General features: G+C 40.2%; 1 protein-coding gene and 1 long non-coding RNA gene across 3 annotated transcripts; both read right to left on the bottom strand.

The window, feature by feature from the left end:
* Window positions 1–26,401: 26,401 nt before the first annotated feature.
* Window positions 26,402–60,890, bottom strand: LOC139596227 (uncharacterized). Of its 2 annotated transcripts, XR_011681280.1 has the most exons (4): window positions 59,590–60,890; window positions 32,280–33,267; window positions 29,346–29,446; window positions 26,402–28,294 (listed from the first exon to the last, which is right to left on the bottom strand). It is a non-coding gene; the product is annotated as an uncharacterized lncRNA (long non-coding RNA). The 2 variants fall into 2 exon arrangements; XR_011681279.1 differs by lacking the exon at window positions 26,402–28,294 and having other exon boundaries at window positions 29,242–29,446.
* A 479-nt stretch (window positions 60,891–61,369) lies between these two features.
* OSR1 (odd-skipped related transcription factor 1) lies at window positions 61,370–69,890 on the bottom strand. The gene is made up of 3 exons (XM_071440287.1): window positions 69,487–69,890; window positions 63,423–64,115; window positions 61,370–62,879 (listed from the first exon to the last, which is right to left on the bottom strand). The coding sequence occupies exons 2-3, from the start codon at window positions 64,067–64,069 to the stop codon at window positions 62,744–62,746; spliced, it is 783 nt and encodes a 260-aa protein (XP_071296388.1). The 5' UTR covers window positions 64,070–64,115; window positions 69,487–69,890; the 3' UTR covers window positions 61,370–62,743.
* Between the last annotated feature and the right edge of the window lie 2,199 nt (window positions 69,891–72,089).

The following is a 72,089-nucleotide window of genomic DNA, read 5'->3' as shown; positions in this document are numbered from 1 at the left end:
AAAATATAATCTGAAATTTTCATGATTGCTTTAGTTGTGTGAGTAACAGACCTCTATGCATAATGGGGAAGGAGTGAATAGTAATAATTCATATTAGTATTAAAGTGGAACATTTTCAAGAATCTGGTAAAAAAGAAAAAAAAGAACTGGCTGGAAAATTTTTAGTATTTAAAACTTTTTTATTTCGCTTTTGAATGCCCCTCAAAAAGGATAAAGTGTTTGTTTGTTTTCCAAAAATTATACATAAAAAGTTAGAACCTCCATATTTAAACCCCGCATAAACATTAATAAATTGAACTGTGCAATCCCTTTCATACCTGAAAATGTGTGCAAGATATCACCCTAATTTTGAAAATAACTTTAGTCAACCAGCATTTTATGTATTTACTCCCATGTTTCCCAACCTCCATTGCTTACTTGTGGCTTATTTATTTCTTAATGTACTTATCTACAGACGCATATGTGGTTTTAATCCTCCTAAAACATAGTGAGCTTCCCACAGTCAAAACAGAGAGCTTTTTTGAGTTTAGTATTTCTAGAAATTAATGCTGAGATTTTAAAACTCTAAAAAAAAAAAAAACTTCCCATTTTAACTTTACACTTTTTTCTTCAAAATTCTATAATGTATAAAGAACATGGTATTCATGTGCTGGGTAAAATTTTTTAGATCCTTTTCTTACTTTCTCTCCCTTTTTAGCATGTGAATGAGGACAGTTAAGGGTGAAAGTAGTTGTATCAATCCAAAGTGGTAGTGAGGGCAATGCAGGCATTTCCAGTGAAGCACCCAGGTAGAGGGCTCCAGTTATTGTCCCTACTGCCACATATTCATCTGGTGGCCAACACCCCCACAAGGAAATAAAGGGAGGAGAAAAAAGCTGTGGTGTGCAAGCAGTGTGTGAGTGCATTCTTCTGAGTGCCAAGTACGTCAGAGTTGGAAAGAGCAAGGGAGTGGAACATAAAGCCCATCTCACATACACTGGGAGGGCTGCATTTGACTTCACTGCAGTTACTTCTGATTTACTCAAGTGTCAGCTGGAGAAGGACCACAACCCATGCTTTAAAATGTTTTTATATGCTCCTCTGAGTAAAAAACTTGGAGGACTTTGTGAAAACAAGCTACTGTTGCTGATTTGCCAGGTAGGCAACCTCTCTGAGCTCTGGTTGAGAGCTGATCCAAATAAAATGTTTCTCACAGCTATGACTGTGTTGCACTAATTCAACTAGAATAAACAATTACATCAGAAAAGTGTGTTTACTTTGGTTCTGGGCCACAGAGACTGGGCCCAAATATGATGCAGAACATATGCCTGTTATTGCTTATAAGGACAAATAATTTTACAGGTGGACTTCAAAATTCCTTCATTTTGCTAAGTAACTCCTCCTGGCAAAGTACCTGGAATGTCTGTTTATTATTTATGGAATTATACATCAACTTACTTATTTAAATAGACAGTGTAAACAGTTACTCTGAGATTAGAAACAAACAGAAAATTTTATTTCTCTCTTTGTTTACAGGTACATGACTATGATCCTTTCACTAAAGATACAGGTGTTTACACCAAAAAGGACTGACATCTTCAGCTCCTCAGTAATCTTGTACTGGGGTAGCTCAGAAATAAAATAATCAAAGCCAGCAAAATTTTGCTCATGTAAAATTAACATAGAGAAGATTACAATCAGTTTTGTACTTTTTTACTGAACTCATCAAAGAGTTGATCCAGACAGCCAAAAGCAAAGGGAAAGACTATTTAGGCAGACTGTTGGTTCATGTCATACAATATCATTTCAGTCTAGAATTTTCATCTCTACTACCAAGGAAGTTAAACAGAAACATTACACCATTTTTATTTGCCTAGGTTTAGCCAAGGTGTTCCAGTACAGGTACCAGTAAAGGTACCTGTGTTCCAGTAAAGGTAAAGGAGGTATAAATTGGAGTTTAGTTTAAAAATACCTGATCCAAACTATCTGAGTAAAGGTGCTTTGTTTATTGGTAAACTTTCTGTTGTTAACAGAGTTGAGGATAAACAATCAGTATGGGAGAAAGTTTACAGAGTAAATATAGGGGATATCTCTGAATAAGGTATGATATGTACTTAAGCCATTGTAACACAGCAGCTTTTATACACATGAAACAACAAACCACTTTTTTAAATTTTTAGAAATTAAATAGAAAGATTACAGTGAATAAAACTGAGTCTAAAATTCTGCCCATATTTGCCCCAGGTTTGAGGCTTGTTTTAATCTAAAGTTCTGGGTTTAATCTATTGAAAGAATATAATGGGAGTTTTACAAATTTAAGCTACATCAAAATTGCATCTGTCTTTAAGTTTGGGAATATCTCCATCACAGAGAACAAATAGAAATCTTTAGCTAGTACCATTGCCACCAGCCCATACAAAATTAAGCAATAAATACCCATTGGCATGGGTGGGAGATTATTGCCAAGTCAAATTGGATGAAATTAGGATACTTCTGAACTTTTATTTTTGAATAAAAGTTTTTAAATTCAATCCATAATATTTTCTGAAGTTCCAAAATTGGGAGAAAATAAACTGAATTTCTGGGATATTACAAGAGCAGCTGCTCATACATTTCTTTCTAGCCAACCTGATCTCTCATAAGAATGCTCTCACGAGATGCCAACTCCCCAGAAAACACCATAAAGGCACTGAAATGACCCACATGAGCCTTTGGAGGGTTTTTGAGGTTCACCTACATTTGGAGATCCCTTCCATTTACTTCACTAGCCCTGTGCAAGGTCTCATTGAAGTGACTAACAGTGACTACCTGACAACCTAGTGATGAGTAGTGACCACCTCCTGAGGGTAGATGGAACAAATTAAAGTCCCCTAAGGGAAATATTGTAGTACTTATCTGTCTGTCCTGAACAAATTCAAACTTGGGTCAAAACATTGTGCTTTATTCCCCAGGCAGCTGTATTCCCATGCAGCAGACTTCTACATTCCTTCCAGAAACCAGTCTGCAGCTTTTCAGTGCTTGCTGAAACTGATGGAACAGTCTCAAGGGCTTTACTCATCTGATTTCTAATTAGCATAATAGAAATATTTATTCACCATAGATTTTGAGTGATTTTTTTTTTTTTGTCATTTCTGCATGTCAAATTTTGATATGGATAGAACTGCTTTTTCCAGAGAAAGAGCTATATGTCCAAGGAGAATATAAAAGTCTCCTTTACTTTGAAAATCAACTCTACACAGTCTCCAGGTATGGAGTAAAAGCAACCCTAACAAGAAGGGGCACCTCTGAGAAAGTTGTTCTTCCTGGCAGAAAGTGAGATCCTGAGATCCTCCCGTGCAAAGCAGCAGAAAAATCCAATGTTTTCATAATTGATATGCACCCTAAACTGTTCCTTTTGTTGTTGTATGAGCTGCAAAATGGCTAAAATGTTGCTGGAAATGTCTGCACATTAAGGAAAAACTTAAATTATGTTTGTGTGCTTTTATTAACCCTTGAACTGCTGCTGAGCAATGCGTGTGTTTGAACAAGAGTTGAAAAGCTATTAAAATATTTGCTTAAATACTTTACTACAGCCTAAGAATTGAGCTCCAAAGCCTCTGGGATTTGAAGACTCACAAGAAAGTTAACTGAAGGAAGTCTGGGAGAGGTCAGCATGCTCAAGCACACTCCTACACAATCTTCCACCTCCCTTATCTGCTTTAATAAACTTGACTCCTACTTTCTGCTCTTGAAATTCAAAGGACCCATGCAAAGATTTCCCAACTATGTAGGCTGTGTTCAGAGCAATCTCATCCTTACTCTATGAATGTAGTCAGTCAAATGTCTAAACTTTGGACCTATTTTCTATTGGTTTATTCCAATTTTACACTTTCACAGTTAGCTGCTTTCTGTAGCATTAGGCTACACAAGAAGCAAGCCACCTGCAGATTTTATTAAAAATGACATGAGCTGCAAAACTACAGTATTACCTCTGATTTCCTTTCCTCAAATGAAATACTTTTCCTCCTGTGAGACATATCTTTTCTTGTTTTTGCATTTCATACACTTTAGCCAGATTTATCTCATGCCAAACAGTAAGACAGTTCTCACAGCACTGCCTATAGCTCAGTTCACCTAATTCTCCTTTTGCCTATGCCCTTAAGTCTTTAACCACTAGCAATCAAATATAGGAGTCACACCTGCTTTTTCTTTCTGGCTCAAGAAATGTTTTAATCTTTTGTCCTGATAGAAATCTCCAGCAAGAAGGTCAGAGCTTTGTGAACAGGGTTACAATGCTCCTGGAGAGAGTGGGAGACAACATTCCAGAGTCTCACAGGGTAAAGGGGAACACAACCCTCCCTCTGCCAGGGAGCCTTGGTCACAGTAGGAGATTTTGCCTGGGGTTTTGAAAGAAAGATGCCAGAGCAATATTTTGTTGAGACTCCTCTCTTGTTGGAGCATGGTGGTGCTCCCTGAGAGGCCTCCAGCATTGTAATTCCCTGTGGATTTGAGAGAGATCTTTCTTTCAGAGCTTACTTGAGTCCAAGCACAAACTAGATGACAAGCTGCTCATTAATGTCAAAACTGTTCTAGTTCTCTATGTGAAAACCGCATAAACACAAACAGTGGGATTCATCTCACCCAGATATAGACCTCTGCAATGTAGAAAACCATGCCTCAGCCAGTACTCTGTGCCAGATTTTTTATTGTTAGTGAAGTCTTATCACATGTAGTTCAGGTATTTACTTCAGGATGAGATGACTGTCGCCTCAGAAGCTTTTTTTTGTCTTCACAGGTGGAAAAGGGAGTGTTGGCAGTAAGCTCAGACAGAGATCCCTGCAGTGCAGATGACTGAACTCCACTTCCAAACCCAAAGAGTATTCATGTCAGCAGCACTGCACCTGGGGGCTACATTCTGGCCACTTTTGGATCCTATTTGTGAGTTGGACTTGGGTGTTTAATCCTTTACGGAACATAAAAGTTACTTACACTAAAGTCAGAGAGTCTTAAGCACCTTTTAAAATATTAGCTTTCTTTTGTTCTAGTAGGAGCAGAGTCACCAGGTGGTCACGTTAAATATAATCTTACACATTCCTTTTCTTAGTCTACAAGGAATACATGCACTTTCAAGGAATGTTGTACTGTTAGTTTTTGGTGTTCAGGTTTATGAGGGAGCTTTTGTAAACAACCAGGGAGTTCAACCTATCTTATGCTCTCTGATTAGATTTAGTTCTTGGTGAAAATTATTTCCTGAGAACCTGAAAGTGGCTTTTGGGTTTGGACTTTTAAATAAGGTTTAGCCTGCATGTAGTCTATGACCACCTATGTTCAGTTTCTGTTGTACACAGTATAAATAAATGACTCTAAGATATTCTGTATCACTGATTTCTCCCCTGATAGAAAGCTGGGTTGCAAGCCTTCCAAATCCATCAAAACCAGGCAATAGTGTTGTATTTCAGGGTCTAGCCTTACTTTCCCAAATGTGCATAACTGCCATTAATTTTCATTGAAATAATTTGAACTCAAAGGCAAAATAGATGTTACTTTGGGATGCAGGCAGTTAATATATGAGAATCTCGTGAGCCTTAGAATCAGTCTGGCTTGTGAGTGGGTTATTTGTTTGTTTATTTTATTCCTTATTTATAAAAGAGATGACAGCCCACCCAGTGGAATTTTCCCATCAAAAATAGTATGAAACAGAGTAATGGAATGCAAGATTGATTAGATGGTGTGCTTGTTGGCAATGGGTGCATGTACTTCTTAATCTTAATGGATCATAAAAAAAATCCTTTCATATTTGCCATAATGCATGTGCTAAGATGTGGGTTCCTAGCCAATGCAAAGAAATATTCTATGATTTCCAGAGATGCAAAGTAAGAATTTCATACAGCACATAAGTGGGGCCTCTGTTTAAATGCATAAAGATAATTTCTTAATTATGGCAATGATATTCATTAAAAAGCTTTCCAATAGTACATGCAGTTCCCACACTGGTCTCTCTCCCACTGTCTGACAGACAGACAGCTTGGTTACACATGCTCAGAAAGGAGGGTGGGGGCCCAGATTCTTGGCTGTCTTGAAGTGGCCACATCCTGCCATCTGCTGAATCCTTCTGCTATTGGCAAATCCAGGGAAGAATATTTCTGAGGTGTCTTAAAATATTCCACACCTCTGCAGAAATGTTTTATGTAAGCACAAGTATACAAATGCTTTCAGGGAGAGAGAAACAGGCTTGAATTACTAAGAAATGAAATATTTTTTTTAAAAAAAATCCCTAAATTTAAAGAAAAGATCACAGGATATTCTGAGTTGGAAGCGACCCACAAGGAACATCAAATCCAACTCTTTGCCCTACACAGGACAGCAACAACAGTCGCACCATGTGCCTGAGAGCACTGTCCAAACACTTCTTGAGCTCTGTCAGGCTGGAGCTGTGACCACTTCCCTAGGGAGCCTGCTCCAGTGCCCAACCACCCTCTGGGTGAAAAAACTTTTCCTGATATCCAACCTAAACCTCCCCTGACACAGCTTGGTGCCATTCCCTCAGATGCTGTCCCTGGTCATGACAGAGATCAGTGCCTGCCCCTCCTCTCCCCCTCCCAAGGAAGCTGTAACTGCAGTGAGCTCTGCCCTCAGCCTCCTGCAGGCTGGACAGACCAAGTGACCTCAGTCACTCCTCACACAGCTTCCCCTCAGGGCCCTTCACCAGCTTTGTTGCCTTGGACACTCTGCAATAATTTAATGTCATTTTTATATTGTGGCACCCAGAGCTGCCCCCAGCACAGGAGGTGAGGCTGCCCCAGTGCAGAGCAGAGCAGGACAATCCCCTCCCTTGCCCAGCTGGCCATGCTGTCCCTGATGCCCCCAGGACAGGGATGGCCCTCCTGGCTGCCAGGGCACTGCTGGCTTGTGTTCCACTTTGTATCAACCAGGACACCCAGGTCCTTTCCCCAGCACTGCTCTCCAGCCCCTCTTTCCCCAGTCCTTTAATTTCTCTCTCCAGGATCACTTAGCAACTCTCAATTCTGTATCATCTGCAAACCTTCTTAGTAATCCTTATAGGTGAGCCAGGAAGTCTCAGCCTTTTGGAAGGCTGGTGTCTAAACTTTACCATGTTTAGTTGATCACAGGAGTATGCAAGATTTAATCCTTGGGGTCTTTATAAAACTTGTAAGTCAAGAACAGTCAGAGTTCACGTAGTAAAAAAAGACAGACACCTTCTCCTTGGATCACCTTTTACTGTTGCAATTGCAACAACTGTATAATATTTAAGATGCATATATTTATGTGTTAAATTAACAGACAATTTCATCATATTTCTTCATTTTCCCACTCCCTTTCTCTATCTCCATTTTTAAAAAATGAACTTGGGATTTCTTCCAATGATTTCTTTGTTTTCTAAGAATTCACACTGTAGGTTTCTCACTTCTTAATCTCAAGATGAGATGGACCAAGATCCTCTCCTGTTCCTTAGCTGTCATTTAATGTGAAAAGTGTAATGCTCCCTAGAAAAAAGTCTCTTAATTGTCCTGAAGCACCCTGGAAACTAACAGAAGAAGGTAAAAAACAACAATACCCCCTTTGGCAGCTGAACATGTTGCTTTTGCAAACCAAAAGGTTTTAGATTTTAGTCTTTGGGTTGGTGCCCCACACCTGAAGAACTTCGGTGAAACAGGATTATATATTCTGTCTAAATGAGGTTTATGAAAAATCCATAGTCCTAACATCTGGAGTATGGCTCTTGTGCCATTTTGTCCTGGGAAAAATTTCTTTGCAGGATGGCCCTCCATTATTTCAGAAGCTAGTATTTTCTAAATTCAGTGTTAGTTTTGGCTAAATAATATTTAAGCAATTCTATTTGATTGAGCAAAATCCCCTCTGAAATAAATGACAGCTTTACTTCAATAGGTATGTTCAGGCCAGGCCCCTAATTAATCAGCACTGACATTTACAAGAATCACTGCTCTCTGCTATGCCAAAGGGCTTGGGTTCAACTCCCAGGAGCAGAAGATTTGGACCTATTTCATCATAAGGACTTCTGATGGCTACTTTTCTCTGTCATCTAGCCCATTTTTTAATGGAAAAACACTATAGAGCAATGAGTATGTTTGCAAAATAACAAAAAAATTTAACCCTCTGAAAAGACGATTCTCTCTATAGACTGTAAATGTCCACAAAACTTTTTTTTTTTTTTTTAAACTACATATGCCTCTTCTGGACTGGTATTACAACAGCTGCTGTAAAGTTTGTTTGAAACATGCCCATTTAAACTGAGGTCCATGCTGCAATGTCTTGCTGCATTGTGATTTTTTTTTCACTTAATACTAAGGTGGCCTCTAGAAGAGCAAAAACATATGCAGATTCCTTAATATTGTCTAAAGGGAAGCTAGAAACTACATCATGAAAAATTGATCATGTGAAAATTATATCTGACCTGCTGTAAACTGCAAACTATGCAGAGTATCTCTTGGAATAGTGCAAAGCCCAAAGCCCAAAACTATACCAGCAACTGTGCTAACTATTTTATAGTAAAAAGTAAAACTAGTGATTATCATCACAAATCAATAATGCCAGGTAGATCTGCTCTCCAGTTCTAGTTTTGCAAAGAAAACAGCCTTGTCTACAAAGGAGGAAATGGTTCATGACATTAGCTTTCTTTTCTACAACTGCGTGGGGAGGGTCACAGGCTGCCTCCATGACCTGGACTATCGAAGAACTGGAGATCCCCAAAGGGACAATCTCTCTGCAGATTTGGAGGTTTGAGCCTGGATTTTCTTCAGTCTTGACTTTCACATACCTCTGTGATTCCATCAGCTGCCAAAACTTCATTCCCATCAGGAGGGTTAGTAAAAACTGAAGGCTGTCCAGGCTGCCAAATTCTGGGACAAATTGTTCCCTGCAGAGAACTTTTGGAGAGGACAGAAACATAGGACTGATAATTATATTATGAAATAATAAGAATAGTTTCTTGGGGGTTTTGGGCCAACAGAGGGAGAAGAAATTATAGTGATAAAATCTATAAAATTGAAATTGCACCTTCTTCAAAAATCATCTGTAAAAGGCCAGGTATCCACAAAAGTCTGTGTGAAACATTAAAAGGTTCAGGATTTAAGAAACATCTTTCTTTTGCACTCATATCCCAGCACATGGTACAAAATCCAGTGGTACTGCAGATGCATTGTTGTTTGCAGCTGCCGATATGCTGTCGGCCAGACAATTTATCCTGTAGGGTCTTGTAGGCTGAGAGAATTGTGCTGCAGCTGCAAAGTTCATTCCTGTTCATCTGGATGGATTTTTAACAATGGTCTCTGCTCTCCCTACTGCCCAAACAAAACTATCTATAAATTGAAAACTCCCTTCCTCTCCCTTCAAGGCCCTGAGGTAGCAGAATGAATGCAGCACACATGGTGCTAAGTGTCTCAGAGCTAAAACATGCTTAATACATGCAAATACCAACATTAACCATTATGAACAGGCATGATTTATGTGCCTGTCAGCAAGACATCAATCATGACTACAGAGAGTCAGCAGCAGTATCAACAACAGTAGCAGGAGTGGAGGGTCAGAGCCAAGATGGGATGGTCCTTCCAAGCCACCCGGGGGGAAGAGAAAGATGGATGAAGTAATAAGAATCCCCAAACAGTGTCTTTTAGGGAAAGGGATGCTAAATTTTAAACCATCTCTTGAGCCCAGTCAATGTCCCAAGATTATTTCTTTGTTAGATCTATAAGAAAGAGAGAACCAGCACAGACATTTGGAAATGCCATCGGAGAAAGGATCTGGAGATATCAAAAAAGTTTCAAAACTGTGAAAGGGATTGAAAGGGATCTTTTCAGGAGACATTTTTACCAGTGGGATCTGATTTACTTTCCTGTGCAGATGGCAAGTGTATTTAACTGTGAAACTTTTCTTTACCACAAATTAGAGCCAAGAAAGAAATTGCATCAGAGCTATCTTTGTACAGATGATAGTACAACTCAGAGAACATACATCTGAGGCCATTCTGTGACAACTGAGGCCATTCTGTGATAATTAACTTTGGCTTCTGAGTCATCTAGAAAATACCAGTTCATGCTAAGGATAGCTTGGGAACTTGTTACATTTTGGATTTCTTTTTGCTTTTTGTAGTTGGCAGGAGAAGGCTGAGCTAGAGGAGATGTTGGCTGAGATGACAGAAAAAAACGATGTTTTATTTCGATATCTCAGGCTGTACTTGCAGTTGGCTGGAGACATTAGATAAAGATATATAGATTTTACTAATAAACTGATAGGGAAAGAAATTGACATCCCTGAAAAAACTCTGTCAAGGACAAATAGAAACAATTCTGTTTGCATGTGTTAAGAATAACTGATTTGGTATTTTTGCTTCCAGCTGGAACATACAGCTGAAGTGTTAAAAAATGTCTCACAATGCCTAAAAATGGATCGCCTGTCAAATTTACAGGCTCAGACAAATGCAGGTAGCATCTCATCCCCAAAGTGAGTGGACTATAGATCAAATGATGAATGAACATTTTGAAAGCAAAGTCAAAATTACTCCTGACAAGAATGAGGCCAAAACTACATAATTTTTTTTTCTGGCTTGCATGGCACAAGGGGGTTTGCTAAAATATATCCTTTTTTGCATGTCCTCAGACAAGTTCCTCAGAGATATTAAGGTATCTGATGAAATTCCTTGGCAAAGAAGCACTAGAAACATCATAAATATATTGCAAGCTTTTCAAAGAAAAAAAATATAAAAAATATAAAAAATAAAGGTATGGAGAAAGGCAAGAGAATGTATTCATTACAAAGGAAGGAAAAAGAATCCAATTGAGGTTATATTCTCTGAGAGCACAAATATCCAAATTGTGCTTTAAACAGTCGGCATCTTAAGAAATGTAAGCAAATGTAAATAGCAGTTTTAAGCAGAGGGAAATTCTGATCAAGTCACACAGTACAAAAGACCTAATAACATATGCTGTTGTGTGATGGCAAATATTTTAAGAATTTTTTGCTTGTTTTCTTAATAAATATTGTAAACTGTTACAGACTTTCTGAGTTCCGCTCTAACCTGCTCTAACCAGCTGTAGAACATTTCATCATATTGGTTTACAGAAATCAACAAAGTTCAGTTGCACAGTTTAAGTATCCACTTTGTAGATACTTTTCTGCAGTCCTCTAAGAGTCAAATTCATCCATGTAAATGCAAAACAAAATTGACAATTTCTGTTTCTCCATTCCACTACTGAACTTCTCCTGACTGATGTGGATGATTACCAACGGAAATATTCAGGATTTTTAAGGCTGCAGGGAATTTTTACTCTGCATTACCTTTGATAACTTCTGTTTGTGTTAGTCTCCCTCTCATAGCCACACAGTTCTGATGGAAAGACCGATATTAATGCAGAATTTATGATATTTATTTGAATTTTTTTTTGCTGTTATTAGCTGCCTCCATTGTTAAGTTCACCTCATTTATAGCTTGATTTGGCTACAGGAACTTTGAGGCACAGTTCTCTAAAAACAGAAATAGGAGTGAAATTATTGCTTAAACAGTGCAATGAGACACAGCATGTTATCAATTCCAGATATGGAGGATAGCTTTTATACTCTTTGTAAAATTCTCAGCACATGGCTTTGCCTAACAGGAGGTTAACTTAAGCAAAAATATGATTGCTAATTTATTGACTTATTTATTTATTTTTTCCAATTTTAACTAATATTTATTGTAAATGTATTTTTTTCCCAAATCTTGCATAAATTGTTCCTGTAATTAAGTGGTTTCTGATCACAAACTAGTCAGAACTGAAAAGTAATTTCTTCTACTTTAAATATGCTGCTTTTTGTTTCAGTCTTTCTGGATATATTAGTGTTAATAATCAGCTCAACAGAGTTCAGTGAATTCTATTAAAATAAAATGCCTCTTTTTTGCAAGCAATCCCCTCAGAAATTTTGACCAGCTAATTAATTTTTACCCTAAATTAAGTTACTTATATAGATCAGGAATAAAAAATGTATAAAGGAATTTCATTCAGCTCCTTGGACAGCATGAAAATTGGAGGGTTGGTGGGAGTGGAATTTTTTGTATGTGCATAGCAAGATTTTTTGTTAGGTTTGGTGCTTGAAAGAGAAAGAAAAACCGAACAAGATTTAAACATTCAGTGAGTATCCACAGTTTTCCTTGACTTCAAATCTGACACAAGTCAAAGAAACACCCAAGGATGCAAGTCACAATTGTCCTAGGCTGCAAGTTCCCAAGATTTTTATAGCTGAATCTCAGTTGTAAATCTATCCATTGTTTTATTTCTCCTCTTCCTGTCTCCTTTTTGCTTTTTCATAAAACTGCCTTCCTCTGGAGTATATTTGCATGTCACTGGAAAGGTCTGTCTCATAGCTTAGAAGATAATTTTAGTTTTCCTAAGCGCATCAATTACATCTTAAGAGTGACAAAAATTTGACATTTTTATACAGTATTTCCAATATTATGCTGTATTTCTCAATATAGCAGCTAAATTGGTGCAACCAGTTGAACTTTACTATCCCAAAGTAGAAATCCTATGGCAAACCTACCAGTATTAACGTCTTCCTCTTTGGTGATGAAAGATCTTCTGAAAACCTAAGCTCTCAGAAGATACAGAGATGAATCTGTCACATGAAACAGAAATGCATGCAACTTCTAGGAAAAAAAAAAATAAGTACTTTTGTATACAATGGATAACCCCCCTGTCACTTGCTTTGCATAAACGCAACTGCTAAAGGCGCTTGGAAATACAAAGACCCTTAAGAAGGCTTTGCCTATACTCTGTCTTCATTACAGTAAATGAGCTGTTCAAAACTTTTCATGTTAAACTATTCTGACAATTTCCCTCACACATATTTTGAAACTGAGTCTAATATGCTGAAGGCCTCTAACAGGAAGCTTTCCTCTTTACTCAGCGTGTATGAATATTATCACTTGTCTATAGTTAAAGACCTTTTTTTGGTATAGATCAACTGGTGTAAACATACCAGAAAGCCTTTTGCAGTAATGGTATTTTTAACACCTTAACTCATTTTTTTCTTGTTAGATTAAGATTATAAAGAAAAATAAAGTGTTTGTCAGTATAACTGTATCTGGAAAGGAAACAAACAAACAAATGCATACCTATGTGTGTACCTGTATCTGAGTGTTGTCACTTTTAGTATAGACAATACTGGTTAAAAGTAAGAGGATGACTAATAAGGGAAGATTTCTGTTCTCAGATACATCAGTATAAAATCTGAGCACATAGTACTGATATCTGTAGCTGAGTCATGTTTTCAGAGATGCTGTAGCTCTGGCAAGAGGTACCTTTATGAGGCAATTACAGTAATAAGCCATTTCATTTGCACAGTGTTATGGAAGAGGTAAAATAGAGTTGGAAAATTCTCTTTATCATTATTTTTCCTTAAAATATTTTTGGCCTCTTATATTATAGACTCAGTATGACTGCAAAGGATTTGGGGATGGACCTTGCTATATTTTGAGAATCAAAAAAAAATCATAGGTAGAAGGGGGTTGAGTGCTTCTGAGTGTGTGGGGGGGAAGGTGGCCATGAAAATACCTTTTTATTTTAGATCTGTGTATGACTTTCATAATATGTTCATAATCCTGGTCTCTTATATATCTTGTGTAGTCAGGTAAGTTAAAATTATCTGTGAAACACTCAGATATGCCAGAAATTATAAATATATATCAAAATGACTTTGGAATTGCAATCTCATGAGCACTTGCAAAAGAATACCTAGAAATATTTCCAGAAAAACAGAATCTAATCTGTGGCAGAACCAACTGTAGGTGTGGACAGATCTTGGAAGTTTCAGGTAACATCTGTACCAGGAAACTGAGCAGAGCCAAGACCCTTGGGCTGGCCAAATGGCACAGTTTGGCCACATCTGTGAAATTAAGGTTTTTTAGTTTAAATTGTAACTCCACCCAAACTGCCTCCTGGCAATGATCCCCCAGCAATGTAGACTCCTGCACATTATCTAGGAATGCTTGGGAAGGGGTTAGCTGGAGAGGGTCAAAGCCATTCCAGGGTCTGTGCTAACAATTTTACAGTGCAGTGTTTCAGTGTCTGGGAATGTTTCCAGGTAGTCTTTAACTTGCCATTATAGAAGCAGTTTCAGAGCTCCAGAAGTTGAGCTCCTCAGCCAGATGTTATCTGCCTACACCTCCTGCCATATTTCCTTTTCTATTATGGTTTGTTCTGTACTGTTGGGAGGGGACGGGAAGGAAGGGGAAAGAACAAGGGAGGAAAAGAAGTTTTTTCTTTAAATTTATTCACTTTGACATCATTGACTCTGTGGACATCACAGTTGAAGGAATTCTGCCATTTTCCACCTGTTCACATCAGGAATTGCACAAGAAAGGTAAGAGAATAATAGGACAAAAGACTGTCATTCTTCAAGGTGGCAAATATTCCTAAGGCTTTAGTATCATATAAATGAAAACCAGATATTTGCACCTACATTTTTGTTAACGATCTAACAATATTTTATATGATTGGTTAAAATTAATAATAACACCATATTTTATGTCAAATATATTCATTTGTGTAAATCTGGAAAGAGTGCTCCTTTCTTGTTTTAGATGGTGGCAGAAATTTCATCCACCTTACTGTTCACAGGAAATCTAGGAAGTTGAGAAGATCAAGAAGGTTTAATGTTCTGCTACTGGTGGTGATATGTTTCACTTAGAAATGTTAGGAATATTTTTTTCTTCAGTTTTGTATCTTCCCCTGGCTTTGCCTTCATAGGAAATGAAAGCAGAACACAATCCCAATGTTAGCTATTTAAAAATTAACATTGAATAACATTATCTAATTCTGAATGACTCCTAATGGACTTCTGAGAGAAGAAAGGAGTACAAAGTGACCTATCCAAGACAATCTCTAGACAAGAATTTCAGTATGATGGGAAAAACTATTTGTGTATTTCTGAGGACTTCTGGGGCTTTTTAAGGTGGGATGGCTGTGACCAAATCAGTTGGTGGAAATAGTCCCTGATATTTTCAAACTCCAAGGGTGTGCCTAGTGATCATTTAGGGAAAATATTAAATTACCCAGGCAAATACATCAGGCACCACACTAGCAATCAAATATGAGTGGTAAATAAATTTGTGTCCTGAAAACACTATGTGTAATGGTTTAATTTAGTAGTGAGGCATGGCCATTAAGAGTGATATGGTTTAGAATTTTCATAACAGAAGAGTTGCAGTGAAGAAAAGGAATGTAGTTCAAAGATGTAGATTAGGTGAGAGCACTGGTAACACAAGGAGTATTGTGATTAAACATATCTGCCTTCAATCCAGTGAGTAACTACAGTGTTACATCTTGGATTCCTAGTTGGGAATGACTTATATACAATGCTGAAAAAGTCTTCAAACTCTGGATACCTGTTGTCCTCACCTTCCTTTTCTTCTCAGTACAAATATTGATTTTTTTTGTGACACAACAACTGAACTGCTGCAATCTAAATTATCTACAAATTAAAATTAAATCTAGTTTACCTTCTTATGCTATAGTCTAAAGTGCGGAATTTACTTCATAAACAATTCTTTTTCTCATACAACAGGGCAGGACAGAGCATTCAATGTATTAGCCTTGTGAGATTTTCTACTATCCAACTTATGACTGAAAAGCCTTAAACAGGTGGTACATGGTAGTCATACCAAGAGCTCACCAGTTGTTGAGTGGTTACTGTCTGGGAATATGTTCCACTACCACTCTAGTGTAAATCATGTGACCTCAAACTGTGTTTTTGAGAACATACAACTCATTGCTCTAATACCATAGTCTTTCTATAGCTCTCATTTATGTTGCCAAAACTTCAACTGGAAGTTGTATCTATGAGACCTGTAAATGGTGAGATAAAGCAATTGAGGCAGAAAAATGGTTTGCAGCCAGTCAGAGGGATGGACAGGAGAGGTTAAAAAGTCAGACACAGACAGGAGTAATCCAGGACTGAAATTTCCAAGAGATGCATATTTTCAGTACTAATCTTAGAAAACCATAAAGAAAAAACAGATCTTTGTGACCAATCTGAAGTATTATCCAGTATTTCCTGAATACTAACATGACTTGAATTATTCCTATTCATTTTCTGAAATAAATCTTCTAGTGCTGATCTATGAAAATACCTAAAAGCAGATAAAATCTTGACATCCCTGATCAGCCTCTCCACAGACAATGCTGGTAGCTTTTTTTGGACTGGAAAGCCCACTCCTTAGTGAAGCTAAAAGCCATAAGCTTTAATGATGGGAGACCTCCTTCTGCATGGAGCCATCTGCCCGAAGCACACTGAGCCTCAGGACTGTTTACCATAGATGGATCTACAATGCTCTACACAGTGAGATGCTGGCACAGTGTTCACAGTATGCTAGGAACACTAGGAAGCCATAGCAATATTGGTCAGTCCTTCATAACTTCATTTCCCAAATGTTCATAATTAAACAATTTTTATTTAAGTAATCAGCATGAAATCCTTAGCTTTGTTTTTGCAACCGGTATTGTGTTTATGGAGCCAAATATTGAAAACTTTGATACTGAATACCTTGTATGTGTTAATTTTGGCAACCTTTAAAGATTCTGTAGATGCCTTGCTATGTTACCACCACCCACTCTTCAACCCCCCTGGCCATCAGTCCCTCCAAACCACAGAGACATGTTTCTCTTTTAATACTTTCTTGCAGTATTTCTCATGAAAATCACAGGGAATCGTGTGTGATTTCAGCAGAGTGAAACTTGATCTCAAAGTGTCTGTAGGACCAGAAGTTTTTAAAGAAAACATTTCTTAAATCTTGTGTTCACTGCTGCTTCAGCAGGCCAATTAGACTTGATGGGAATTCTAGAAAGCTGTCGCCAGGCATTGCAGCAGGAATAGCAAACAAGGCCCAAAGCAAATAAACGAATGGGTAAAGTGTGGCCATCCTCAGAACCTCCTTGCTGATGACCTTCTCGTCTCTGCAGAGGGATGCTGAAGGTACTGGATGAAGGGACTCCAGGTTAATTAGATTTGACATTAGTTAACAGCAGCAATTACTAGAGAGTAATTAATCAGGGAAAGTCTCCAAACAGAAGGAGAATAAATAAACGGGCAGTAAGATTCTGATCCATTTACCCCCCTAGATAAGGATGTGCCCCAGGTGTCAGGCTGAGGTGGGACTAATCTGTCTTGCTCAGTTTCTCCCTGGAACTTGGGTGACTCTTCACACATCCATCTTCCTTCACATGGAAACAAACAAGCATTCACTAAGCCATTAATAGCACCATTCCTATAAAAAGTCAGGATAGAAAAACATTAAAATTCCTCTCTCCTGCCCACATTTTTTCTTTAATTCCCCCCCTCTCTTTCTTAAAGAACTCTTCAACAAAGTTCTGATAATGCAAATGAAATTACTTTCTACTTTCATTAACTAGAATAATTTCAATACCCTAGTAGTAGTGGTTTCTACATCCACAGCCAGCAGTTTTTCATTGCAGCCAATACCAAAGAGTTCCAGCTACTTAATCTGTAAAGAGCAAGTTCCCTGGTTTTCATTCTCATCCAGGCCAAAGGGGTAGGTCACGTGGAATATCCTAAAAAAACTACAGCGAGTACCACCAGCTTATTTAGGAATCAGCCATGCCTTACTAAAAGCACAGGCACTGGGGCTGCCCCAGGGGCGGCTTACTGTGCTGACAGAGCTGTGATGCAGCTCCTGCTCCTCTGCACTGATCCACAGCAGTCCTGTACCTGGCACAGGTTATTTCCACTCCCATGTGCCAGCTCAGTTCTGCTGGCTGGGGCAGCCTGGGAGTCAGAGCAAAGCCCAGAGCAGTCCCCCGTACATGGAGCAGGACTAACAGCACAGAAGGGGCTTTCCCTGGCACAACCAGGTGAAAGATATCAATACTCCTTGCAAGAGATAACTTCTGAGTCCTTTCTGCCTTAGTTATGAACTGAATTCCAGCCTCTCTTGGTTTATAAGGACAATTCTTCCCCCAGCATACTTTTGAATGTAGAAGGACTGAAGAGAGATCAACAATGCTCATACAATATTAAGGGCATAATATTCAGAGTCATATTGCATTTGGTTACTTTATTCAGTAAGACAGGCATATTCTACAGGCAGGGTATTGTTAAAGTTATTGGGATTTCTCCATGAAGATGTCTTTTTCTTCATCATAAGTAAAAATACTTGAAATATTGATACAGAACCAAATTGCTGAATAGTATTCTATTGTTATGGACTACACAAATTTGATGTAATTCTGTACAGTGCATATTTTTTTAAACATAGCTAGGTTTAAATAACCTAAACTAATAAACTCTCTTAAATAACTACATAAAATCATAATTAAATAAATACCACTTGATTGTTTAGCTTTTACATAGCTGACAACATGTTTGGGGGAAAGGAGAAAGAAAAATTTTAATTATAAAAGTATGGTTGTTTTCAAATAGTTTACTCAAAGAAGGTAAGTTTATAAAACTCTGCAGAAGTCAGTAAAGCCACTATGGAAAAGAAAAAAGGGAAGCAAGGAAGAAAGAACTTAGATAAAAATAAACATAAAAGACCAAGTTATGAAAAGGAAGGGTAATACATCTAAATAACTGCACTGTGATTAGCAATTTGTTTTTGAACCTACTTTCTACCATCAAACTGAAAAAAAAAAAAGGGCAAATAAAATAAGCAACGTAGATTTTTGGAAGATGAGAACACATCCCACAGAAGGTCTGTGGGTGAAAATTTGGCTCCTCTGAAGCCAAAGGCAAAATTCCTATTGACTGTAGCAGTGCTGGAGTTCTCTCTATACATGCAAACTCCCACTGACCTGCCGTGCTTTTATTCCCTTTTGCCTTTCAGATTTTTTTCTTTTATACTGTTTGTCATTATCAAAACTTAGATCGTATGTTGAATGGTAACTTAGACAACGTGCAACAAAACAGTGTGCAACACGTGGAGAGTCAGCAGCTGACCAGCATTCTCTGAGTTTAAACAATCTTCTGCCAACAACTGCAACTGGGCAACCTCAAGGTTTGCTCATGTTTAGAACAAGTATAGAATTTGATCTGTATGCTGACACATCTTTATAACCTGCCAGAAGGAAAGAAAGGGAGTGCTAATCTGAAGATGGGGCAAGGTATTTAAAGCATTTAATTCATCCTGGGATACTACTTAAATTATTTTGGCACTGCTGTTCAGTACATCAGTGAAAGGAAATAGACAGCTTGAGGGACAGTTAGATGGAGGTAGATGCTTCAAGTTACCAAGGTGATTACACCTTCCCTGGACTTTCTTTGTGACCATAGGTGCATCACTTAACCTTTTTGTTCCTCAATTACTCATTTGTAGATACTAATAACATTCTCTGCCTAAAGGGGAAGTTGGGTTAGTGTAAATGCAACAAAATATGTGAGGTTTTCAGAAAAGAAAGAAAGAGATAAAGATAAGAAAAGTACAGTACATAATAGTTTATTGTAGATGCAAAAGAGTCCCACTCGTATTGGTGGAGTTGTGCAAGAGTGCGATGCAGGGACAGCTGCACTGGTTTGTAAATCACATCACCGCATTTGTGCAGAGCTGCATGGAGAGAAAAAGGTCTGAAGCAGGTTCAAAGAGGCCTGGTCACAGCAAGGCATGAACATGACTGTCCTGGTTATGGGTTCCTATCAGTGTGCCCACAGGGTGCTGATACACACGGAGGTGTCACCGACTTCCATTTCTGTGAGCACAGGCATGTTTGCCTTGCTCCACTGCAAATGTTGACATGTCCTCAGGTTTAAGGAATGAGTGATCAGAGATTCTAGGTGGAAAGCACTGTGAAACATAGGGCTTGGAGGATTTGGGGGTGTATTTGTAAATACTGCAAGATGATTTTTTTCCTACTTCATTTTAAGTGCATTGTAAGAAAAGAAAAATCAATGTTCCTTTTCCTACAGCAGTGTGAGTTGACACAAGGCACAAATACAAAGCTTGGTTTGTTGTTATTTAAACTTCTTTAATCCTAGTTACTGGCGCTTGTGGAGAGGGGAGGCATACTTGGAGAGAAGCCATACTTTTTCAAATTGATTAAAAACACCTTTTGAACAATAAATAACTTTAGCTGGCTGACCTCTAAAGCAAATGATACTGCAACGTTCTGCAGTATACAATAAGATTCCTTTTCCCAGCACTTTTAAATGTTGGCTTGTCAAGTATTCCTTTTGACAAGCTTCCGCCTAAGAGTTCTGTTGTCAAACAAGTATGCTTCCAGTAGACTTTACAGGTTAAAAACATTCAAGAGAAAACAAGATATTTTTGCTCAGTGGGGGTAATTTAAGTGCTGTTTGATCACATATAGATAACACTGGAGAAATTGCTGGCATTGTTTCATGTCATCTGATAGAACAAGGCAATAAATTTTACTGCAAGTTGGCAGCAGGAAGAGCTGCAGCAGGTCAGGTCTGAGGTGAGCACAGCTTTTATAAGTATTGAAGGAGACAGTGAAATTAAGTCAGATTGCAGGAGCTGGAGAAAGCAAAGAGCATAAAGCCAAGGGTTTGGACCTAGGTTTTTTCTTTATTTTTGTTTTTGGTTTGAGTTTTTGTTTTGTTTTGTTGGGGTTTGTTTGTTGTTGTTTTTGTTTGGTTTTTTGTTTTGGGATGTATGTTTGTTTGTTTGTTTGTTTGTTTTCCTCTGCAGAACTAATTGGAGCAATAGACATTCAATCCACAACATCTGTCAGTCATTTAAAAAAAAAAAATGTAATCGCTCAGAAAAGCTTAAAAAAGTACACAGGGTAGCGTAAAAGTGACATAAATGAGCAAGGAAAAAGGCATCTGGTATGAAGACACATTAGTTTACCCTTTGAAAGGATCTCACTCTGCAGGGATCTCACTTGCTTGTAAAGCTTGGCTGCCTAAGTGAAGAGTCTACAAATGAAAAATATTGTTATTTTCACAAATGTCACCAGGCTGCAAGTGCTTGCCTACTGTTAACCCAGCTGTCTACCCAGCTCTTCTTGCTTCTTTTTTTTTTCCCAGCTAAACATAAACTGATACATAAATGTCTTCTCAGAAAAAAAAATATCTTGTTATTTCTCCTCAGTCCTGATTTATCAAATTTCTAACTGTTTTCCTCAAGGTACAAGAGGACAGGATGGCTCAGCTCTTCTCCAGCAAAAAGCTTGCTGAAACCTTTGTATTTGTCCACAGATGCTCCTTTAGCAAAAATTTGTTTCACCATATCTGCTGCAATTTAAGGTGAAGGAAAGAAGATCCATTTATGCTTTTTATGAATTTCAAATTACATATGAAAGCATCAATCTCTAGTTCTAAGTGCTGAGTCCAGTAAAACCTCATCTCTCTCAGCTATAGCTGAAACTTTGGAGCTGCAAATTTCCTCCATGGGTTACCAGGTTCCATTGCAGTTTACAAAGAAAACACAAACATCATTAAAGCAAAGCATTTTCTTCAAAACTGTGTATTCAAGCTCCCAAGAGTCCTTTACAAGATGTGGCAGAGAATCTAAATTTCAAACTCAAAGCACATGAATTCTAACCTAAGCATTCAAGTGCTGCAATAGGCCGTTGCTTCTTATAAGAAATGCTATTTCACAGATATTGGAAAGTTTATTTTTGCCTTTTAAAAGGATGCAACACTTATTAAAAGTCAACTAGGAACTCAAATCTGGTGTCACCTTCTGACTGTGGCACATGAAACAGTAATGAATCAAGTACAGAAATCTTAAGAGCTAATCCATTATTTTACATAAGTTGCATCTTCATGTCCTGCAGTGAAAGAGGTCATTTGCAGAGAAAAAGTAACTAAAAAGGAGGCACATCTGTAATTGTGACAAACTGTCTGAATTTATCTTCTTTTCATGGCCCCAAAGAATGAGTAACTTCAAGCAAATGTGATGCATCTTAGAGTGCAACACTGCAGAAACTGGGGCATCCTTTTACTTACCCCCTCATATAGACACTGGAACTTTTCAATACTTGGCATAAACACAGGCTTCTTTTAAGTTATATAACCTCTTTTACAGGTCACTGGAGCATTTGAGGTAGGCACTCTGAAATCTGTTTAATTGCATTAATAGCTCAAATTAATTAATTTTATTCTATTCATTGGATTCATTTTTCAGCGGAACAGAATTATCACCTACAAAGAGATAATATTTTGTATCATCATAGTAATTTTTTATGAACAGGTGAACATTCCAGAAAGTTTAAAAACCACCACTGCAATTCAGAATTTTATCCACCATTACACAGACTTCACATCCCTCCTCTTAATAAAATGCAAAAGACCAGGATCCTGGAGGTTCATGTGTGCACTGGGAATGTCCACCACACAATAACAGTCTTCTGAAAGTTCCTTAAAACTAGCTTAAATTTTGCACTCGGAAGATTCTATCTATCTATTTTGAAAAAAGAAACAAAGAAAAAAAAAGGTAAGATCTGACTAATTTTCTTTTTCATACAGTGCTCAAAAAAGTAAAGAAAAAATTATTCCTACTTTTTCAATAATATTATTTTGGGTGAATTCTCAGTTCTCTTTAAAGATGTACATTACAGTCCACAACATTTAAATTTTTGACTTCAGTTTAAATTTGTTGCTTAGGGTTTTTTTGGTCAACACAGAAAATTTCAGTGAAAAGAAAATAATTTTTGTCTTATTTTTTTTCTAAATTAAAATATTTCAGACCATTTCTGTGCGTGCCAAAAAGTGGCATCTACTTCTCTCCGAACACTTGCAAAGTGAGTCAAAGTTGTGATATTCTGGTCAATTAAAAACTGAACTTTAGTATGAAGAGACATTTTTATGAAAACATCATATAAATCCCTACTATTTCAGCCAGCTTAAATCTGCTCCTTCTTAACCTAGCATCTTTTTCATAGTACATGTGAGGTTATTATTCCTTCAGCCATGACTCATGTATCACCATCAGAATAAAACTTTAGTGCATCCTTTGAGGAAGAAAATCACTTTTTTATTCTGAAGTGTTAATTGGAGTTTCATATTCAAGTTTTCTAATTTTAATATGAAAAAAATAGTCGTTGTAATAGCTATAAGCAGAGGGTATTCACATCCATAGCCACTTCTGTTGTCATCTACAAGGCCTGATAAATAGAAGTAAATAAATTATTTATTAAGATGAGTTTATTCAGTGGTTTTGTCCACCTTCCTTTCTCAAACAGTGACTCAGCCACTTTAAAAAAAGGAGAATGGGCTTTTTTATAGTTAGTTTTAATGACTGGAGGTTGTTTGTGTAACCCTTGAGAAACTGGCACTTCCAGGGTGATCAATCTGCTATCCAGTGACCCCCTGGTGAAGCGTTAGCCCAAGGTCAGTGAGGACCAGGAGGGCTGCCAAGAGCTCAGCCATTCTCCCTGGATATGGGAAGCACCCAGAGAGGGAGCCCTGCTTCTCAGGAACAAAGACAGTCCAGTTCCCATCTTTGCCTCTGTGTTATTTTATTACCAACAGATGGAAAAAAGGGATGCTTAAGTCTCTGGGGGCTTCATTCCTGTCTGCTCAAAGGGTTTTCTAGGTGGCACAGTAATGTTTTAGATGCCAACATAGCAGTCCTTTTCTAACTGATATATAAGTTCAAACTGTACCATTTTAGTACAACAAAACTGACCTTTCTAGGTTAGACACTGTTCAACATATATAAAAGTACTTATACTGAAAAATTTATTAACAGTATAAGGAATTGTCCATGGTAAAACTGTCATTTTAGCAATGTATAGCTTTGTCTTTTTAAGTATGACACAAAAAACCAGCTTGAATAGCTCAAATTCTCTAACTTCACCGTTTCTCAATATTGTAACTAAAGACAAAAAGAAAAGAAAAGGAAGGAAGGAAGGAAGGAAGGAAGGAAGGAAGGAAGGAAGGAAGGAAGGAAGGAAGGAAGGAAGGAAGGAAGGAAGGAAGGAAGGAAGGAAGGAAGGAAGGAAGGAAGGAAGGAAGGAAATTTTCTAGGCCAGTTAAATATGCCTTCCAAAGAAAATTTTAACAAGACTTTATACTTACAACAAATTTTAAAATATGGAACATTAAATAAAATTCTTTTAGAAAATGAGAAAATTAATAGGTTGATCTTACAAAATAGCTCTGTATATTTCCTTTAAAAACAATTTCATTACAACTTTTCCCTCTGTAAAAGAATTTCTTTATGAATCAGAAATTTTCCAGTGCAAATATATTCTGTGGGAAATTTTCCAAAAAGCTCTGGTTGAAAATATCAGTTTTATGGTACCTGTACAAAATGGCAAGCAATAAGTGAGAGTATATATATAAACATAAGTAATATACAATTTACTTGTCTTGCTTTAACCAGGATTTTGGGAGAAAATTAGTCTTTTTAATAGAGAATGTGTGCTTAATTCATGTACATTATGTTCTGTTATCTACTTACATTTTTACATACTTTTTTTAAAATAAAATTTATTTATGCATTTCTGGGACCCGTGTTTTTCTACTTGTTTATAAAAATATTATAAAAATATTGGTCCACATTTCCTATGTTATGAGGTTGAGACTCCTCTGTTCACATAAACATACACTTGCACGATGGTGAGTTCAGCAGTGAACCTCTGACAAGTATACAATGAAAACTGAAAGCACACTGAGATTTATTTAGGCAAAGTTTTATGTGAGAGCTAGTAAGACTCATAACAATGTTGATCAAAAAAAAACAGCTCACTAGAAAAATAAATGGCTTGAAATGTATTTGCATGCCTAATTTTTTTTTAAGTTGCACTTTAACCTGAAGAAAAGAAGCAATGCATCAAATTTTTCCCCACAAATTGTTCATCCAATGACAAAGAGCACCACCACATTTCTTTCCAAAGGCCTTTGCATGCCCTGCACAGAGCAGTGAGCAAATTTAATTCTCTACCAAACTGGAAGTACCTGACCAACTCCCTAACTCCCTCCCACATCTCCAGTCCCAAAAGATTTCTGCTGTCTCTATTTTCTCCATTTTGTAAATCCTTTAAACATAAAAATAGAAAAGAGGAAACAAGCCTAAAGATGTGAGGGGAACAGGGGTGGAAAGGAGGGGTTTAACAGGTTTTTGAGCCATGCATGTTAGCACATGGTTCACATTACAGGCCAGTGTGTTCAGAGCAGACACCACACCACGCAGGTGGAAGTGTGAGTCTGGGAGCCATTGAAGCTGGAAGACTGAGAACTTTCCCAGTGTATCACAATTACAGAAACATCTGTGCTAAACAACTTTGTGCCAATATGCTGTGAAAATTTGGTGTTCAGCAGCCCCCAACATTTCTAATTTCTTACTTGCTGTGGGGTGGTCTCATGTGACACATAGTGACCACAGGTTTCAGGCTATGGAATAGGTTCTTTTTCGCACCTTCCTTTTATGTGTGTGCTGACCAATTCAGAAGACTTTCTGTTTTCATATATAGCATGATGTGTACTTAAAGATAAGTAAAAATTAGATTAAAAATATATATATACAAGGGAAAGGTTTTGTGGTGGATTAAACATATTAAACAGCTGACAATATTAATTCCAGGGTTAGAAGCAAAAATATAATTCAAAACTCATCTAGTATTGCCTAAGGAAGTGAATGTGGGAATGAAGGTAAAATTAGACACCTTTTAAAGATTATATTCCATATTTTATAAAAGGTCAGAAAGTGACCTCTATGCCAACTAGGGTACTTTTAGGTACCCAATAAATAGCCCTAACAGGACTGCAGCAATTCCACCTGGAATGTGGCAGAAATGAGAAGAAAATGTCTCTGAGACCCAGTATTCACAGAAGGTGCTCCTAATTGTGTGAAGCATATACAGCTTCCTCACATGTCACCTGTCCCCTCTCACTTCTGTTAAGTGGCATGGCCAAATCTTGATATTATTGTAATTGAAAAAGAATCATTTAATAAACTGAATTCAACCAACAGTTGACTGTTGCTGGCATTAGAGAATCTGCTCTGGGATTTGTCTCACTGACTTTAGCAGTTTAAGGGTTAGGTACCTGCAACAATATATGAAGTTCTTTCTAAATCTCAAGGAATCGGAAAGGTATCTTCAGAGGACAGTCTGTCACAACCATCTTCTGAAAGCTGGGGTGCATCACCATCCAAAAAGACTTGTATCTATTTCTCCATTGCCTAAACAATGGACTTTAGTAACCAATTTAAACCAAATGTCTAATATTTGAATGGTTAAAGTAAGGTGTTAAGCATTCCAGAGTCAATAATGCTGTTGGGTCAGAATTTGTAGCATGACAAGTTTCTTTGAGGTATTTTTCAGCTTCTCCTCCAGTGTGCTGGTCCTTAGCTGACAGGTGGCTAGCAAAGCCCACAATCTACTTTTGGGATTAACCCTGATCTTTTCCATCTACACACAACCAATACAATTTTTCTCAATGATAGATGGATGACGACAGGAACAGCTTTTCTAAAAATCTTTATTTTTTAAATATAAGTGCTGCTGGAATATATCTGGGGCAAAATCAAGCTATTTGGCTTGCTTGCTTAACATTCGTATCAAAAAAGGAACCTAATTATTTGTTCTGTATTTACAATTGCATATTTGGTCAAATTGAATCCAAATGCCAATAAATTCCCAAATATAGAGTAAAGAAGAAAAAGGTAGCAGAAGTGGAAAGTTGTACCAGTGGTGATCATTGACCATTCAATCAAGACTTAAGCTAAGTTTCTTTTCTTGGTTTAGAGTATATGCAAAACCCATGCAGTAATTAAACTCTGAAAGATCAAAAATGTGACCTACTGGATGAATCCATCCATTCTTTTCAGAGAGGCTTTTTAGTGATGTTGGATACTCTGTGTGTCAAAGACTTGTGTGACTTTCAAGTTTTAGGCAAGATGTCTGTTTAACCCAAATTTTTGAACTGTTTTTCACTCACTGCACAATTAGTTCCCTGAGTAACAGCTCATACCTACAAACAAGAAATATACTCCATGCAAGCAGAGCTGACTTGCCAAAGATTCCCATTCTGGTCAAAATGGTGCCAATGTTTACCAAACCACTGTGTCTCAAAAGAGGCCATTTCCATAGCAAGTTATGTGCCAGATTTTCTGCACATGAAAATGACCACAAGTTCCGTTTTTCCTATCAACATTTCCCTGTTTGTAACAAAAAAGCATTTAGCTCTTCATCTTCCTCCTCAAGCTATCTTAATGAAGGCTGTTCTTAAAAGACAGACTTTTTGAGTTATTCTTTTTATGGGGAAAATAATGGCTTTTTTTGTGGGATTGTTTTGAGTTTTGAGTTTTGTAGTTTTGTTATTCTCAAGAATTGCTGGCACATTTTTTACATGGATTTTCACCCAAAAAAAATCATTTACAGACAGGAACTATGAATACAAATGTTGGAAATGGATACTGATCAATTAAGAAAACCATGAGTGAATTAAAGAACGGATAGAATGGAAGAGTTATGCAACTTTAATTATATTTGCCATTGCTCTTCCAGCTATCAGCATCCCTAAGTAAAGGTAAAGTATTAATATTTTTAATATTAATTTGTATTATTGCTTCACATTATTACGTTTTGGCTCAATTATATAAATAATAAATACAGAAGAAACAGTTTGTGTCTGAAATATGGGTTATTTCAAAGCAGCATGTTACTAATCCAAGAATATTGAGCCAATAAGGAAATTAATTTGATATTTAGCATCATTAGATTCACAATATCCATTTTGGCTAATAAACATTCTGGAAATGTTCTAAAGGATTGTTAGGATACAATATACAAAAGGGAACATAGCAGCAGATTGAATGAATGATGGTAGGAAGATGCACAAAAGGATAAATTAAATCTAAATGCATTTTAAGGCTAACATTTCATCCCTTTGTATCTTACACTCTAATTTATAGGATTAACTTGAAGGTAAGAAACAGCATGAAATGCATATCCACATATTCCCTGCCCATAGCAGCAGAATTGAAACTAGATGATCTTTAAGGTCCCTTAAGACCCAAAAAATTCTCTGCTTCTATGATTTTTTTAAATGTAAATTCTAGATAATATATAAGAAAAAAAAACTGTTTTAAATAATATGTAAGCAAAAAAAATAATTATCAAGGAGAGCAAAAAGATCATGGTTTTTTATCTTTTCCCTATGTAAGGAGTATATGGTTGGGTTCATTTCTATAGTTTCAAGAAAAATGAAAAGTAAAACTTATGTAAAGCTCTCGAAGGTGTTGCCACACCTCACTCAGTGTAAACACAGGGTCAGTGAAATTGTTGTAGGGAAAAATCAGAATTGCAGGCAGATGAGAAAGAGTCCAAAGCTGCAGAAAGGATCACTCATACAACCTTCAGTGCAGAACCGGAGCTTAAAGCAATGGTAATCTAAGTTGTTGCTGAAGAGGGGAAATAAAAAGAAAAAAAGGAAAGAGAAAAAGAAACTAAAAAAAAAGAGAAGGAAAAATGAGAAGAAAAAAGAAAGAGAAGGAAAAAAAAAGGAAAAAAGGAAAGGGAAAGAAAAGGGCAGTTAGTGTGATTGCATCTCCTCAAGTAAATACTGGAGGCCAGTCTGCGGCAGGGGGCCAAAAGGACGTGGCATGACTCACACTCTCACCACATCAGCATTGCTGCAGCCAGATCTCTCAGGCGGCTCCCCAGACCTTGCCAGGCACTGTGCAGGAGCTGCTTGCTGGCCAGGGCTGAAACCATGCCCAAAACCATGCCCAAAATTGTGCTCACAATTTAACAGTACGCCCTGGCCATGTTTCACTCACTCACCATTACTGACACTGCCACGGGGAACTCATTTGAGGAGGAGTGTTGGAGAAAGGCTTGTGCAGAGAAGAGCAATGCTGTGACTGTATGGGGAGCTTTGCCTGTGAGTTTTTGTTATTCAGCTGAAAGGCCAACTTCCAGGGCAAAGCTGAACACATTTCAATAGAAGATCAAGTCTCACAAAGGGTTGCCCAAGTTCTTACTGTCTAATAAAGAGTCAGCAAATTTATGTTGTAGTAAAAACAATTGGGAGTAAAATTCCTTTAAAAAAATACTCCATTCATCTGACTACAAAGTGAGTTGCAATAAATACAGTATTGAGAAACAGAGCAGCTTAGCAGGGTTTTAAGTAGTCTCTGCATTCTCGCTGCTGCTCCCACACATGCACACACACACAGGCTGCCACACTCTCCTCTCGTGCTGCTAAAAGCAAACAGTGGATATGACAGACAAACATTGCAAGCACAGATGTGTCCATTACAACCAGCGTGAGCCATGCTCAAGAGGAGTGCTGTCACTTCTGAAAATCCAAGTGTGTCCGGCTGTGAAAAAGCAGTGGGGTGTGAGAACAAAAGAAAGAGATGTTGTGATTAAGACAGGGCTAATGGTTCATTAACAATATCCAAGGCCTGGCTCTACAGCTTAGAAGTTAAGGATATATTTCAAAATTACCTTTTTCCTTTTTTTTCTTCTTGTTGTTGCTGTTCATTTCTTTTCTCTGCCTTTTGAAAAGGATTTGTAGCTTCCTTCCTTGCCCTTTTGTCTGACGGCTCCTAAAATATGAAGCAAATGAAAACATAGATGCAGTGAAAACAATATTTTTTTTCTTTCTGGTCTCTTTTCAACTCTCTCTATGATGTGTGAATCTAAGGCCAGGATTGGGGGGAGAGGCTGCATTCCCTGGTTCAGCGATGGTCCTGCCCCAGCTGTTAAGGGTCCCACTTGGCAATCTGAGGGCTTGTGTCTATACTGATGAAGAAGGCCAATGAGCAGTGTTTGGTGCAGTAGGGCTTCTGTCAGATGTCCAGGGACAGTTCACTAATTAACATGTTCCAAAAACCTTAGGTCAGCTAGGTTTTGGAACAGGTTACCAAGACAAGTTGCGCAATATCCATGCTTGGAGGTTTCTGATCCTATCACAGAATCATAGGATGGTTTGTCTTGAAAGGCACCTTAGAGACCTTCTCACTCCTGACATAGGTAGGGACCTTTGACTGGACCTGGTTTCTCAGAACCCCATCCAACCTTGCCTTGAGCACTTCCACAGATGGGGCATTCACAATGCCTCTGGGTAACATGTCCACGTGCCTCATTACCCTCACAGAAAAGAACTTTTCCTAAAATCTAAACTAAACCTGTCCTCTGTGAGGTGGAGATCTGTGAAACTTCTTGTTTCAATCCAGAAATAGAAGAAGTAATTCAATTAACTACATATAAATCACTAAAGTTTGGTGAGGAGTATTCCACTCCTGTATTCTGTCCTTTCTTTTGCCTACTGAGATTCAAACTTTCCAGTAACCATGTCCTAGGATGCTCCTGGAGGCCAAGGGACATCCAGAGGTTACCTTGTGCAGAGAGTTGTTGTAAAATACATGGATAATGCTTGTATAACCAAATAAAATGAGAAGAAGGTGCTAGCTAAAGCAGTGAACAGCAATTGCCTGTACTCTTCAGCTGTTAACACCCTCTCTATCATGGCTGTAGCTCCTGCCAGATGCCACTCTCAGACACAAATCTTGGCAGCATTTGGGGATTACCTTTTTTGGGCAAAGACAGAAAGCCAAAGTGTGTGATTGCAAGCTGTGCTCTCCTGCAGATTGGAGACAATCTGTAACAGGCTGTCCTGCTGCCCTAACCATAGCCAGTGGACACTCCTGAGCAAAACTGGTAGGAGTGTAATCCTTTCATGATCACCACACTTCAGTTTATAAAACCTGTTTTATTTTCCTAATAACTAAATGACCTTCCTGTGTTAGCTTCATGACTGGAGATTAATACACTCTGGGATCACTGCCCAGTCACTTCTGCCAACACAGGAGCCATTCCAGGAGACATGTTCCTCTGACTCCCTGGTTAGATTTCAGTATATTGCGATTTTCCATTTGTAGATTATAATTTTTTCCAGCCCATGGTGCTCTGCTAACGTGCTAGATCTATTGGAAAGTAGAATCAGCAGCACTTTCCCATGCTAATTTATCTGCCACTGTGGCAGTATCTAAATGTCCACTTGAAATCTCCCTGACTAAATAAATCTTCCCCTATTGTAGTGAACTGTGCAGTAATTTTTCTTTACATCATCCTGCTTTAGATGTTTAGCAGTAAGGCTGATAATTAGAGGAAAAAAAATCTGTCATGAAATGTACAGAACATATTCAGCATCAAAAACTGATCACAAATGTGAACAATGCATCATTATGAATCTGATCCTGCCAATCCTTCATATATTTTCAATTTCAAGTTCCTGTGGGAATGCCTACAAGTTTATTTTAAGACACAAATTAATAACAGATACAGGCAGCAAATATACAGGCACTTCCCAGGCATGACTGGAGGCCACCACCACCCTCTCAGCTGAGCAGATCCCTTTCAGCTGTGTAGATGACATTGCTCAGTTTAAAGCAAGAAAACCATGAAGTGGAAGAATGGGTTAGAATCTCTCTAGGCTTGCTTGGATATGAGGTAGAGGCTGCTTTAGTATACATCCCTACTCCTCTTCTACTCCAGATGCCTTTTTACCAAATATATGGGCATCCATACTAGTAGATAGACAACTTTGGAATGATTATGGCATGGAAATCCTTCAAAATTAGTATCTTAATCAACAGCTCAGAAACCATTCACTGCAATCACAGTAATGATGCTAATTTTAACTAAATTATTCATACAAGAGGTCATGATGTGTGGACCTTTAATTTTTTTGCCAATGTTAGCATGCAGTTCTCCTTTCTCCTATATAAGTGCCTTGCTGAGAAAGTATTACCCTGCCAGAGTAAAGAGCTGTGGCTGACATTGCCCTGGATTGGAAATAAAACTGGCTGTGACTCTCTGGGCTGCTGGCACAGATGCACCATTCATGCCTGCAAGAACGGCTCTTTTCAGAGCAGCACTGACCCAGGTGTGCAGCAGGACAAAGCGAGGTACATGGGACAGGGACAGCAGCACTGACCTGCACACCAGGAGAATGTCAGGGTCCTGGGCTGGTTTTATCAGGATGTGTGCACAGAGCTAAACAAAGGAATATATGTGGGGTAGAGGCTTAAATGGGCTTGACAAAAAGATCAGTCAGGTGAGGGACACAGGATTGAATCCTTTGGGGAGCATAAAGAAGATATGGAGGTCAGAAGTCAGGTGACCATGAGCTGCTTCTCAAGGAGGGCAGTCCTCAAACAAAATCTGTTTAAAAAATACCTGGTTTATTTCAGAGACTTCCTCCCAGCACTGGTAAGCAAACCAGGGCACCAATCCTGGGGATGCTCAGCCACAAATCAAGGACAGACCTTGCTGCTAGAAAGGGGACTGACATGAGGGGCACTAAACATGTGGATACAGTTTGGGTGCTACTGTGATATGCATAATAAATAATTACATGCATAAAAACAGACCTACCTTTTAGCAGCCATATCCCATCTATATTTGCAGAAACACAGCCATAAACATTATAAATATAGCTGAAATCACCCAATGTATATTGAATGCCGTTATTCCAGGATGCCATAAAACACAGAGAAAAATGTGAATTGATTACATAAGCAGCTTTTTTTAATGAATAAGGTCTATAGATTTTATAGTATTCCTCACTCAAATCTTGTAAAATACATGGAAGTCTTAATTATAGCTGAAGATATCTGAACTATGTTGGCCTTTGATTTTATATTACAATATGCAATTCCTGCTCGCATAATAAACCAATAAATTCAGTATTTATTATAAATGAGTTTAAATTTATAAGACTATCAAAATACCTCCTGGCTCCTGTTAATGTTTAGGAAATATTTCAGAAATGTTTCAGGCTCCTGTCTGGTAGAATTGCCTCCCTTTCTGCTGAGCTTCTATTGATCCAAAGTCTTGAAGTAGTCAACAGTTACATGTACTATAGGAGTAACACACATGCAAATGTTGTGTGTGCAGATGAGAGAGGTATAGAAAGAATGGAAGGAAAGCAGAAGTAGCAGTTTCTGTGTAAGTACTTCCTCCAGTAAGAGGTTTGAATCCAAGAGGCCCAGCCTGAGCCAGCTATAAATCACACTTTGCTTCAGAAGGTATGAAATAGATGGGCTGCATTTCAGTAGTACCCTCAGATGCCTGCAGGTCCTGGCCATGGACGTTGAGTTTTCTGCTGTACAGCCAGCTGGTGAAATTCATGCAGAACTAGTCACGTGCTTGGCTTTGCAGCCTCATGTTGGGACTTCAGCTCTTGGGTTTTGGTCAAATTCAATCAGCACTCATGCGAAATGAGTTCCACTTCTCAACATGGAGATAATTAATGTCTGGCTCACATCAAAAGGAACCAGGAATCAAGTGCTGTAGCTGAATATGGTTTAAAAATGTTGCTTCTTGTTCTATGAGTTGGTGCCCCTTGACGTGGCTCCTGCAGCTGCAAAGAAGCAAACCCATAGTTGGAAGAAAAGACAGGAAAAGGAGATGTGACTTGTTTGCTTGCCTTACCAGGTGAAATACATAAAAGGAAGAGACAACTGATTCTGCTATTAAAATTAAAATTTAGAGCATATACTAACATAGTTGGGTAATGTTTTGTGACAGAAAATTAGTAAAATTTTCTTGTCAAAATACTAATTACCACATAAAGGAGTTACAGATGCTGTATTTAGGAAGATTAGCTAAATCATAGCATAAACTGTAGTTTCTTGAAATTCTATCCCCAAGGCAAAACAAAAATGCTCAGTGGTTGGGGTTTTTTTGTTGTTGCTATTTTCCTACAAAAAAGAAAAAAAAATCTTTAAAATATCTTGCTTATAAAGTGTTCTACCCTCTAAATTATGCTGACTTTTGGCTAGGTACATGCTTTCTGCTGAAGTTCACACCATAACCTGGGACAGCTTAATTTAGGGTAGGTGTCTACTCAGTCAGCTGTAGAGAAGAACAATATAGAAATATCCATTCAAGGCCTTTCATTCCCTGGAAGCCTGAGGAACATTTTGGATATTGCCTTTCAGCACTAAAGCTGGTCAGCTTATGGTAGCATTTTCTCATTTCAGTTTTTTCAGGTCCAAACCACAATGATCCACAAGGGGATTAAAGCATATATTAATGAGCTTTTTAGCCCCTGTAGATTTTTCCTTCTAATTTGCCAGAATTTTATGTACCCCTTTCCTGACCCTAGAAGTGATATTTTCCTCCATCTGGAATGATTGTTTCATGTTAATATGTTGGTTTGAATATAAAATGTAAGAATGTTGGTTAGCACAAAAACTAATGAAGGCTCTGGGGTTTTTAGCTTTTTGGCTTTATTTATTTTTTCCTTAAAGAAACATTACTCATTTGTTCAGGGCAAGAATGTAAGGTTTCAGATGTTATTCATGCAAATCTAATGTAAAACACAAACATAAGGCAATAAATCCATATTTAGGCACCTAAATAAGCAGCCTGATTTGACACATTAGCGTCCTGGTAAAAACCTATGTTTTATTTCCTGACCCCTGTCATCTGAATTCAGTCAGACTTATTAAGAATTCAAACTCCATCTCATAGGAGGGACTGTGTACTAACTGTTATAACCACCATTATTACAATTAGACTGGAAGAAGAATCCTGAGAAGATTAGAATTTGACAAACGGACAACATTTTATTTAGGTCTCTCATCTTGTAAATGACCATTGTAAAATGGAACCATACCTCCCACTGGATGAAAATTCAGCTTGTACAGTTACCCATGCAACTTATCCCAAAGAGGGTCTGGTAGCCAAGTATATTTTTGAGGTCAGAATTTCCTTGTAATGTTCTCTTGCTGAGAATTTCAATTTGTTCCAATTATTTTTAGTTTTTGGGTTTTTTTTATTTGGATGGGGTTTTATGTTTTGTTTTCTTCCTTGTGTTCTACTTATTACAAACTAAAAGAGTGAGTCTTGAGTTAATGTAAATCAGTAATTGTTGGTCCCACTGAATTTTTAACTAAGCAGTTCTGCAAGAACAAGAAGTAAAAAAATACACAAATGGTAAACACGAAAGTGCTGAAGTGGATACCCATATATGGTAAACATATGAGTTAAATACCAAAATATTTGGCAGAAACACATGACAAGAATCCCTGTCCAGAGCCAAGGCCTCATAGACAAAGGGCAGAATTTACCACAAGCTCCCCTATCTCAGCTGCACACAAAGCACGTTTCTTTTTTGGATGCATCTGGACCATCATCCATTATGCATTCCATATGACACACATCTCAATGGGGCTTACTTCACCTGCTTTCATGAAATGAACCTTATTCTTCTTGCTCTCATATAATAAGAACATTTGCTACTGAATATTAAAATGTGTGCAACATGTGGCAGACATCTGTGGTGTGCTGCCGTTGCACTTGACTTGCACAACAAAGTGAGCCATCTCACCTTCCAAAATCAACCCTGCCCCCTTCAAAATACATCTTATTTCACAAACACAGGTGCAAGGCAACACACCTCAGCAAACACTGAACAGTTATGAGCTTCAAAGAGGTTTCTTTTCCGCCGAGTTTTGCTTAGATGTGTCATGAAACAGCACAGGAATCAGTTTTCACTCGGTCTATTCCAGGAGTTTTCAGTAACTTGGGCTTTGGTTTTTCTTTTGTTCTGCTTTCACTCATTCTTTTTTCACCAAAATTTAAAATGACCCCTAAAAATGCAGGTGACTGTTAGTGGAAGGCAGTTTCATGGATCCACACCAGTGTGGTCCATTGGCCAAATCATGGCCATGAATGGATTTTTTAAACTCCAGTGGTGAGAGTGATGTGAAACACATGATCTTCTTTTACAGTAAAAGGGATTTGAATGAATACTTCTTAATTCAGAGTTCCAATGTCTTAAGTGCATGCACAGGCCAATACTTTGCAGCATGTGTTCTTTTAGGAACCAAAGTAAGATAAATAGAATTGAGATCCTTTCCTATTACATGGGTTCCTGAAATCTTTTCGTTATCTTTACCTAATCCACTTTACCATCTGATTCTCACTGCTTCTCTTGAGCATCATTGTCTCATCAAGTTCTGGCTTGCAGATTTGGAAAGTGGAAAATCTGCCTCTGCTCTTAGGCTGCACCCACAGAAGATGTATATGCAAATGTCAAGCCTCTCATGCCCAAATATCAGCATGTGCTGCCTCTGTTCACATAACTTGGAGTAATCACTTGCACCTGTGCCATATGAGTTCAAAACTCAACGTTTCACTCTTATTTATTATCTGGCAATGCATGGACTTGAAATTTTATTTTTTTTAACATCGTTCTAATTGACAATAAGAGCATATTAAAATAAGTTCTCTCCCTCTCTCATCACCTTCTTCAGTGGTATATATTTACAATTGCTTTGCACTTGCCTGGTCACCAACTTGAGGCACAAGAGCCTGAAAAATTCAACGCATTTTGTGCAGAAGCTGAACTTTTGTCTTGTATTAGAAATTTTTCCCCTGATCCGATATTAGTATGTAAATGAAAAAGTATTCAAAATTTGTTCATCTTGCATTAGAATGAGAAAGATCATGAAATAAATTCAAAACAGACAGGATTTTTGGAATAAGTTCAAGTAATTCAAAAGGAAACAAATGAATTTCCAACACATAAGGAACTTCTACAAGCAGGTTATGGGTCATTCCAATCTGGTGTCTGCAGTTCCAGGATAGACAGTTCCAAACTGACTGTTCCAGGATAGCTGCATCTACCACCTGACTGTGACCCTGTGCAATCTCTGTTAGTGCAAGAGAAGGTGATGTTCTGGCTGTTCACAGACAGGAGCAGGAGCCGCTTGTGTGGGTACCATGTGCCACAAGGTCTGTTTCAGTGCCAAAGTCCAATGCCCACAGACACATATGCAGTAAAACACTTATTCCTTGAAAAACACCTGGAGCAATGTCTGACATACATCACTATACTGGCTCTGCAAGGTTTACCACAGTGAGCTCTGTCATGAGTGTTGCAGGCATGGAACTCTTGTAATGAATCATAATTACCATTATTAAATTAATGATTACAGAAATTGAAAGCAACTTTCACTGAAAAGACCTTATTTTAATTCACAATTGGAGCACTTCCACCACCCTTGCAGCACAAAAATACCTTAAAATGGATATAAGTAATCCAGTAATCCTAATCAATCCCTCTCCAAGGGATATTTATGCTGTTTTAGTGGAAAAATGAAAGTTTAGGCTGAGAAGAATTCTGTGTGTAAAGCACTGGCTTTTTGGACCCATTGCTGTTGTTTCTTTGATGGCAGAACTTCAAGGCAAAGTACTTTTATGATTCTTCACAGCTTCACCATATCAAATTAAATATAGAAATATGCATATATTTCCCAGAGGGATGATGAATGCCCCATGAATGTCAATGTTTAAGAGATCTTTGGAAAATGCCCTTAACACTAACTTTTGGTCATCTCTGTAGTTCTTAGGCAGTCAGAACATTGTAGGTGTCCTCCAACTGAAATATTCTATTCTACAGCATATAGGAAAATAATAAATCAATGGAAGCTATATACAGCCAGATCCAAATTCATGCTACAGTAAAATTTAAGATTACCCTAAAAGCATGGTAGAAATCAGAACAAACAGTGAAAAAATTACACAGAAAAGTTATTCTGGTCTAAGCAAACACTGTGTATTTACTTTAAGATACTCTGAGGCTTTTAATGATGTCTGATACCACAGTATTGTCATGAGGGAACCGTTTTCTAAAATCTCCTGCTTGGAATTTCAGGCATCTCCTTGCTGTGTTTTCAGGCGAATCCCAAGTTATTTGTTCCCTAAGGTGCTGTAAACATTTTCACACCTTGTGCTTGTCACAGCATAAGCATGAAAGAACAGTGCTTGGCTCTTTTCCCTTGCCAGCCTGCACTGCCTTTTGCAGTGGCCAGGCCAACTGTGCCCTCACAGCCATAGGCTGTGTTGCCAAGAACTTGTTTTGGTGGCTGTGAGTGGTCACACTCAACCATAGAGCCACAGACCAGCCCCCACATCACTGTTAGATGTCTGTAGTTTGATGGACACAGGTGGGTATAGAACAACGAATGTGTCCTGGCTTCCCTTGGTGTACTTGTGAAGGCTGACCTAGAACAGAAACTAGACAGAGTTAAAGAACAAAGGAGGTATTTATTAGGAGGCCTCAGCAGATCCACCTTGGGCAGCACAAGAGCTCAGCCAGGGTTACACCCAAGACAAATCCAAAATGGTCACCAAAAGGGACAACTGGTCATGGGGTCTCGCACTTTTATAAGTTCTGTCCATTAGGATATTGTCCAATTATAGTTAATACAGTTATATAGTTAATTGTCCAGTTATAGCTTTAGCTTATGAAGTCCCATCCTTCTTTTTTTACTCTCTTCAGTCCACCATTGTTTATGCTCTTGGACCTGAAACTTGGATCATTTGTCTTTGGTCCTCAGCTAGAGAAGGAATTGTTTTGTCTACCTACTCTGTGAAGAGAGCTTACTATCCCCAAATATGAAGCTCAGAACTACACACTAAAGCAGTACAGAATCTGAAATATATAAAAGCTAAAACCTGAGGCATCAAGAGCACTTCTGAGCAGCAGCATCCAGTGATGCCTGGAATAAAACACAGTCTTTCTAAAATAGCTAAAACTCTTTAGGCATCACCAGAGGCATGGGGGAGCTGGTTCAGTGCAAATTCAAACCCCAGCACGCCAGACATCAATCTGCTGCTTTGCTAGGCAAACCCTTATTCCCCCTGCTCTATTAGGATGGTGAAGTATTCAAGGCAAAGTCTTTTACTGGATGTCAATTTACCACCTAAGTTAGTTGAGCAGAATTACAGAATCATAGGATGGCTTGAGTTGGGAGACCATAAAGATCATCCCATTCCAGCTTCCCTGACATGGACAGGGACAGGGGCACCTATTAGAATAGCTTGCTCAGAGCCTCATCCTGGTCTTGAACACTTCCAGGGATGCACCATTCACAGCTTCTCTTGGCAACCTGTTCCAGTGCCTAACCAACATGAAATATTTTTTTCCTATATGGAAATTTATTGATTTTTGTTAAATCAAATAAAGAAGTCTATATAAATGCAGACATTTATATCTAACAGGAGGCATCATGTAGGCAGGGAATTTGTCTAAGTCCTTGTATCACCACATAGCAGAGCTGAGCAAGTCAGGGCAAGCCTTTGCAGGAAAAATTATGTGAATGTTGGAAGTAGCAGAGCCAAGTTAGCACATTGCTGCACCTGAACTAATAGTGCTGGCACCTGAACTAACAGTGCCATGCTGAGGTGATCGCATCCTGATCTGGGCAAAGTTGGATCAGTAGCTCTGCATTATACTTTGTAATGTATCTGTGCCACAGGCTGTCCTTCCTCAGAAAAGTCATCATAACATGGCTGGCTCCAAGCTTTAAAGAGGGGCACTTTGTCTGCTGTTTGGCGAAACAAGGAAGATGCCATCTGTCTGTGCTGCAGGTACAGATGTAGGTGGTGTTCCTCATGCCACACTAGGGAGGAATAGCTTCCCTGAGGACATCAGAGTCAGAGAAATAGGGAAAGTGAGATGTGAATTCAGATGCATTCATTTTTGCCTGTCCCCGCTGATGTGTGCAGAGAGTGAATGATCCTTGGCAGCAGACCAGGATGAAGGATATTGAGATCAAAGGAGTAACCAGCACACTATTCTGTACTTCACAGGATAGTGTGTATTTGGCACAGAAACACCTCTGATAAGCATTAAAAATATCTTTTTAATGGATATTATATTCTCTTGACAGAGACTATTTAGGTTTGAAAGTGACACAAAAGTAATTTATCCTCACGTATAAAAATGCACTCTGGAGATAGAGACATCACATTAATTTTACTTATTCATGTAACACTCTGAAAACTAATCTTGGGTTCCTCCCTCAACACTGTAGAAAGAAAAAATTAATTAACTTGAGTACAAGACAAGGAATTAATCTCCACCTGCTTTACTTTGAGATTCTACTTTCAAAGTAAAAAAACCTAGGTCATCTGCAAACAATCATTTTTTTTTCTACTACAAATAATGCTTCATAATATATTTAATATTTCATTTACTTATTAGCACATTTGTTCATTAATTTCTATTTCACAGCACACTCCACAGTCCATCATGTTTTTAATATCTTCAGTCATCTGACATACAGTGCATAATGCAGCCATGGTTGTACTTTATATTAATGTACTCCCTTTCAACCAGAAGAATCCCAAAGCAGGTTCATAAACTAGCTTCTATAAACCCAATGGTTTAGGACAAATGTAATTGTGAATCCATTATACCTTCATATACATTTTTCCTGTCCTTTTCTAACTGGACATGTGTTGCAGACCTGTCACAATATTGGCCCTTTAATACGTATTTTTCATGCTAATCAGGAAGCTTCTTCTCCTCTTCTTCATTCCGAACTTTCTCCTGGTTACTCCTGGTGTTCTTATCAAAATTATGAAGCATGGAAAAATTTAGCAAGATATTGCAAAGTTAGAAAAACTGACAGTGAAGGCTACAAGAGAGAACATTGTATGCTGTGCTTTCTTTGCAAGACTTAATTGCAACAAAACCAAAACAGAGGCCTGTGTTTGAAAACAGAAGTCCAGAAGTCTTCTTAAAGGAAGCAAATTATACTTCAGAGGTAACAAAGGTAGGAAATTATTGGAATTGCATATCTCCCATGGGGCAAATTTCAAGAGCTATTTACACAGCACTGTGAATTATCTAAGTCTCATGGAGCAGAATGAGAAAACTGCAGTGTAATGTGTTTCCTTGCTTAAAGACAGACAGACCCAAAGCACAAACCAGTACTTTTTGCAAGCTGCAGAAAGAACAGCTCTGTCATGTGGAGAAAAGGCAATTTTGCTTTGAAATGAGATTAGTAAGTGAAGTCAGTGTTACATTCATCTATATTTAAACAATTGAAATAAGTATAGCCCCCATATTTTTTGTACAGGTGTGTTTAAATATGGGACTGCATCCTTGGACAGTACATCATACAAGATATGTTCCCTGAAATGAACATGAATATATTTTGGAGAGCATATTTCTCTTGGACAATATTAATGACAACAAAACTTTTTCATCTATTTTTTCAAGGAAATCAAGCAGAATCATAGAACCATAGAATATACTGAGTTGAAAGGGACCCACAAGAATCATCAAGGTTCAACTCCTGGCCCTGCACAGGACATCCCAAGAATCACAACATGTGTCTGAGTGGGTTGAACAAATGCTTCTTTAACGCCAGAAACAAAACAAAATTTTAGAAAACATTGCCTCTGAAACGGTTTTGGGGAGCTTGAAAATGAGCAGTTCTGATGCAAACTGCCTTCCAGCTCCTCAGGCTCCAAAACCAGGTCACATTTTTTGGTGCTGCCCCTATTTTGTCAGCTCAGTGAGTTGCTGTGCTGCAGTATGGGAGTCTTTGTAGTTTTAAATTATGCTTTCATGAATAATCCTCTCCCAGGGAAGAATAAAGTCTTCAGACTCCCAGAAATACCTCAGTAATATTTAGCAATATCTTTCTGTGTTTCCTGCACTACTATTTAAACAAAAGTCCATCCTTTTTTAGGGAAAGCCAACACTTTCTCTTTCATGGCTACATTTAGAGCCTAAAGGCTTGAAAATTTTAGTCTGGGAGATTTTTGATGAACCATGCAGGCTGGTGGAATTCAGAACTAACCAAAGCTTTCTCTACTTAACTTTTGGACCTTTTCTCTGAAACAATAAGAAGTCATCTAGCAGCTGGTCACACACCTTCCCTTTCCTTTATTAGCATCACCACCAGTAGATATGCTAGATAAAGTTCCTGTCCATGAATTTTGACTGTATTCCTAATGGAACAGGGCTAGGTACAGGATCAGCCAGGTTAATTCCTGTGATTTTCCCTGACATTGAATTCCTAAGGTGCTTCAAGGTACAGCCCTGGATACAATTACTCACAGCTTGGAAATAGCACAAACCAAGCAACAAACCAATTCCCACCCTGGACAGAGGCACCCTCTTCAAGGGGTGTTGTGGACAGGAATGACCCTTTGTCACTTAGCTTCAGGACCAAACAGCAGCTCTGCCTTATTTTTTTAAGAGTATGGATGTCATAGTGGTGAGATGAGGGATCCTACAGAAGTATCCTCCCATACTGCTGTTCAGGTGCTGGGAGCACTCTTCAGCAAACACAGTTGGAAAGCAGGATGAATTAACAGCCAGATGACTGATAGTTCCCACAAATGTTTCATGTTGCAGCTCATATCAATTACCCTGTGAGTCTGATAGATCTTTAGTTGGCAGGTTTTCATCCTCCAATTAAGGTTACATGTATCCATCAGATGTATTTTATTGGTGAATTTGATTCTGTTATTAACCCATGATAGAATTTCCAGGGTCTTCACTTCATATTTTTAGCTCTGATAGGTCCTCAGTTTAATCCACAGAGCATCACAGTGTCACTTTAGTATATTAATCTTCAATAGTTGATCTTATACCACTGTTAATTTCTGAGACAGAGTGTCCTGGGTCTCTAATATTACAAGGATCTGATTTCTCAATAAGCAGATTATGAGAATTTCATATGAATGTTCTAAATTAAATATCACAAAACATTCTCTAATGACAGTTACTTACATGAAGTGATTTTGTTATTTTAGTCACTCTTAAATTAATTCATTGTGTATGAAAATATCCTTTCTACACCAAAAAGCCCTGAAATGCAGGAATGGCATATGTACAGAGTAGGGCTAGGTGAGATTCATCATTCATGAACTGAATTTCATAACATTGAGCAAGGCTCACTGTCTTCTGTGGTATTTCAATAAGACTTGAACCATTGCTTCGAGTCAAACTTGTTCTGTGTTGTTTTTCTGAGCAAAATGGGCTTACATACATCCCCCATTGGTCTGCTGAACCAGCAATTCTAAGAGCAATTAGTATCAGCACAAAGACCCCCACCAAGACATGACACTGAAATTCAGCAAAGGCTGGATAAAATTGCAGCTTGCATTCTTTAAATATTTATACAGTACATCAAAACAAATGAAACTGGAGATTCCATTTCCAGCATGAGCTGCAACATTGCTCGAATGGGGTCTCCAGTGTCATGCCACTTATTTTCATTTCTTTGATGATTTTTTTTATGACACTTCTACTGAATTACTAATCAGGGACAAGGGACAGAGTCATACTGTTTAAAAAGTTCAGTATTCCTAAGAATAAACAGATATCCAGTGAAGCAAGTTAGTGCAAGCTTTAACTCTGAATTATTTTGAGAGCATGAAAATCACTTGCACAGATCAAATTTATCACAGCATGAAAAGATGTGGTTTTATTAAAATTTGTATACTCAAAAAAAAATCCACCTAAGAAAAATATACCTTTTTAAAACAAATTCCTCATTTAATTGATCAGGCCTGAGATACATAGTTTCTCATGGAGGTTAATACTATCTCTGCAGGAAAAAAAAATGAAGTAGATTTTAATAGCAAGAATAATTTATCAGCTACTTTATTTCTCTATTTTGATGCAACATGAATGCAGTAGCAGCTGTAATAGGATTGACTTCCATGTGAGTATGAAATTTCCAAATATTTGATAAAGTATTTAAATAAAAAATAGAATAGTAAAGTTTACTCCTGCCACAGTGCCCTTTTAGAAGCTCTTGAACTTTGTGGTTACACAGAGTCATGGAATCCAATCCAAAGCAATGGTCTGCATGGATAAAGTGCAGCACACACACAAGTTTCTGCTGTTACTACTTTAAATACAGATTTTTTTTCATGGCTCTCTCTTTAGTAAAAGAAATGACAAATTTCTTTTACTAAAGAGAGAACTGAGTATCCAGAATAAGATCTTATCCCAAATGTGAACTCAGTATACAAAATGAAATCCTAAAAAAAGGGCATAATAACATATAATAGACTGCATCCAGGAAAATGGGAATAATACACTTTCTACTGAGGCTGAACAGACCAATAATAGTAGTTTGATAAAACTGAAATATAGAAGAGCCATTTTGGGCCTTAGGCAGTCACATTCAAACAGAAGTAAAATTTCTGGAGAAGTTGTAAACTCTTCATTATTGAGGGTCTCTAACATAGATTAGAAGGACTTCTGTCAGAAGTTACAGAAGTACAACCTTTAAGGCAGGAGAAATGCTGGCAGTTTCTTGAGGCCATTCCCAGATCTGCAATTCTGTAAGCAGTTCTTACAAGAATCAATTGTAATCAATTCTGCTGGTGCTTGGAGGAGGAGATGGGATGCTCTGAGTTTTCATCAGAATGGTGTCTGTAAAGTTCATCCAGCTAAATACTGGAGGAAATGCCATTACCATTTTTCTCATTAAAGAAAGCAACAATCCCAGATCTCTTGGGTTTTTTCTTCAGTTTCTTCATTCAGAAATGTAGTAGTAGAACACTGCCATCCAGCTTTTTGAATAGTGATGATTTTTACAGGAGAGAATACCACAGGACTAAGTCAATAAAACCTTCAGCTGGTCCAGTAAATGGGCTCCAGTAGTGACCAGTAGAAAGATGCCCACAGAGGAACAGAGAGCACATCTGAACCATCATTCCTTGTTTCCTTTTACCTTGCTTCACAAGATTCTACAGACTTTTTCCAGTCCATTAACTTCTTCCACTGTAAAACACCATACTGCCCCATTTTAGAGAAGAGGGACAAGGCAGAAATGATGGTTTGCCTCTTTTAGTCTTTCTCTGGTAGGAATTCAGCATTTTCAATGACAATAAAATCATTAATTGTAGTGAATAAACATACCTTATTAAACATATCTTATTAAACATATCTTATTATGTCTGAAATCTTTGACACTGAGACCCTGCAAGCATGGATGTCATTGTTTCCCTGCAAGGGGAGAGGAGCCTTAGATTATGTCCAATTTCCATAGTTTATCTTCTAAAGAGTAGTTTAGAATTCATTATATGCCAGGAGGATGACTTCCTATCTTATAAATCTTACCAATTCTTCCTATCTTATAAATCTTACCAATCTACCTTACAAATCCCATAGATGAGATATCATGTTTTAAAGCCTGTATTAAAAAATATCAAAATTTTATTCTTTTATGGTGGTGAAAGCAGTTTTTTTCTTGCAACTTTGTTGATAAAGTTACAGTCCACACAAAACTATCCAGAACTGTGTTGAGCCAGAAATAAAATTTCAAATAATCTTCCAAATGAAGTGTATTTTCCCAACGAGGGTGTCTCATGTAAACATGATCTCAGAGCACCAAAATAAAAGCTGTGAACCCCCTGGTGGAACTCAATTCAAGAGTAATTCCCATCAATATGAATTTGTGCTATTCCAGGGACTTAAGAACTAGTGCAGAATTTCTTCAAGCCCACGTTCATTCAGCCATTTAAGCCTGAGTTTCAGAGTTTCAACTTTCAGAAACCTTCCCCTGCAAATTCAGAGCAAAACCAAATCCACCAGCTGAATCTCATCTGTTTATGTATTTATGTATATGTATCATTTATTTATTTATTTATTGGTCCTAGAATAGAAAGGGTATGAAATCCCCTGCCTGCTACTAGATTTTGTTTAACACCATGTGCTTGAGCCAGGTTTACTAAAGAATTGCTAAGATTTGTGTTCTATCCTTCCTCAGTTTATTACAGTAGTGGCCAAAGGCCAGTTCTTTCCTTTTTTCTCCATTTTCTCTCCCTAGCCTCATAGCAGAATATTACAGTGAATTTACAGTGTCTCCCTCTGCCCATGATCTGAGCATGCTCATGAAGTTTTCAGCTCTCAAGTTCCTGAAGAAAATTCTGATTTGGCACAGCTTCAATTTCTACTTTTAAACACAAACACTATCTTCCTTGCCTTGGCACTCTCCTTGTTTTTTCTGTCAGCCTTTTCCCCTCCCTTCCTCCTTGCTATGTCTGCCTTCCCCCTATCTCTCACTCAGCTCCTCAGTGAATAAAGCTAACACTCTTAGAAATATCCATGTTTATACGGTGATTGTCTTAGCTTAGAGCAGTGCTACTGGGCAACATCATAAATGTTACAGGGCACTGTTAAACAATCCATATCTTGCTCTTTCCTAAACTTGTATGTGTTTCTCTCATTTGGAAAATTGTTTTACTCCCTGTCAATGTTTCCAGTTGTTCTAATTTCGTAGGTTTGGAATGATGCTGCTTAAAGCTTTGCCTCACTATTGCACTGATTTTAGGGAAACTTTTGAATTCGAGACTGAGCACTGCAATTTCCAGCAATGATAAAGTACTTCTGTGTGACCTAAAGTTTTCTGTGGTAACTAGGTGTTCAGAAGAAACATCTGCATCAACACCAGGAACACCAGTGCAGACAGACCAGGAGCTGCTGAATGATCCCTGAGGCAGCTCCACTCCCAACATCGAGCATTCTGCACTACGTGCCCAAGCTCCCAAGGAGCTCTGAATGCATCTCTTGCATCTCTTGGGTACTAATGGAGAGGAGAAAATGATGTAACTGAACTTTGCCAACCTGTTACACAAAAGTCCTGACAGAAGGAGGCTGTTTTATACCTTCTCAGCCTTTCTTAAGTGTACATGAGCATGCATGGTTAACTCTCACCTAGTGAAAGAGGAATACTGCTGTCCTTGTGTAAGGAATCCTGGTAAATGCCTACTAAAATTAAGGCTGGGAGAAACTGCTGCTCTGATGGTTTCTGTGGTAGTTTTGCAATTGATCTCAACTGCATGGGGATTTTCTTCTTTGGAAGACAAATGAGGTCTGTGGAAAGTTCTCTGAAGGTGACAGACATTTTATGGACAAAATAGAACTTGCACACCATATTTGGGCTTTTCAAATATTTTTCTGACATGTGTACTAATTTACTAGATTAAACTGCATAAAAAATAAATCTGCTTATATACATACTTATGTAACTTTTTTAATAGAGTATTACCACATATTAAATTACAAAGACAGCCTTCTTGTGTTGTTTTTGTTTTTTTTTTTTTTTTTCCTTAGGGGCTACATCTACTATTTATGATGGTTTCTTTCATTCACATTTGTGTTTTGTGACTTTCACAGGATCAACTACTTGCTGCATTCATTGTGATTCATGTGCAAAGGAAAGCATATTCATATTAAGCATATAATAAGAGCCCTGGAACATTAGTTTACATTTTGCTGGCAGTCACAGTGGCTTTGGCAACAGATTTTAGATGACCTTGACATTCACATCTAAAACATATGCAATAGCCAGCCTCAGCTTTCACCCAGCCATTGCGCTTCTAAAACAGTGAACATAAGATAAAGATCTGTTGTGGTTCTCTTCTCAGCTCTGCATAACATTTCATAAATAGGTCATTTTTAGCATGTTTATATAAATTGATTCCCCTTCTGGGAATGCTCAGCTGTGATAAACAGTTTTTTCCAATTAATTTGCTTTGGGTTTGGTTTTTGTTTTTTTTTTAATAGTTAGGGATTACTATTACAGTGAAAAAATATTTTAAATGTAACTATCTGCTAAGTCAAGAAATTTATTTTCTGTCTGTAAGTGACAGATGAACTGCAAACGCCTGCTCCTGTTCAGTTTTAAATCAATATATCAGTCTTTATTCATGTGGACATCACTTTTATGACAACACAGAGCAAAATGAAGATCTAGTGGGCAGCACAGTGCTCACTACCATGAGCCATTTTAGCCATAAAGAATGAATGATTGAGGCCAATGAGACTTTTTTGGTTTCTAATCCGTGAGTTTGACACAATTGATCTTGTCATATTTGCTTTAGAAGTCATTCTGTTGGCTTACAGACTTGTGCATTCCTTCAGACACCAGCCATTCTTTTAATTCTCATTAATAACCTATTTTATTTGATTTTGTTAAGTCCATTTCTAGAAACAATTTTCATGGAAAGTCATGCAATTGGTGAATCAGTCATCCAATAACCTTCATCAGCAATGAAGATGTAAGAAATGGTAAGAAAGCATCACACAGGACACAGTGGACTTCTAAGTTTTCAGCCATTATTACTCATCTTGATGATCATATCTTTCTTCAGAATACTTAACAGAAAGATGGTGAGAAACCTTGTGCCTTGACTCCTATTTTATCATATCATTGAAGCTTGAGGGGAGAGACAGAGGCTCTGAGTGAGTCTAGCTCTGCTGCTCAGTTTGTGGTAGGTTAGATCTGACAGCAGATGGAATCCCTGAGACATGTCAATTTAATTTTAGGTTGTGTGTCAAATGCACATGTTGCCAATTACAGCAGTGTATGATGTCTTTCTAGGGAGGAGGTCTTTCTCTCTCCCACTGGGTGAACATTCTAAGGATAAATTTTGCAGAAGTTTTTTTAAATCTGGGCTCAGTCATGTTTTAACAGCCCACATGAATAGGGGAATATCATTCAAAGATTATTTCTGACTCTCCAGAAAGAAGAGATGCCTCTCCCTCTACTTTCTTATCCAGTCTCTTAGCACTAAAACTCCCAGAAACAAAGCAAAACCTCCAGGTTTCAGATGGACTTCAACATTCATGTGGTTGTACACTTTTGATCAAGACAGGAACTTCAAAATTCATTTGCCAGAGTCCCAGGACCACATATAGGAGGAAGAAAAAATCCGTAAATGGGCTCTCAAATGAGTATTCAGACCCAGATTGGTGCTATCTATCTCCTTGTGGAGAAAAATACAGAAGAGACAGGAAACTAACATTAGTGTCCAAGTCAATTTACTGTCAAATGCAGGACAGCTTCTGACAGCACTTTTCCCTGGGAAGGAGGAGGCAGTGACATTTCCCTTATCCAAGTCTTCTAGCCCTTGGATGTAGTGAAAGGAACTCTGCCTAGCAGAGTGAGGCAAATCCTTTGCCAGAGAAACTGTGGTGATTATTGAACTGCTGGGTAATTTTTTCTTTGAGCAAATATCATCCCTATTGTTGGTTCTCTGTTCTAAAAATACCTGGCCTGTTTTCCTCTCTATCTTCTGGAAGCCTCCTCTCCCTCTCACTGCATTGGCCTGTCTCCACAACCACACCAAACCATCACAGCACAGGACTCCAAATGAAGCTTCCACCAGACTTCCTTTTATCAGGAGGGTATAAAAAGCATTGCTCTTTTTCCTAAGGAATACATTCATGATACAACAGCTATAATTCCCAATTTTAAACATTGTCCCCCTGACATCACAAAAGGTTGAAATTATTGCATCCGTAAGATTGGTAGTTTTTTAACAACGTGTGAAATAAGATGTTTTTGTTGTATAAACAAAGACTTTAAGTGTTCATTTTAACTGTGTATTCATAAGTCTCAGAGTCAAGAGACCCATCCCTGAGCCACTTCACAGGCTGGCACTTTTGTAGCTTCAGAAGCATGTTATCTAAAGAGCCAACAGCCATGAGCAGTTTGGATGTTACCCTTAAGGCAATACAGGACACTGAAGCTGGGCTTTCTAGAGCTCAAACTTACCATTCAACCTTTGCAATAGCAAGAAATAATAAACTTATATGTGCGACATATAACTCATGCCAGCCTACTCAGACATCGTGTCAACAGAACACCTATAAAAAATTAAGTAGAACAATTTCTATTTGCATATAATGTAGATGAAAATGTCAAAATATTTAAGTAGAAGTATTTTATCCTCCTCCTCAAACTGATTTTTGCAACAAAAGCTCAAGTGTGGACATTGACTCAAAAATAGATTCTGAGACATTCCAACTTGACTGTATGTTGTGGTGTGATGTAATAGCCTGTCTCAGTATCGCAGTTCCTTCCCCAGGTGTGCCAATACCCTCTCCCTTCCCCTCCCTTGCCCCCTTGCTGAGTGCTGTCTGTCAATCTTGGCATTCCAGCAAGGGTATCGAGTGATTGGCAGAGTTCAAAAGATGCCTCTCAGCCCTGGGGACATTGGGCCATCCCGGTGCCATTTGCCCCCTGAGACTCCCCCCTTACCTGGTTGGTGGGACCCCTACCCCTGCCCTCCCCCTCTCCCTGGGGTTAAAAGACGCAGCAGCCACGCGGTTCGTGGTTCTGTTGGAGCTGTTGCTGCATTCAGAGGCCTGTGTGCCTGGAATAAAGCTCTGGATCAAAACCCTCCAGCAGAACCCGACTCCTTTTCCTTCACCTCGCCTTGAAGCCTCTCTGCCAGAGGTAAACCTGAGCTCCTGCTTGCCTGGACTGGTCCCATGCACCCAGCTGCAGCATCCAGCCAGCCAAAGGTGTCTCTGAGGTGAAACCACCACAGCTGCCGCCTCTGGTCAAGCAGCAAGGGCCAGACGAGCCCAGGCACGTTCCATCCGGCTATATTGGGATTAAAACTGTAAACCCTTCAGCATGATCATGATTTTTGTTTCTGGATACGTGGATATTTGTTTGACCCTGGCAAGACACTACTCTGTGTCTGGAATTAAAGAAAAATAAAATAAGACATCTGGCTTCTGATTCACTGGCATGAGAGGAGCAGCCAAGTGCCATCCAGCCACCATATGAGTACAGTGAGTTAAGCTTCACCTCTGTTGGAAAGTCTTACTCTAAACACTACTCCTTCTCCTGCCAGATGACCCCTTTCTGCAAGTTCCCAAATTTCACAAGAAAAAGGGCAAGATGCAAACTGTGTTCAAGTCCAACTTGAATCTGACCCAGTTGGAATAAGAGAAGAGAATAAACTGCCACCCACAAACAGTTTGCAAGCAGGAAATAAAATTCAATTGTTTTATTTATGTATATTTATTTCTTTATAAGTATCTTCATTGTGTATTACCAGAGGATGAGTGTCTGGGTGTTAGGCTGGGGAAAACACTGCAATTCATTTTGTATAGAAATATCCTTTTGCTGGTTTTGTTAATTAATATCATCAAGCCACAACTTCCTTGAATTTTGCTGGCATAATGAATTCAGACACCAGATTTAAAGGAGTCATATATGAATATTCATGGAACCCAGAACTGCAAAAATATTAATTGGAAATATTATTCACACATCTAATCAGGAAAAAGGAATATTGCCAGGCAGCCAGTCTGGCCAGTGACAGTTTGAAAAGCAAATATTGGCTGTCCACACACAATTTATGTAGCAAAGATCATTTGGACAACATAAACACTAAAATACTCTCATATAGTAAATATTTGTTCATTAATTTGACTAATTTTGTATTATGCTTTAAACAAACATTCTGACTACATTTTTATTTTCTCCAATTTTGCCAAACTTCTGTTACAGATGGCTGCATCTAAGTTATGGACTTAAACACAAAGCCACATACTATGTGGCTTCATATGCTGCACACACACAAGCATCAGTGCTAAGTAAGAAGAGTGTCTGGTTTGATTTAAGTGTTTTGATTCATTTTCTACTTCATCCTAGATCACAAATGCTGTTGATTTTTGTCTCTTCAAGACATGCTATCTAAAACATTGATGTCACACGGTGAATATAGGATGGTTGAGTTGTCACTGTGAAATGTTTCCATGACAAAGAGATTTAAAGAATACAGGAAAAAGTTCTCAAATTGAAATATTACGAGGTGGTCTATACCATAAAGTGATCAGACAAACCTTTGGTACAACTAACTCACAATTTTAAAGCCAATGCCCATTTTGTAGCAAATTTCCTTTTGGCAGATCAATCCTCACTTCACATCAGCAGAAAAGGTGGAAGAGTTAAACCTAAGATTACCTTCCTCAATTAGCTTGTCAGCATTTTGAAGGCTTAATCATTCCCAAGATCCAAAAAGTCTTGAAACTTTTCCTGAAATAGCTGAGAAAAACTATAAGCTCTACCATCTACACAAGTTCCCCACAGGTCAAGAATGGTACATAAAAGCAGCCAAGGAGCCATGCATGTGCCTATTCTTACATGTATGTTCAGACACAAATTACTGCCCTCAGCAATGCCAAACTCAAGAGTAGTTCATATTCTCAACAGGATTTGGTAGCTCTTGCTTCTGAGAGCAACAACATAAAAAACCCCAAAAATGAATAAATACTATTTTGGAAATAGAGAGCCAGACTCAGTATGTCTTAACCACCTTTCATTGTCCAATTTATTATTTTTTCAATCAAAAGTACAAGTTATAAATTCAAGATATGCTGTTTTAAAAGTCCTTTTTATGCCTATAAGACTAGGCAGAAGAAGTACTACAGTATTCTAGATAGTGTTGAAATATCACCATAAAGTGAATAATTTCATCCTAAATATATTTAAGCTATATTTCTACATGTTTTTACATTTCTGCAATGCATTTTTTGTTTATATAAATATGCCCATTTTTCTTGCAAAGAACATTTGAACTTTTTGTAAACTGTTCACTTTCAATCTGTTATGTAAAACTTTTTACCTGTGTTCCAAGAAGTTATTCTGCAATAAGTTTTTGAATCCAGATCAGGAAAACAGCCTTTTTAAGGATTAAACTGATTTATAGCTTTATTAATTCAAATGCATTTATTTGCATTTTTTCCTTGTTGTATACCTTGACAGCAAAAACTGAAAATAAGAGAGGGACATGGAGTTCCCCATGGAGATCTCCACCTACCACATGAGAAATAAAATACTACTACATGAAGCTATCATCAGTTCTTGGTCCACTGAGATTTTTGATAACCAGTTTAACAGTTAATAAACTTTCCTTCCACAAAGGGACAGCACTTGGAGAAAACAGCATCTCAGAACTTTCTGTAGATTTTACAATGTTTCACTATTGAAGTTTACTGAAGAGTACAAGCAAATACATCAGTATTGTAATGGAGAGCCTGATACAAAACTTTCCACATCTCAGGCTGACCTCCCAGTCTTTTATCAGCATAAAATTCAAATGTAGGAACTTAAAATTCAGTTTACATGACTTCTCTTACCCTGGCTAGAAAAGGGCTAAGTGCTATTCTGTGGTACTGCAGCTTGCTTTCTCCATAGCTGGATTTTCATTACTGCAGTTGCTACATTGACTCATACGGCTCAGTGTCTGAATTAGAATTGGAGCCAAAGACAGAGCTGCTGTGCCACAGCTCCCTCTGCAAAGCAGCAAATGATGCTGAATGCTTGGACATTTTAGCATTAGTGAATCTATGGCATTCATTTATTAGCATAACAAGACTGTGCTGCTGACCTAGTTTGCTCGTTAAATTAATGGAAGTTGGAGAAACTAAAAAAGAAAATCCTAGAGGGGTTTCATTTCTGTGCCTACTTGGTTGGATCAGTAATTCCTTTTATTTTCATTTCTTTTCTCCTGGCTGTATAACCAGATGAATTTGTTTTAGATTATTTTCCTATTAACAAAAATTTCCCAGAGGTTCGTGGTATTTGCGTTCAGCTATTTCAGTAGCAGATATAACATTGCACTGGATACACCATCTACTGAAACAATGAAGTTGTAAGGAAATCAGACACATGTTCCCTACAGATGTTTGACCTAAAGCATATTGGAGTTGCCAAATCCACCTTTGAGTCACACTCTTCTCCATCTGGAGATCTACAAACACTGGTCCAAATGCAAGGAGTGATTTATAAACTGGGTACTCTACTGAAACCAACAATCATGAACTTAAGTTCCAAAATCAATGCTGTGAATGCTAAACACTTGCAGCCAACAAAGACTTTAGTTGGGACTTTCTGGCACTTTGTATCTCTGAAAATTGGGACACCATGAGTTTGGTGCTTGTATGTTAATTTTAGAAGTTTGGCTTTGGAATTCTGACTTTCAAATCCCTGTTCACACCTCCAGGTTTAGTCAAGCCTCTCTTGATCTTTTTCTTCCATATTGTCCACAGTGGCAGGACATTTCTGCTTCTTTGTTTGGCCATGGAATTGCCCAGAAGAGGGACTTGTTCTCTCATTCACCATTCAGTCCCTTCTGATGCATCTCATTGCTGCTCTCACAGGAGTGCCAGTGGTAATGAGAGCTTTGTCCTTATGATCAGCTTTATCTGTGCTCATTCTACTTTTGCAAGATTGCTGTTGAAGGGAATTTGGTAAATCTCCTGCACCCCAGGAGAACAGGACAGTATATTCCATCCACCCAGGGATAAAATGCCTGTCTTGCTAAAATCATGATAACTGTATAAAAGATATTTCTCCCAAACTCAGAAGAAAAAAAATCCCCACCTGGTAAGGAATACGAGACGTCAGTAAACAAGACCAAAAGTCTGAAACTATATTTAAGACTTAAACTCTGTGCCAGAGGAAAAGAGAAGGAGACTTTGTGGATGACAGTTTCTGAGTAAAAGGCACGAATCACTGAGTCCTTCTTGCTGGCTGTTTTATACTGAGTGAAATCTTTGCAGGAACTTAGTGTTGTTTCCATAATGTGATAATCAAGCTGTTACCAGTTCAGTGGAAAGGTTGTGTTCCAGAATATCAACAACTCTATCTGGTTTCCCCTTCTGTTCTCTCCAGTGGAGGGAATTACTTTTGTTACCCTTCATATGGTTTATATGCTTGATTAGGTACATTGGAAATCTAAGGAACTGGACCATTCATTTAAACACTGAGGTGCAGAAAAAAGGGAGTTTGGTGAAAACACTGTGTCTCTGTGAATTTTGTTCCTTCTCCATTTTGAAAATCTAGTTTTCATTTTTGCAGCACTTTGACATAGACTTATTAATCCATTGAGGGAAATAAACAGCTGGAAATAAACATTTCCCAACTGCTGGAGAGACACTAACTGTTTCCTAAGTCATATCCAAGTGGTCACCAAATAAAAGCATAAGGGAAAACCAATTCTTGGCCTGGATCTAAGTCTGTGCTAATGAAGAAATCAACAGTAGAGGGCTGGGTGAGTCATCCTTCTTTAAGTATCATCAAATATCCAGATTCTTAATTATTTATTGGTTGCTATGACCAGCAGCCAACACTCTGCTCAGAGTTGTTCAGGGCAGCCTTCACCACACAGTCTAAATTTGACATACCAGAAGTATCCAGCAATTCACGGGATGTTCAGTAGACACCCAGCAATACACTTAAGGGGTGGTGAAAGCCAGAGATGTTTGTAAAGTGTTAGAGAAGTAATTTTCCAAGCAAAGTGCATTTTAAGGAGGAACACAAAAATAAGTACACAATAGGCACCAAATGAATTAACTGGCAGTTCAAAGAGAAGTCATGGAAAGTGGCACATTCTTGATGGTCTGTGATTTCTCCTTCTGCCACAGATGATGTTATCTTTTGTCCCTTTCAAGAACAGTTACATAAACCCAGTTTCTTTTGTGCAAAGAGATAGGGAAAAGAACCTATCTTACCTAGGGAAAAGCCAGCCTGTAGCCAATATAGTTTCACTCATAATACAAAATTTCTCATCTGAAGTGAAAAAAAACCATCTTGGGAAAAAATAAAGAATTTTGTTAAATTTCAGATCAAACCATTCCAAAACAAAAATAAAAGTGTAGAATTAGCTGTCCTATCACCATGCTCAGTTACAACGAAATGCAACTCACAAGCAAAAATACATCCTCAAGCCCTCATGACAGTGTGGCCAGCTACAGCAACCCCTGAGCAGGTCCCAGTGAGACCAGCTGAACGTCAGACTGGAAGAGGCACCAGCATGAGGCTGCAGGTGCTCTCTGCATGCAGCAGAGACATCCAGGAAGGAGGAAAACATGCAGAACAGAGGTGGCTGTGCCTGGAACACTGAGGTGGCCTCAGAAGTGTGTGTAAGTTTGGGAAGAAACATGGGGAATTGTTATTCTTGAGATTTGAGAGTTCGACTAATATGAGATGGAAGAGCCTGAAGAGAGACTTTTCCTGGGAGGAGGAAGAGTCCCACGGCCCTGTGCAGCTGTGTATTGCTGACATCCTGCTTTGTTCTCTGCCATGCAGTGACGTCCTCCCTCTGGATGTGTGTCTGTCCAGCCTTGAGGGCTATGGCAGATGAGGGAGGACAGTAGGGTCAGGAACACACTCATTGAGATGAAGCTATTCCCAAAATAGCACACAGACCTCTCCTACGTCATATAACTTTAGATGAGATCTGCTTTTACCTATTTTTATATTTTCTAACTGGGAAGGTTTCTCCTCCTCTCTTCTCTGAAAATGTACCTGAGACTTCTTTTTTTTTAGCCTAGTACTGAACTCCTGGAGAATGAATAGATAAAAAGCAAGCCTCTAAAGAAATTCCAAGACATATATAAACTGAAATATCTTTACATGCATTTGGAAGAAAGCCATGTTGTGTCTGGACAATCCTTGAAAGGATAAAAAAATTGTTAAATAGATTAATCATTCACTCATAAAATGTGATTTGAGCAGCTCCAGTTTGAAACCAAAAGGCCAGAAAGAGAAACGGTGTCATGATGAGAGAAGGCTGGAAATTATGAGGTTGTTTGAAACAAGTGAAGAAAGCAAGACCACGAAGAGATGAATTCAGAGACTTACAAAAAGAAAGATTTGTAGTGAATTTTGTTCTGGAAGACTTACTTGAGCTTGATGAAGAAAAAAAGGTCAGATTGAAATAGAGTCATCAGATCCAGTGATGTGGGAAATAAAAATAAAGTTCCAGCAGCATGTAGGCAAAGTAAAATGGACCTGAATAAAAGGCAGAAACACAGATTAATATGGGCAGGACATGAATTCTATCAAGACTGAGGAAGAAAAAAGATGAGAAAAAGAAGTATTAGAAATGTGAATTTTAAAAAATCAATATTACCTGAGAAATAAAGAGTGAAGAAGGAAAAAAACCCAAAAACTATCAAGTCTCTAGTACAAGTTGATATATCCTGTTGAAAAGCTAGTAACACTTTCTTTTTTCCTCTCTCCTAAATGACATAGACTAATAGTGACAGAAGACAAAGTGGTAAAATAAAACTTATGAAAATTAAAAGTAGACAAAAAAGTGATAGTTGGTCTCAATAGTATGGGTTTTGTGGCAGCAGCAAAATCATTATTAATTCACAGCTTCAGCTATAAAACTAGAATAGCTCTGTTTGATTCAGTCAAGTTGATGTAAAAGAGATGACAAGCCCATAATCTCAGATTTCTTTATTACACACAAATAATGTAAAAAATATTGAAAATTAAATGTGACTTCCATCACTCAAAGATCTAACAAAGACAGAAGGCACATTAGAAATCAGGAAAAGAGGCATGACATTCATCCCTTGGGAAACAGCTGAGGTCCCTCATATGACCAGAACACTTCTTCTTCTACTCAAACTTAGCAATACAGTTCTCTAGATGTTCAAATTTACTGTTCCTTACAAGATGCAATAAGAAAACAAAATGAACTGACCTTGCAAATAATTTAAGTGATTAGTGGTGACAAACTCTGTAGACAAACTTTTCGTAATCACTGATCAGATTGTTGGTTTATTTTTCAAAAGCCACTGAGTCAGGAACTATAATGCTACTATAAACTTTTGTGTATGTTTGGTGCAATGTCAGACTCCAGTAAAGCATAGGAGTAAGGTGTAAGGGGAGTTAGCACCAGCAGCCAAGTCACAGGTGGAGGACAGAATGCCCCTTTTTAGTGATTTACCACATTCTCATCAGGTGTAACTGGTAGCCCCAGAGAGCAGCATAGAGGGAAACGTGAACTGGAAGGGGCCATTGACTTGTTTTTGCACAGTCAAAACTTTGCACAGTTTGGAAGGGGCAGAGACATTTGGGCATGACAGGGACCCTGGAAAAGCCAGGTCTGATAAAGGGCAGAGGGAACAGCCCGATACAGCCCCGTGCTGAAGCCACTGCTTTGCTCACAGGCCTCCTGCTGGTGCTCCTGCCTGCCCTCTGCATGGACACGGGTCTGCTGGGGATCAGTAGGACCTGCACTTAGCCTGTGGACAAATGTAGAGCTCCATCAAAAGCTGGGAACATTTCACAGCAGCTAGGCTACTGTTTCTTTGAAGTTCTGCTAGATGCTGAGCACACTTCAGCCACTCCTTGGGTTTAAATAAGGTAAACTTGACTGTGCAAAAACAAGTCAATGGCTTTGCTTGTGTCTCCCAGACTGAGAAGTGATTCTTCCTGAGGGAAGGGAAGCTTCATTCACTGCTGCAGCTCTCTGAGCAGTTAAATATGCATATGGCCAAACTTGGTCCTTGTAAAACCCAATTGACTTCATTCAAAAAACTCCTATATAGATGACTGATGTCATTGGAGTCCCACCAGGGATGAATTTGGCCCATGCCACTCCTCCTGTGTAGTCACTGGATAGGAATGTAGAGAAGAAAAGCATACTGGGCTCTAGGACTCCATCTCTCAACAAAACTGCCAGGGCTGGAAAAGAATTACACGTGAATATAAATTTGTCATCCACAGCCCATTAGATCACCCAGATCAGCCCCTGCTTTCAGTTGCCCTCAGACAAATTGGAGTTTCTCCTTTCACTGCTGAGGGTTGAGCAGGAATTTCTACATGAGTGTGCCAAGTCTCCTGGGACCAAAATCAGCAGCATTACCCCCAATTTACAGATGAAGAAACCGAAAGAGGGAGCCTAAGTTACTTCAGCTTACATGTGGTGACAGAGGTAGAGAAGGTATTGAAACTACTTATGGCTCCTCGCCACTTAGGCCATGTATTCCTGTGATATATCTTTTATTTTCCCTCTCCTTTCCCCATCTCGCTTCCCCCCTGCCCCCAACCCCATCCACATTGTCTCTAGCCACACAACTGGGAAGCTGGGATTAATCCATCCCTTGGGAAACTGGGATTAATATACAACTCATGCAGAACCTTTAAAAACCCAATGATTTGTGGTCCCTTTTTCAGAGGCACATGCAATCCACAGCTGAAAAGTAACTATTTGCTGTTCCAGCGCACATTCTGAGAGAAGCTTTTGCTCCGTTTCATGGATGTACACTGAAGACCCCATCTGACAGGATTTCTTCCTGCATCTAACAAGAAAACAGGCTTAGTAGGGTGTGCAGAATCAGGCTCTTGCGGAGTACTAACAGTTTATGGGCAGAAAAAGAATGACTGGAATGCAAAGAGGGGGAAAGAGAGCAAGAGATGTGCCAACATATCTTTATGTTTTCCTTCTGTAACTGGAAATGGTTAAAAAAAAAATTAAAATCTAAAAATCTGTGTTTTCCTTATAGATCTTGCAGGAAGGGGCAACTAGAGTCAGGTGCCTGGTTTTTTACTCTTGCAAACTCCCATTCAGTGATGTTTTTATGATGAAAATGCAAAATTTAAAGCAACTGTGAAAACAGAATCAGCTCTCCATTGGCAGACAGAGGCCTAAGTAAGTTTTATTCACTGCATGAATGTCAAATTAAAACACATGCAAAGATAGAAAAGAAAAAGAAAGAGAGGGAAGGCAATTAATCATTTAAATTGTGATCCTGATTCAAAAGGCACATTTCCCCTCTAATTCCTTTCATTTATTTTGGGGTTTAGTACAACTTATCTCTTCTGACTCATGATTTCATCTTTACTTTGCTTTCCTTGGAATTGCTGAACTGATACTGCCTAGCAAATTTCAAAATGCTGGAGGGAAAAGGCGAACTGTTCCCCCATGCAGCTGGGAGCATGACCAGATAGATAGCCTTTGTTAGCACCAGGGCAAAAGTGGCTTTCTGGGCAGAGGAAATACACACACATTTAAGTGTAGTACAAGTGGCATTGAGAGGCTGTGTGTGCATCCTGTGCTCAGCATGCCCACGTAGTTTTAATACATCTGTATTTCCAATTATGTCAGCTCTGGAGGTTTTCTTTTTCTTTTTAATTGCACATAAAAATGCAGATCCCAAGAAATTCTTGGCAGTCAGATCACCAAGCTTCAGCTTTTCAAATGAAACGCTTCTCATGCCCAGCTGGGAGGAGTGGTTTCTCCACCTTTGCGACCCCGCAGCTCTAATGGTTCCCAGGAACCGGTTACTGACACGGTTTCTTACCTCACCACGGGTGTTTCGGTTTCCCGGTGTTAAGGAGACGGTGGAGCGACCGTGGGAAAGCCTCAGCGGAGTGACCTGAGTCCCTTCCTCTCTCCCTGTGGACCCGACTCGGGTTTCTGCCTCGTAGTTACAACCCCTGAAAACCTGGTTCCGAGCGACAGTGCCCTTTACTTTCTCGCTCGGCGACAGGATCCCGGGTGCATCCTTGTTCCCTTACTTGGTACCAGGAGCGACAGAACAGGGACGGGGAAGTCCATCGGGGATTTTCTCTCTGATTCTCCGTTTAGAAGGGCACGGAGGAGGATGAACCACCCAGCCTTCAGGCTGCCCTTAACGCCGTGTCAATGCTCGGGGCTGCTGGTCCGGCCTCGGCGCGGCGCGGGATGCGATGCCCCTGGCGGGGCAGCCGGGCACGCCGGGGGCGGCTGGCGTGTCCCACGGAGCGCTCCGGGGCAGCGACCCACGCCGCGAAAAGGCGGCCGCTCCTGCGGGGCTTGTGCAAGGCAATCCCGCTAAACCCCCACGGAGGACCGCGGAGAGGCGCGGGAGACGACACCTTCAAATTGCCTCCGAGAAGAGCTGCCGAGCAAACATCCCGAGCCAGCGCCGCGGCGGATGCTCCTCGCTCCGGCCGGGCTCCGCGCAGGAGATGCCGGCGGAGCGGAGCGGAGCGGCGCGCAGGGCTCCGCGCTCGTCCCGCCCTCCTCCCGCGCAGGGCCGGCCCCGGCTGCCTGCAGGTTACTGCAGACTTCACCCCGCACCCCTCACTTGCTGCTTTTCGGATACCAAAACCAAAAACCTTCTCGCCGCGTGAGAAGCCAGTGCGGGTGGGAAGCAAAGCCGAAGCAAGCCGGCTTCAAACTCTGCCCGTGCTCCCAGCCCCCGGAGCTGGGTGCAGGCACAGGCGGCACTTCGCATCCCGAGCTCCCCGAGGGCCTTCCCACGTTGGAGGTGGGTCCGCAGCCCGTCCTTTCAAGTGCCTTTTCATTAGTTACGGTGCGCTGGAATGGTTGTCCAATAAATAAGAGGGGGAGAGAAGTTTCTTCCCCCTCCCCTTACACTAAATGAGTTAGAAACGCACATTTTCCCCTGTCCTTGATAGGATTCTTTGACCAAATAAAGAAATAATTACTAAAAGAGGCAGGTGAAGACGAAAGGAGCCGCACCGGACCCAGCGGCTGGCTCGGTGAGCATCCGCGCTCCGGCCGAGCATCCGTGCCGCGGCCGCGCAGGAGCCGCTGGGCAGCTCCGAGGTCACCTCTGCCGCGTCACTAATTTGCAAAAAAAAAAAGAGGCTTCTCTTATCGCGGGGGCACTGACTTGTGACGGGAGGAGGAAGGTTTAGGGTTTGCCGAGAGGACGAGAAAGGACGGCGGCAAGAGGCGCTTCAAAGGCTCAGGCGGATGCCCCAGCGCTGCGCTCTCTCCCCCGTCTCGATCCAAAGAGGCTTCGCAGTGGAATAAACATCTCTGATCTAAGACAGCTGCCGGGAATCAAAGGCCGCCCAAATCTGCGCGGAACCGGGCGAAGATGTGACTGAAAAATGGCCTCTCTTGACAAACGCGGGAATGGGGGTGCGAAGGCGTCTCTCCCCGCAGCGCCTCCAGGCACCGAGAGCAGCAACAGTTCACCCATTACTCATCTGATTTGTTTTATAACACTTCTGACACCTAATCTTATCAGCTAATACCCACGATTTAGTTACCCAGGACGATTTTTTTTCCTCACTAGCGGCAAAATTATTGGACTCTCCGCAGATGTTTACTTTTGTCAGGACTAAAAAAAAAAAAAAAAAAAACCACCACCAAAAAACAAACACAAAAAAAAAAAAAAAAGATAAAGGGAAGAAAAGGAAAATTAGAAGGGGGAAAGCTAATGCATAGAAAAAAGATCCAGACTTTCTAGGTAGAACGGTAGAAACAACCACTGAGAAAATAACAACTTAACTAAGAAAAAAAAAAAAATACGTTCTGAATATTGACAAAGAGGGTTTACCAGGGAAGAGATCAGAGATCAGAAACAAAATGAACACATATGTATTCCATGCAGACTTGCCTGTAAAATAACAATTTATTTTAATACTTAAAAACCACACACAATCCAGTGATAAATGTCAATTACCAATAATCAGCATAAAGTGCCAAACAGCCATACAACTTTTTTTTTTTTTTAATAAACAGAACTTATTGGAATGTCTCTTAATTTGAATACACTGTTCAGAAAGCCAGCATTTAAAAAAATACGCTCTCAAGTTGAGATTTGTTCTCTCACACCAGGACACACGAAGACTTTAAGTACCACTAAAACCACGTTGTGCATACCGTCAGTTTGACGTATTGCCATCTTTCTTTCCTCTGGGTTTTTTAAATAAGTCCAGAAGTTACAAACTTCCTCACAGCACACTAGACCACAAGGTAATAAAAAAGTTCTCCATGTCCCATGAACACTGATTTGTCCCAACACCAGGAACGCGTGGGTCTGAGATCTGGATGCATTTTCTAACACATGATAGAACTCCCCACTTGAGAGACTTAGGTCATTTCCAAACATTAATTTTCTTCTTTTCTGAAAACAAACTAGCAAATGAGATTTGCAAGTTGCCCCTCTCCTTGTCTTAATGGTGCTGTGATGAGAAACCACCGTTTCAGTTCTTAATTGTCTTCTGGAATTCTTTGTATTTCCTGAAGTGTAAAAATAAGAAGCTTTATACAGTCAAAAAAAAGTATAAAATAAGAGTTTGGATTTTCTTAAGTAATACTTTTGGAAGATACGATTTTGGTTGGTTTTTTGGGGTTTTTTTGGGTGGGGGCAGGGTTGGTTGGGGGTGTCTTGTGGGTTTTTGTTTGGTTTTAAAGAGATTCCTGTCCAACACGTGAGCACCACCTTTTGGCATAAAGTTTATCAAAGCCACACAAGTCAGCTAGCACTCTCTGTATCATTCACGTATATTTTCAATTCAAAATAATCTTTTCACCCACGACTTAGGAAGTTAACTGCTTGGACAGGGAAATTGAACGGGTGCAGATTTTGCCCTTTTTAAAGTAGAAACAAAAACAAAGCACAAAGTCCAGTGCTCCCATCCTGAAAGTTTCGTTTCTGCTCTAGTTTTGGTGTAAAGTATGAAGGGGAGGAAAAGTTCATAGAAGATGGAGATTCAACACTTAAGTTTGGCAGGTTTCAGTTCCTTTACTTGCGTGTGCAGAGTCTTGTGGACCGCTAGTGTTCTGGACTGGCAAAATCCTTTCCCGCATTCTTGGCACTTAAAAGGCTTTTCTTTAGAATGGATATATCTAGAGAGAGAAAAACAATTGACATATCAGAAATAACTGGCCTAAACTCAGCAGCAAGCCACCTGAGGGAGAATGGGCTGGACATTTCTTATACCTACTGCTGAGATTGAGAGTGCTGGAGCGTGGTTCTTGGGCAAGTGTTGGTATGTATGTGTGCAAGAGAGGGGGACATCAGAGGGTTATAGGGTGCCCTTCTTAGGGATAAAGAACTTCTCTTTTACTTTGGGGTCACCAGACTGTGTGTCTTCATGACACTTCTGGGTGATCCTAGAGGCAGAGGACACATGATGCAAATGGAGGCTGAAAACATATGTAGAAGTAAAAAGGAGGTTGTAAAAGTTGTCTTTATGGAGTGAGTGAGGTATGTCTTCCACTGTCAGTTATCTGGACTCTTCCACCAACAGTGGGCAGAGGAAAAACTAGAGGGAACACTCTTGGTTGGATGGGTACTTAACCTTTCCTATAAAAATCTTGAGTGTGGATTGGTAACTGGGAGAGTACAAATACACAAGGGAAAAAGAACAGGAAAAGAAAAATAGTTACCTGTGATCCCTCAGGTGATCCTGTCTTCTGAAAGCCTTGTGACAAATATCACATGTGTAGGGCCGTTCGTCGGTGTGGGTTCTTTCGTGGATCAAAAGGTTGTAGGACTTGGTGAAGTGCCTGCCACAGAATTTACACACAAACTCCTTCTTGGTTTTGGATGGTAACCTTCCCCGCGTGGGTTTCTTTTCTGGAGAGAGTTTAGTCACCTCAAGCAAAGACCCCAGCCCTGCTGGTGAGCCCTGACTGTCTGCCTGTCCCAGTTTAGAGTGGTCCTCTTGCGTGGCAGCCACTGCTAAGTTGGCAAAGTCAAAGCGGGGTTTGGCTTTGAGGGTCATGTTGGCAGCTTCTTGCTTGGGCTGGATGACATGTGGGAAGAGTGGGAAGGTGGGCAGCTGGAACCGTGCATCCACCAGGCTGGAGACGCCGGGCACTTTGGAGAAGGAGGAGCGGGGCAGATGCATGGCCGGGTAGCCCAGAGTCCACTGGTGCAGGTGCACGGCGTGCAGGGCACTGAAGCCATAGAGGTTGGAGAGGTGGTCGGAGGGCACGGCGGGCAGCCCGTTGAATGCTTGCAGGAAGGAGTAGTTGGTGAGCTGCAGGGAAGGATGGATGGGCACTGGGGCCGGCAGGGTTTTACTTCCCATGGTGGCCGCTCAGGAGGAGGATCTTCGGAACAGGGGAGGAAAATATCTGGAAAATAAAGATGGGAGGGGAAGAGGAAGAAGTAGATTTATATTAAAATCAAAGCACCTTACCTCACCCCTAATCAATATCCCTCTCCAAAGCCACAGGAAGAAGTTGCCTTGGAATTAGAGGCTTCACCAGGTCTTTGCTGTGAGTGCATCTCCAGAGTCTCCCTCTCCCCATCTCTCTCTTGCACACAAATGTTGTACTGCATCCACAATCATTCACTTCTCAGCAGCATCCCCTGCTGTGCAGATTTCCAATGATCTTGTACACGGGGACAGCCGAGATGCCATTTTTGGCCCAAAAAGCTCAGTCATCTCCAAGTAATTTAAAATCCCTTCCTAGGTGACCTCAGCCTTTAGAAAATAGTGAGATACTGCCCACTACATCTGTCCAGAGAAGCTGCATTTAGCCCTGTCTCTTGAGGTGACGCAGGGATGGGTGAGGAGCTTCCTGCCCCTGGGTCACTCAGCTCCCTGTGGTCTGGCCTCAACCAAGCCTCTGAGGTGATGGAGGCACTTGGATGTTCAGAACTGCATGCTCTCCCTCTTTCAGAAAAATAAGATAATTTTGGTGAAAAAACATTTTGGGGAAAATACCTGACAAAGTCCTCCCTCTTGTGTACTGCAAAAAGAAACAGGAAAATGCTGAATTTGGGTGACAAACCTGAAATGCCATTTGCTCTTCCCAGGGAGAAGTGCCTGGCTTCAAGCCCACTTCCTAATCTAAGCAATTGCTAAATTAGAGCTCTTCAAAAGGCTAAAAGACAAGGACTGGCAAGACCCTTCCCATGGGGCACCCAAGACCAGCAGCTGCAGAGCCTCAGCCCTTCCCTGGGCTGGGTGCCACCCCTTTGGTCTGGGTTTCAGGGTCCTGCCAAGCCCCTAGCCTCTCCTGGGCCAGATCCCCACACGTCCCACCCCACAAGATGGAGGGGAAAATGCTACAAGGCAGCAGCATTCAGGCACATCTGGCCCAGTCTGAAAATTCAGCCTGGGCTGCTGTCAACCATTTGGCAGTGAATGCCTCCCGAGGGTTGTTGGTGGGGACACAGCTTCCTCCCTTTGTGGCTGTGAGAGCACCCATGGCTTTTGGAAGAATCATATCCCTTCAGCCCAGAGAGCCTCCTCCTTACTCCACAGTCCTCAACTTATACTCACTTTCCCCTCAGTGAGCTCTGGGATTTGCCTTCAGTGGGGCTATTTGCTGCCAGAATCCCCACATGTTTGCTGCAGTGTTCCCACAGGATCCACACAACAGGATCTTTGTAAGATCCTGACTGGGTTCCTGCTAAATCTCGGCAGGTTCCCCTACAAGATCCCCACAGGGGACTCCAGCAGGATCCTCACGGTATTCAGATTAGAGTTCATCCCCATGTGAAGAGTTAAGCCCCTTTGGAGAAACAGTCTGCAAAGTACAGCAGAGCAGTAATTGTCCCTCTGAGCTGGAAGTCTGGGGGTGTGGAAACTGCTGGTGGAAGAGGTCTAAAGACCAGGGAAACAAATCTGATTTATATGTGTGCTGTTGCCTAGAAAGAGGAGCTGCGGCTGGGAGGGTGTGAGAGGGAGAAGCTTACTCTGAGCAGCTCTATACTCCAGGCCCACCTTTCACTCTGCTTTACATAAATCAGCAGCAGGAAGAGAGACTCAAACCTTAGAGGAATTCCACTGCAATGACCCAGAATAAGAGACTGTGACATTTTTTGGTTTTCAATTGGATACATTTCTGATAGTGACTGATTGAAAAATGCACACGTTATATTCTCTATTCTCCTCCCTTTGGTCTTTTTTCCCCTATTTCTATTTTTTTTAGGGTTTGGGGTTTTTTGTTTTGTTTTGTTTTGGTGGGAGTTTTTGTGCTTGGGGTTTTTTTGGTTGTTGGGGTTTTTTTTTTGTTTTTTTTGTTTTTTCTGAACTATTTAGGGCTGTTGAACCAACCAGACTGTTTTGTTGCTCTACTGGGGATATACTTTTATTTAGTTAGTGCTGCCTATACACTAAGCATGTCCACATCACAGCACAAATGCTTCAGCTGGTGACCCCAAGAACAAAGTGCACAGAAAACACTCTTGTCCTCTCGTCTGGGTACCTGAAAATGTCTCTTTCTGTCCTTCACAATGGCTCCATGTCCGTTTCCCTGTCTAGGTGGCTCTAGATATCTCAAACATGAAGCAGGCTACTGCAAATGATCTTTATCCCTCTTCCTTTCTTTGTATTCTTAGAAAACACTTAATATGGAACATATAAGCAGAAATCTACTACGTCAATATGGGTAAATTCTCGCTTGAAAATATTTTAAAAATTTTCTTTAGATTTTCCCAATAAAGAACAAGGCACAAACCAAGGAGAAATGCAGTCAGGTCATAATAGCATCTCTTACACCCGCAATTTTTTGGTTCTTGCTAGAGAAGCTCTGTTAAATTAAAAAAAAAAAAAATCCTAAAAATGATGAAAAAGCAAAAGACAACAAGGGAAAAAAAGAAAAAGAGAGAGGAGGAGAAAATAAGAAGAAAAGAGGAGGTAGGAGCAGACTGTTCATGTTACTACAAGTTTTTTGGCACTTTTCCAGAAATGTAAGCTACACTTTTGCTCTGTACGACCGGGATAGTCAAAAATATGGATGAAGAGCAGGCTATTTCATAAAGTCCCCTCACTTCGGGACATCAAAGCGAATGTGTTTCACAGTGTAGTAGCTCTCTGGTCTCCCACTTGCCCGCAGAGAGATCAACGTTTCTTTGATTTCGGTGTCACCTCCACCTTTAATTCTGCTTCATGTAAACAGATCGTTATCGGGTCTTCTTTTTTTTTTTCTTTCTTTACAGAAGAAGACCCCGCGAGTTCTCTGCTTGAATTCCCCCTTTGCAATAAAACTGTACGTGGTTTTCTTTTTTAACACAAAGTAGCTCGGTGAGTAATTAAGAACAAAACACTTGTGTTCTGACTGAAACAAAACCCACTCATGCCAAGATAAATTTACCCTGCAAAATAGGATCATAAACTTGAAAGTCTACATCTGTCTCCAGCTTTCTTACCCTTTGCCCTGAGTGAAGATACGGTAATGCTATTGTCCAGTTGCCACTGTTTTAAAACCATTTCAATCTTAACCTTCCAGATTAAATTCTACCTACTCTATACGCCAGAAAAAAAAAATTATAGACCCGGTTTTCTGCTGGTAGCACAGCAAGAGGAGAAATTAAATGGATTTTTAAGTAATCTTGTGGCTAGTCGGTATTTTTCCTTTCTACATTGAATTATCAATTTCCGATGTATCCTTTGAAAGGGATATTTGTTACATTAAATACCTGACTCATAAATAATGAGGTTTGCTAATTAGTTCCACATGGAAGAATGGAGGAGGTAAATTACCCTGAGAACGTTGCTTATTTTTACAAACATGATAAAGTGGCGGGCATAAAATGATGCATTCTTGCGACAAACTACAGCAATCAGGTTCTTCCGTAAAAAAAAATGTTCCACAGTTTTGCCTGAATTTTTTCAAGTCTGATAGCCCTGTCCTTTCGGCTGCACGCATCGGTGTGCAGCATTTCGCCACCAGGTCGGTTATTTATTTTGTCTGTTTTGAGGGGAAGAAAATTTCCCTTCCTAAAGTTAAAGCCGAGAAATTGAGCTTGTAAGTTATCTGTGTTTGGGAAACTAAGTGGAAAGGGAATAAAACTGCCCTTTCGCTCCGCATTTTTCGAGCGTGGTGCTCTTGAGGAATAAAATGCATTGTTCAACACAGATTTATTCAAAGTATTAATGAAGTGTGCAGAATCTATTAAAGCAGGTTTATTTGGGGCTAATTGAGCGTGAAAGAGTTAATTACTAACATTAATGAGGACTGGAAGGACTCAGTCAGCGTGTGCCTTGGATATCTCCGCTCAATCCTTATAAAATCATCATTCACATTTTATCACGAAATCGGTGTTGACAACTCTCCCCAGACCACCACTGCGAGCGCGGGTGAATGAGATGGGCTTTAGTTTCTCAAATAATAATAATAATAATAAAAAAGAATAACCGGGGGGCGAGTGCACCAGCGATGGCCGCAGTGCCCGGGGCAGCCTTTATCCAGAACCGCCGAGATCCCGAGCTCGGCCCCTGGGGGACAGCGGCTGCGGGGCCACGGGCGGGAGCGCGGCCCGCGGCGGGAGTGGGTGGGCCGGCCGCAGGGGCCAGCTCCTCACCTTCTCCCGCACTGGTTCTTGGGCAGGTTTGGGGGTACTGTGCGTGTGCTTTTGCAATCCCCTCGGGTGTTGAAAGGCCCCCAGCACAACATTCGCCCTCGCTTTCTCCCTAGAGAAATACCCGCTGCCTCCCCTGCGCAGGAATACATCGTCCTTCCTCTCTCCCGGCCGCAGGGAGGATTTCTTGCCTCTGCCCCCCTCGCTTCCCACGGCCACAGCGCGCACGGCCGCGGGCAGGGGCGAGGCTTTGCGGTGCCAGCGCCGGGGGCAGCCGGGGCACGGCGGAGCATCCCCGGCCCCGCTCCCGCAGCCGGGCTCTGCCGCCGAGCCGCACCCCGGGGCCCCGGGCCCAGCGCTGCTGCCGTGGGGGTCGGGCCTCTTTCCCAGCTGACTCCGGACTTACTGGACTGGACCTACGGTGCACCTGTCCGGGACCCTCCTGCCTGGCTCGCGATTTATCGAACAATTCCTGCGGCGCTACAATAATCTCCAAAATGCTCTATTTTTATAGTTTCCCTGCCAAAAGCCAACTACAACAACCATACTCTAATCCTCGGCTTTGCACTGACACTTTATAGGCTCGGCCTCGAGAGAAGCTTAGTCCCTCCTGCGCTGAACTTGTTTCGATCAGACAAATATAAACATCAGGCTCATTCCTGTTATGGCCTTGGGAAGAAAGAGACGCGGCTTTTCAGATCCTAAAACGCTGGAGTTGCAAGAAAAGGAGAAAAAGAAAAGAAGAAACCTCTCAGAAATAAAGAAAGAAGAGAAAGAAGTGAAAAGACATGCCAATAGTAGAAAGGAGAAAAGCTGGAAGTTCAAGGCCGTAAAGGACATGCAGGCTTCTGTTTTGCTCGTATGTGTCATTTTTAGCTCGGGTTTGAAATACTGCTTCTCCGCAAGGGGGGAGACACAACTTTGAAAAGGGGAGGACAAATCTTAAAATAGCATCAAAATATCCGAGACCCATGTGAAGGCTTACCCCAGCCCTCCGCCCGCCCCAAAGAGAGCAGTCTTCCTCACGTGAACCACAATATCCACGCTTCTGCACCATCCAGCGGATTGTGGGAGGGGATGGGGGCAAAGAAAGAAAGGAGGTAGAGTAAAGGAAGTGTTTGAATCGATATCCCCAACCCCCGAGGCTTGGCAAAACAAAACCAAACAGAATGAGTTGTTCTTTTTATTTACCTAATCCCGATCTGTGCTCCACCGCTGGCAGCAGTTAAAAGATCCTGGGCTAAATTGGAGCTGGTAAAATAAAATAATGGAAAAAAAATAGGGGAAAAAAAAAGAAAAAAGAAAAAAAAAAAGAAAAAAAAAAAGAAAAACGGAGGTTGGGCTAGGTCAGTGTCTGTGCTGGCCCTGGGGGGGCACAGCTCACCCCACCCACCCCACTGCTCCTCCAGCGGGTACAGGCAGATCCGAGCGGGGCCAGGTGTCCAGGTGCTCCGGCCGGCGCGGCCGGAGGTGCTCTCCCTGCTCCTGCTCCCGGAGCCGGCTGCGTGCGCTGGAGTGCGAACGCGCCCGGGAGCAGTCGCGCTCAGACTGAACCGATCCCTTCCCTCCTGCCTCCTCCTTATTTCAACCCCCCCTCCCAGCTCCCCCCTCAACCTCCCACCGCACTCCGGGCATGCGCACGCGGGGAGAAAGTTCCTGGCTGGGAAGAACCAACTTTTCAACCCGCTTCTCCGGGAGGCACAGCAGCCCGGGGCTCGCAGCCCGCGAACCTCTCAGCTCTCCCCCGCTCCTCGCTCCCGCAGCCTCTCCCGGAGCATCTCCCCAGGGCCCCCCGGCGGAGCGTCCTCCCGGGGGTTCCCCCGCGGGTTCCCCGCGCAGCTCCGCGGGTTCGGGACGCTCGCCCGGCGCCGCTGCGCGGCAGCGCTCCCTGCGCCGATCCGGCCCCGCCGCTCCGCTCTGCACCTCACGGCTGCGAGCCGCGCCGAGCCGCGCCGAGCCGCGCCGAACCGCGCCGAACCGCGCCGAACCGCGCCGCTCCCGGCCGCCGCGCTGCGCCCCCTCCCCGCCGGGCAGAGCCGCGGGACAGGACTCACCGGGACCTGCCCAGAGGGCGGGAGGGGGACAAAGGCAGAAAGGATGAAAAAGTGGGGAGGAGGATGGAGGGAGGGATCTGCTCCCGCTGGACGGGTTTAGGGATCGCAAGTTGTTCTGCCTCTCTGAGAAGATCCTCAGAGAGGATCCCGGGAGCCGCTTACCTGTGAGGGGTCCACCCCCGGGAGGACGCTTCCTCCGCCCGTCCCATCATCCCTCCTGATCCCCACTTTCCGCCCCAGCGCCCCTGACCTGGGTGCCTTCCTCCTGTCCTTCCTCCCACGGGCTGGGAGGGTCTCTCCCCGCTCCCCGGAGGGGTTCCACGGCGTGCGAAACTCCGCGGGTTCCCCGTGGATAAGGAGCCACAAAGCTTTGCTTACGTCCGGGGGCGACTGCCCGGGCGACACAGGAAAAGCAAAATAACCCTCGAAAGAAAAAGGTTAAACGTGCTTTATAATTAATCCTGAGGCCGTAATCTCCTCGGTTATTTGTTTTTCTATTCATCCATCCATTCACACTCCTTTAGATCCGGGAAGGGGAGAAAATTGCTTGGGTACATTACATTGTCCCGAGAAGCCAGGGTAATATAGCACGCGAGCGAAGACAGATCCGTCAGGATAACACGGTACCGTGCTCAGGGACAAGCATGTGTCTTTTTATTGTTCATGACACTCCTGTTATTGCAACTTTTTTTTTTTTCACCATCTCCGAAGGAAAAACAAGTAAACAAATAAAACCAAAATCAATAAAACAGCAACAAGAAAACACTACGTTATCATCCTGCAGAATAAGTGCTCAAGAGCATGACAGTAGCGTGGCGAAGCAAGCCTAGCCCTGCCGTTTCAACCCCAAATCCTCTCTATTTTTATGAACAATTTGTGGTCCAACATAGCACTCTGCTCCAGGCAGGCGAAGAGATTTTCCTTCCCTTTTTTTGTAAACGAGTGGCATTTTTTATGAGGCTGAGGGGAAGCAAAGACGTTCCCAGTTCTTCCTCAGTTCTCTCGCGTTTCGTGTTGTTATTTTCTCTCTTTCTTTATTATAACACTCACACACTCAACCCCCTCCAAAAAAAAAAAAAACCTACTAAAAAAAAAAACCAACAAAAAAATAAACACACAAAACATCCCCCCGGACAAGCAAAAAAGAAAGAAAAAAAAAAAAAAGGAAAAAAGGGAAAACCTTCAAAACCCAAACCCCTAAACCTCGTATTTTCATTCCTGTCGAGAATGTGATCCTGTGCCCGGTACTGTAAACTGACTTCTTTGCATTTTCAAATATAGTTTAAGTCCAGTTGTCTGAACACAAATGTAAGATTCCCAAGTGTCTCCAGACCAAGACACAGACCGCAGATAAGCTCTTCTAACTGGAGATGTATCTTTTCCCATAGGAAAAATCTTGTTTGAGCTGAGGGTGGGTGCATGCACTAATAAAACAAAAGTCGCAATTCTCTTTAGAGAAATAGCGGATTAGCTGAGACGGTAAGCACAAAACCAGCTACGATACCTGTACGCGCTGCCTTTGAGGGAAAAAAATAAAAACCATGCACTTCCAGGTACAAACCCTATCATTCTGAAATAAATACTTAAACATCGAAATGCGTGGCAGTAAATGATCTCATTGCCTACGGGGGAGGGAGACACAAAAAAAATTATTCCCACGCGAAAGTAGTTTATAATCAAAGCAGATCGTTGACAAATCATTCTGTTCTAGAATATTCCTGGAAGCTGTAGCTGAAAGCT

The sequence above is a fragment of the Agelaius tricolor genome, unplaced genomic scaffold, assembly GCF_023055355.1.
Source record: "Agelaius tricolor isolate 1412-34295 unplaced genomic scaffold, bAgeTri1.0.p SCAF_1, whole genome shotgun sequence".
In the NCBI taxonomy this organism is placed as follows: domain Eukaryota; kingdom Metazoa; phylum Chordata; class Aves; order Passeriformes; family Icteridae; genus Agelaius; species Agelaius tricolor.
The sequence above is the reverse complement of the archived record's forward strand: the minus strand, read 5'-3'. Positions and strand labels throughout refer to the sequence as shown.

Coding starts and splice junctions, on each gene's coding strand:
- OSR1 (XM_071440287.1), bottom strand. CDS start 64,069: ATGGGAAGTAAAACCCTGCCGGCCCCAGTGCCCATCCATCCTTCCCTG. Junction 62,880..63,422: donor GATCACCTGAGGGATCACAG/GTAACTATTTTT, acceptor TTCTCTCTCTAG/ATATATCCATTCTAAAGAAA.